The sequence below is a fragment of the Lissotriton helveticus genome, chromosome 12, assembly GCF_964261635.1.
Source record: "Lissotriton helveticus chromosome 12, aLisHel1.1, whole genome shotgun sequence".
NCBI classification, from domain to species: Eukaryota; Metazoa; Chordata; class Amphibia; order Caudata; family Salamandridae; genus Lissotriton; species Lissotriton helveticus.
This window is the reverse complement of record NC_136073.1, coordinates 716470207-716542295: the sequence shown is the minus strand read 5'-3', so window position 1 is coordinate 716542295 and position 72089 is coordinate 716470207.

The following is a 72089-nucleotide window of genomic DNA, read 5'->3' as shown; positions in this document are numbered from 1 at the left end:
GGGGGGGGTGTTATCTCTTTTGTCAAAAATCACCTGTTTTTGTTTGAATATTAAATGCCTCCAAATGGTATTTAATTCACTTCCCGGGCCCCTGGAAGGATGAAAATCACTTTAAACATGCTAATTTTAGCTCTAAAACTGATGATCTACCTACAAATGTGAACTGACGTTCAAAAATAAAACATTTGAAAACGGACCATTTTTCACCTTTCTGAAGCATGACGTAATGGTGGGGTGTTATCTCTTTTGTCAAAAATCACCTGTTTTTGCTTGAACATTAAATGCCTCCAAATGGTATTTAATTCACTTCCCGGGCCCCTGGAAGCATGAAAATCACTTTCAACATGCTAATTTTAGCTCTAAAACTGATGATCTACCTACAAATGTGAACTGACGTTCAAAAATAAAACATTTGAAAACAGACCATTTTTCACCTTTCTGAAGCATGACGTAATGGGGGGGTGTTATCTCTTTTGTCAAAAATCACCTGTTTTTGCTTGAACATTAAATGCCTCCAAATGGTATTTAATTCACTTCCCGGGCCCCTGGAAGCATGAAAATCACTTTAAACATGCTAATTTTAGCTCTTAAACTGATGAGCTACCTACAAATGTGAACTGACGTTCAAAAATAAAACATTTGAAAACGGACCATTTTTCACCTTTCTGAATCATGACGTAATGGGGGGGGTGTTATCTCTTTTGTCAAAAATCACCTGTTTTTGCTTGAACATTAAATGCCTCCAAATGGTATTTAATTCACTTCCCGGGCCCCTGGAAGCATGAAAATCACTTTAAACATGCTAATTTTAGTTTTAAAACTGATGATCTACCTACAAATGTGAACTGACGTTCAAAAATAAAACATTTGAAAACGGACCATTTTTCACCTTTCTGAAGCATGACGTAATTGGGGGGTGTTATCTCTTTTGTCAAAAATCACCTGTTTTTGCTTGAACATTAAATGCCTCCAAATGGTATTTAATTCACTTCCCGGGCCCCTGAAAGCATGAAAATCACTTTAAACATGCTAATTTTAGCTCTTAAACTGATGATCTACCTACAAATGTGAACTGACGTTCAAAAATAAAACATTTGAAAATGGACCATTTTTCACCTTTCTGAAGCATGACGTAATGGGGGGGTGTTATCTCTTTTGTCAAAAATCACCTGTTTTTGTTTGAATATTAAATGCCTCCAAATGGTATTTAATTCACTTCCCGGGCCCCTGGAAGGATGAAAATCACTTTAAACATGCTAATTTTAGCTCTAAAACTGATGATCTACCTACAAATGTGAACTGACGTTCAAAAATAAAACATTTGAAAACGGACCATTTTTCACCTTTCTGAAGCATGACGTAATGGTGGGGTGTTATCTCTTTTGTCAAAAATCACCTGTTTTTGCTTGAACATTAAATGCCTCCAAATTGTATTTAATTCACTTCCCGGGCCCCTGGAAGCATGAAAATCACTTTCAACATGCTAATTTTAGCTCTAAAACTGATGATCTACCTACAAATGTGAACTGACGTTCAAAAATAAAACATTTGAAAACGGACCATTTTTCACCTTTCTGAAGCATGACGTAATGGGGGGGTGTTATCTCTTTTGTCAAAAATCACCTGTTTTTGCTTGAACATTAAATGCCTCCAAATGGTATTTAATTCACTTCCCGGGCCCCTGGAAGCATGAAAATCACTTTAAACATGCTAATTTTAGCTCTTAAACTGATGATCTACCTACAAATGTGAACTGACGTTCAAAAATAAAACATTTGAAAACGGACCATTTTTCACCTTTCTGAATCATGACGTAATGGGGGGGGTGTTATCTCTTTTGTCAAAAATCACCTGTTTTTGCTTGAACATTAAATAGCTCCAAATGGTATTTAATTCACTTCCCGGGCCCCTGGAAGCATGAAAATCACTTTAAACATGCTAATTTTAGTTTTAAAACTGATGATCTACCTACAAATGTGAACTGACGTTCAAAAATAAAACATTTGAAAACGGACCATTTTTCACCTTTCTGAAGCATGACGTAATTGGGGGGTGTTATCTCTTTTGTCAAAAATCACCTGTTTTTGCTTGAACATTAAATGCCTCCAAATGGTATTTAATTCACTTCCCGGGCCCCTGGAAGCATGAAAATCACTTTCAACATACAAATTTTAGCTCTAAAACTGACGATCTACCTACAAATGTGAACTGACGTTCAAAAATAAAACATTTGAAAACGGACCATTTTTCACCTTTCTGAAGCATGACGTAATGGGGGGGTGTTATCTCTTTTGTCAAATATCACCTGTTTTTGCTTGAACATTAAATGCCTCCAAATGGTATTTAATTCACTTCCCGGTCCCCTGGAAGCATGGAAATCACTTTAAACATGCAAATTTTAGCTCTAAAACTGATGATCTACCTACAAATGTGAACTGACGTTCAAAAATAAAACATTTGAAAACGGACCATTTTTCACCTTTCTGAAGCATGACGTAATGGGGGGGTGTTATCTCTTTTGTCAAAAATCACCTGTTTTTGCTTGAACATTAAATGCCTCCAAATGGTATTTAATTCACTTCCCGGGCCCCTGGAAGCATGAAAATCACTTTAAACATGCTAATTTTAGCTCTTAAACTGATGATCTACCTACAAATGTGAACTGACGTTCAAAAATAAAACATTTGAAAACGGACCATTTTTCACCTTTCTGAAGCATGACGTAATGGGGGGGTGTTATCTCTTTTGTCAAAAATCACCTGTTTTTGCTTGAACATTAAATGCCTCCAAATGGTATTTAATTCACTTCCCGGGCCCCTGGAAGCATGAAAATCACTTTAAACATGCTAATTTTAGCTCTAAAACTGATGATCTACCTACAAATGTGAACTGACGTTCTAAAATAAAACATTTCAAAACGGACCATTTTTCACCTTTCTGAAGCATGACGTAATGGGGGGGTGTTATCTCTTTTGTCAAAAATCAACTGTTTTTGCTTGAACATTAAATGCCTCCAAATGGTATTTAATTCACTTCCCGGGCCCCTGGAAGCATGAAAATCACTTTAAACATGCAAATTTTAGCTCTTAAACTGATGATCTACCTACAAATGTGAACTGACGTTCAAAAATAAAACATTTGAAAACGGACCATTTTTCACCTTTCTGAAGCATGACGTAATGGGGGGGTGTTATCTCTTTTGTCAAAAATCAACTGTTTTTGCTTGAACATTAAATGCCTCCAAATGGTATTTAATTCACTTCCCGGGCCCCTGGAAGCATGAAAATCACTTTAAACATGCTAATTTTAGCTCTAAAACTGACGATCTACCTACAAATGTGAACTGACGTTCAAAAATAAAACATTTGAAAACGGACCATTTTTCACCTTTCTGAAGCATGACGTAATGGGGGGGTGTTATCTCTTTTGTCAAATATCACCTGTTTTTGCTTGAACATTAAATGCCTCCAAATGGTATTTAATTCACTTCCCGGTCCCCTGGAAGCATGAAAATCACTTTAAACATGCAAATTTTAGCTCTAAAACTGATGATCTACCTACAAATGTGAACTGACGTTCAAAAATAAAACATTTGAAAACGGACCATTTTTCACCTTTCTGAAGCATGACGTAATGGGGGGGTGTTATCTCTTTTGTCAAAAATCACCTGTTTTTGCTTGAACATTAAATGCCTCCAAATGGTATTTAATTCACTTCCCGGGCCCCTGGAAGCATGAAAATCACTTTAAACATGCTAATTTTAGCTCTTAAACTGATGATCTACCTACAAATGTGAACTGACGTTCAAAAATAAAACATTTGAAAACGGACCATTTTTCACTTTTCTGAAGCATGACGTAATGGGGGGGTGTTATCTCTTTTGTCAAAAATCACCTGTTTTTGCTTGAACATTAAATGCCTCCAAATGGTATTTAATTCACTTCCCGGGCCCCTGGAAGCATGAAAATCACTTTAAACATGCTAATTTTAGCTCTAAAACTGATGATCTACCTACAAATGTGAACTGACGTTCTAAAATAAAACATTTCAAAACGGACCATTTTTCACCTTTCTGAAGCATGACGTAATGGGGGGGTGTTATCTCTTTTGTCAAAAATCAACTGTTTTTGCTTGAACATTAAATGCCTCCAAATGGTATTTAATTCACTTCCCGGGCCCCTGGAAGCATGAAAATCACTTTAAACATGCTAATTTTAGCTCTAAAACTGATGATCTACCTACAAATGTGAACTGACGTTCTAAAATAAAACATTTCAAAACGGACCATTTTTCACCTTTCTGAAGCATGACGTAATGGGGGGGGGTGTTATCTCTTTTGTCAAAAATCACCTGTTTTTGCTTGAACATTAAATGCCTCCAAATGGTATTTAACTCACTTCCCAGGCCCCTGGAAGCATGAAAATCGCTTTAAACATGCTAATTTTAGCTCTAAAACTGATGATCTACCTACAAATGTGAACTGACGTTCAAAAATAAAACATTTGAAAATGGACCATTTTTCACCTTTCTGAAGCATGACGTAATGGGGGGTGTTATCTCTTTTGTCAAAAATCACTTGTTTTTTCTTGAACATTAAATGCCTCCACATGGTATTTAATTCACTTCCCGGGCCCCTGGAAGCATGAAAATCACTTTAAACATGCTAATTTTAGTTTTAAAACTGATGATCTACCTACAAATGTGAACTGACGTTCAAAAATAAAACATTTGAAAACGGACCATTTTTCACCTTTCTGAAGCATGACGTAATTGGGGGGTGTTATCTCTTTTGTCAAAAATCAACTGTTTTTGCTTGAACATTAAATGCCTCCAAATGGTATTTAATTCACTTCCCGGGCCCCTGGAAGCATGAAAATCACTTTAAACATGCTAATTTTAGCTCTAAAACTGACGATCTACCTACAAATGTGAACTGACGTTCAAAAATAAAACATTTGAAAACGGACCATTTTTCACCTTTCTGAAGCATGACGTAATGGGGGGGTGTTATCTCTTTTGTCAAATATCACCTGTTTTTGCTTGAACATTAAATGCCTCCAAATGGTATTTAATTCACTTCCCGGTCCCCTGGAAGCATGAAAATCACTTTAAACATGCAAATTTTAGCTCTAAAACTGATGATCTACCTACAAATGTGAACTGACGTTCAAAAATAAAACATTTGAAAACGGACCATTTTTCACCTTTCTGAAGCATGACGTAATGGGGGGGTGTTATCTCTTTTGTCAAAAATCACCTGTTTTTGCTTGAACATTAAATGCCTCCAAATGGTATTTAATTCACTTCCCGGGCCCCTGGAAGCATGAAAATCACTTTAAACATGCTAATTTTAGCTCTTAAACTGATGATCTACCTACAAATGTGAACTGACGTTCAAAAATAAAACATTTGAAAACGGACCATTTTTCACTTTTCTGAAGCATGACGTAATGGGGGGGTGTTATCTCTTTTGTCAAAAATCACCTGTTTTTGCTTGAACATTAAATGCCTCCAAATGGTATTTAATTCACTTCCCGGGCCCCTGGAAGCATGAAAATCACTTTAAACATGCTAATTTTAGCTCTAAAACTGATGATCTACCTACAAATGTGAACTGACGTTCTAAAATAAAACATTTCAAAACGGACCATTTTTCACCTTTCTGAAGCATGACGTAATGGGGGGGTGTTATCTCTTTTGTCAAAAATCAACTGTTTTTGCTTGAACATTAAATGCCTCCAAATGGTATTTAATTCACTTCCCGGGCCCCTGGAAGCATGAAAATCACTTTAAACATGCTAATTTTAGCTCTAAAACTGATGATCTACCTACAAATGTGAACTGACGTTCTAAAATAAAACATTTCAAAACGGACCATTTTTCACCTTTCTGAAGCATGACGTAATGGGGGGGGGTGTTATCTCTTTTGTCAAAAATCACCTGTTTTTGCTTGAACATTAAATGCCTCCAAATGGTATTTAACTCACTTCCCAGGCCCCTGGAAGCATGAAAATCGCTTTAAACATGCTAATTTTAGCTCTAAAACTGATGATCTACCTACAAATGTGAACTGACGTTCAAAAATAAAACATTTGAAAATGGACCATTTTTCACCTTTCTGAAGCATGACGTAATGGGGGGTGTTATCTCTTTTGTCAAAAATCACTTGTTTTTTCTTGAACATTAAATGCCTCCACATGGTATTTAATTCACTTCCCGGGCCCCTGGAAGCATGAAAATCACTTTAAACATGCTAATTTTAGTTTTAAAACTGATGATCTACCTACAAATGTGAACTGACGTTCAAAAATAAAACATTTGAAAACGGACCATTTTTCACCTTTCTGAAGCATGACGTAATTGGGGGGTGTTATCTCTTTTGTCAAAAATCACCTGTTTTTGCTTGAACATTAAATGCCTCCAAATGGTATTTAATTCACTTCCCGGGCCCCTGGAAGCATGAAAATCACTTTCAACATACAAATTTTAGCTCTAAAACTGACGATCTACCTACAAATGTGAACTGACGTTCAAAAATAAAACATTTGAAAACGGACCATTTTTCACCTTTCTGAAGCATGACGTAATGGGGGTGTGTTATCTCTTTTGTCACATATCACCTGTTTTTGCTTGAACATTAAATGCCTCCAAATGGTATTTAATTCACTTCCCGGTCCCCTGGAAGCATGAAAATCACTTTAAACATGCAAATTTTAGCTCTAAAACTGATGATCTACCTACAAATGTGTACTGACGTTCAAAAATAAAACATTTGAAAACGGACCATTTTTCACCTTTCTGAAGCATGACGTAATGGGGGGGTGTTATCTCTTTTGTCAAAAATCACCTGTTTTTGCTTGAACATTAAATGCCTCCAAATGGTATTTAATTCACTTCCCGGGCCCCTGGAAGCATGAAAATCACTTTGAACATGCTAATTTTAGCTCTTAAACTGATGATCTACCTACAAATGTGAACTGACGTTCAAAAATAAAACATTTGAAAACGGACCATTTTTCACCTTTCTGAAGCATGACGTAATGGGGGGGTGTTATCTCTTTTGTCAAAAATCACCTGTTTTTGCTTGAACATTAAATGCCTCCAAATGGTATTTAATTCACTTCCCGGGCCCCTGGAAGCATGAAAATCACTTTAAACATGCTAATTTTAGCTCTAAAACTGATGATCTACCTACAAATGTGAACTGACGTTCTAAAATAAAACATTTCAAAACGGACCATTTTTCACCTTTCTGAAGCATGACGTAATGGGGGGGTGTTATCTCTTTTGTCAAAAATCAACTGTTTTTGCTTGAACATTAAATGCCTCCAAATGGTATTTAATTCACTTCCCGGGCCCCTGGAAGCATGAAAATCACTTTAAACATGCTAATTTTAGCTCTAAAACTGATGATCTACCTACAAATGTGAACTGACGTTCTAAAATAAAACATTTCAAAACGGACCATTTTTCACCTTTCTGAAGCATGACATAATGGGGGGGGTGTTATCTCTATTGTCAAAAATCACCTGTTTTTGCTTGAACATTAAATGCCTCCAAATGGTATTTAACTCACTTCCCGGGCCCCTGGAAGCATGAAAATAGCTTTAAACATGCTAATTTTAGCTCTAAAACTGATGATCTACCTACAAATGTGAACTGACGTTCAAAAATAAAACATTTGAAAATGGACCATTTTTCACCTTTCTGAAGCATGACGTAATGGGGGGTGTTATCTCTTTTGTCAAAAATCACTTGTTTTTTCTTGAACATTAAATGCCTCCACATGGTATTTAATTCACTTCCCGGGCCCCTGGAAGCATGAAAATCACTTTAAACATGCTAATTTTAGCTCTTAAACTGATGATCTACCTACAAATGTGAACTGACGTTCAAAAATAAAACATTTGAAAATGGACCATTTTTCACCTTTCTGAAGCATGACGTAATGGGGGGGTGTTATCTCTTTTGTCAAAAATCACCTGTTTTTGTTTGAATATTAAATGCCTCCAAATGGTATTTAATTCACTTCCCGGGCCCCTGGAAGGATGAAAATCACTTTAAACATGCTAATTTTAGCTCTAAAACTGATGATCTACCTACAAATGTGAACTGACGTTCAAAAATAAAACATTTGAAAACGGACCATTTTTCACCTTTCTGAAGCATGACGTAATGGTGGGGTGTTATCTCTTTTGTCAAAAATCACCTGTTTTTGCTTGAACATTAAATGCCTCCAAATTGTATTTAATTCACTTCCCGGGCCCCTGGAAGCATGAAAATCACTTTCAACATGCTAATTTTAGCTCTAAAACTGATGATCTACCTACAAATGTGAACTGACGTTCAAAAATAAAACATTTGAAAACGGACCATTTTTCACCTTTCTGAAGCATGACGTAATGGGGGGGTGTTATCTCTTTTGTCAAAAATCACCTGTTTTTGCTTGAACATTAAATGCCTCCAAATGGTATTTAATTCACTTCCCGGGCCCCTGGAAGCATGAAAATCACTTTAAACATGCTAATTTTAGCTCTTAAACTGATGATCTACCTACAAATGTGAACTGACGTTCAAAAATAAAACATTTGAAAACGGACCATTTTTCACCTTTCTGAATCATGACGTAATGGGGGGGGTGTTATCTCTTTTGTCAAAAATCACCTGTTTTTGCTTGAACATTAAATGCCTCCAAATGGTATTTAATTCACTTCCCGGGCCCCTGGAAGCATGAAAATCACTTTAAACATGCTAATTTTAGTTTTAAAACTGATGATCTACCTACAAATGTGAACTGACGTTCAAAAATAAAACATTTGAAAACGGACCATTTTTCACCTTTCTGAAGCATGACGTAATTGGGGGGTGTTATCTCTTTTGTCAAAAATCACCTGTTTTTGCTTGAACATTAAATGCCTCCAAATGGTATTTAATTCACTTCCCGGGCCCCTGGAAGCATGAAAATCACTTTCAACATACAAATTTTAGCTCTAAAACTGACGATCTACCTACAAATGTGAACTGACGTTCAAAAATAAAACATTTGAAAACGGACCATTTTTCACATTTCTGAAGCATGACGTAATGGGGGGGTGTTATCTCTTTTGTCAAATATCACCTGTTTTTGCTTGAACATTAAATGCCTCCAAATGGTATTTAATTCACTTCCCGGTCCCCTGGAAGCATGAAAATCACTTTAAACATGCAAATTTTAGCTCTAAAACTGATGATCTACCTACAAATGTGAACTGACGTTCAAAAATAAAACATTTGAAAACGGACCATTTTTCACCTTTCTGAAGCATGACGTAATGGGGGGGTGTTATCTCTTTTGTCAAAAATCACCTGTTTTTGCTTGAACATTAAATGCCTCCAAATGGTATTTAATTCACTTCCCGGGCCCCTGGAAGCATGAAAATCACTTTAAACATGCTAATTTTAGCTCTTAAACTGATGATCTACCTACAAATGTGAACTGACGTTCAAAAATAAAACATTTGAAAACGGACCATTTTTCACCTTTCTGAAGCATGACGTAATGGGGGGGTGTTATCTCTTTTGTCAAAAATCACCTGTTTTTGCTTGAACATTAAATGCCTCCAAATGGTATTTAATTCACTTCCCGGGCCCCTGGAAGCATGAAAATCACTTTAAACATGCTAATTTTAGCTCTAAAACTGATGATCTACCTACAAATGTGAACTGACGTTCTAAAATAAAACATTTCAAAACGGACCATTTTTCACCTTTCTGAAGCATGACGTAATGGGGGGGTGTTATCTCTTTTGTCAAAAATCAACTGTTTTTGCTTGAACATTAAATGCCTCCAAATGGTATTTAATTCACTTCCCGGGCCCCTGGAAGCATGAAAATCACTTTAAACATGCTAATTTTAGCTCTAAAACTGATGATCTACCTACAAATGTGAACTGACGTTCTAAAATAAAACATTTCAAAACGGACCATTTTTCACCTTTCTGAAGCATGACGTAATGGGGGGGGGTGTTATCTCTTTTGTCAAAAATCACCTGTTTTTGCTTGAACATTAAATGCCTCCAAATGGTATTTAACTCACTTCCCGGGCCCCTGGAAGCATGAAAATCGCTTTAAACATGCTAATTTTAGCTCTAAAACTGATGATCTACCTACAAATGTGAACTGACGTTCAAAAATAAAACATTTGAAAATGGACCATTTTTCACCTTTCTGAAGCATGACGTAATGGGGGGTGTTATCTCTTTTGTCAAAAATCACTTGTTTTTTCTTGAACATTAAATGCCTCCACATGGTATTTAATTCACTTCCCGGGCCCCTGGAAGCATGAAAATCACTTTAAACATGCTAATTTTAGCTCTTAAACTGATGATCTACCTACAAATGTGAACTGACGTTCAAAAATAAAACATTTGAAAATGGACCATTTTTCACCTTTCTGAAGCATGACGTAATGGGGGGGTGTTATCTCTTTTGTCAAAAATCACCTGTTTTTGTTTGAATATTAAATGCCTCCAAATGGTATTTAATTCACTTCCCGGGCCCCTGGAAGGATGAAAATCACTTTAAACATGCTAATTTTAGCTCTAAAACTGATGATCTACCTACAAATGTGAACTGACGTTCAAAAATAAAACATTTGAAAACGGACCATTTTTCACCTTTCTGAATTATGACGTAATGGGGGGGTGTTATCTCTTTTGTCAAAAATCACCTGTTTTTGCTTGAACATTAAATGCCTCCAAATGGTATTTAATTCACTTCCCGGGCCCCTGAAAGCATTAAAATCGCTTTAAACATGCTAATTTTAGCTCTTAAACTGATAATCTACCTACAAATGTGAACTGACGTTCAAAAATAAAACATTTGAAAACAGACAATTTTTCACCTTTCTGAAGCATGACGTAATGGGGGGGGTGTTATCTCTTTTGTCAAAAATCACCTGTTTTTGCTTGAACATTAAATGCCTCCAAATGGTATTTAATTCACTTCCCGGGCCCCTGGAAGCATGAAAATCACTTTCAACATACAAATTTTAGCTCTAAAACTGACGATCTACCTACAAATGTGAACTGACGTTCAAAAATAAAACATTTGAAAACGGACCATTTTTCACCTTTCTGAAGCATGACGTAATGGGGGGGTGTTATCTCTTTTGTCAAATATCACCTGTTTTTGCTTGAACATTAAATGCCTCCAAATGGTATTTAATTCACTTCCCGGGCCCCTGGAAGCATGAAAATCACTTTAAACATGCAAATTTTAGCTCTAAAACTGATGATCTACCTACAAATGTGAACTGACGTTCAAAAATAAAACATTTGAAAACGGACCATTTTTCACCTTTCTGAAGCATGACGTAATGGGGGGGTGTTATCTCTTTTGTCAAAAATCACCTGTTTTTGCTTGAACATTAAATGCCTCCAAATGGTATTTAATTCACTTCCCGGGCCCCTGGAAGCATGAAAATCACTTTAAACATGCTAATTTTAGCTCTTAAACTGATGATCTACCTACAAATGTGAACTGACGTTCAAAAATAAAACATTTGAAAACGGACCATTTTTCACCTTTCTGAAGCATGACGTAATGGGGGGGTGTTATCTCTTTTGTCAAAAATCACCTGTTTTTGCTTGAACATTAAATGCCTCCAAATGGTATTTAATTCACTTCCCGGGCCCCTTGAAGCATGAAAATCACTTTAAACATGCTAATTTTAGCTCTAAAACTGATGATCTACCTACAAATGTGAACTGACGTTCAAAAATAAAACATTTGAAAACTGACAATTTTTCACCTTTCTGAAGCATGACGTAATGGTGGGGTGTTATCTCTTTTGTCAAAAATCACCTGTTTTTGCTTGAACATTAAATGCCTCCAAATGGTATTTAATTCACTTCCCGGGCCCCTGGAAGCATGAAAATCACTTTCAACATGCTAATTTTAGCTCTAAAACTGATGATCTACCTACAAATGTGAACTGACGTTCAAAAATAAAACATTTGAAAACAGACCATTTTTCACCTTTCTGAAGCATGACGTAATGGGGGGGTGTTATCTCTTTTGTCAAAAATCACCTGTTTTTGCTTGAACATTAAATGCCTCCAAATGGTATTTAATTCACTTCCCGGGCCCCTGGAAGCATGAAAATCACTTTAAACATGCTAATTTTAGCTCTTAAACTGATGATCTACCTACAAATGTGAACTGACGTTCAAAAATAAAACATTTGAAAACGGACCATTTTTCACCTTTCTGAATCATGACGTAATGGGGGGGGTGTTATCTCTTTTGTCAAAAATCACCTGTTTTTGCTTGAACATTAAATGCCTCCAAATGGTATTTAATTCACTTCCCGGGCCCCTGGAAGCATGAAAATCACTTTAAACATGCTAATTTTAGTTTTAAAACTGATGATCTACCTACAAATGTGAACTGACGTTCAAAAATAAAACATTTGAAAACGGACCATTTTTCACCTTTCTGAAGCATGACGTAATTGGGGGGTGTTATCTCTTTTGTCAAAAATCACCTGTTTTTGCTTGAACATTAAATGCCTCCAAATAGTATTTAATTCACTTCCCGGGCCCCTGGAAGCATGAAAATCACTTTCAACATAGAAATTTTAGCTCTAAAACTGACGATCTACCTACAAATGTGAACTGACGTTCAAAAATAAAACATTTGAAAACGGACCATTTTTCACCTTTCTGAAGCATGACGTAATGGGGGTGTGTTATCTCTTTTGTCAAATATCACCTGTTTTTGCTTGAACATTAAATGCCTCCAAATGGTATTTAATTCACTTCCCGGTCCCCTGGAAGCATGAAAATCACTTTAAACATGCAAATTTTAGCTCTAAAACTGATGATCTACCTACAAATGTGAACTGACGTTCAAAAATAAAACATTTGAAAACGGACCATTTTTCACCTTTCTGAAGCATGACGTAATGGGGGAGTGTTATCTCTTTTGTCAAAAATCACCTGTTTTTGCTTGAACATTAAATGCCTCCAAATGGTATTTAATTCACTTCCCGGGCCCCTGGAAGCATGAAAATCACTTTAAACATGCTAATTTTAGCTCTTAAACTGATGATCTACCTACAAATGTGAACTGACGTTCAAAAATAAAACATTTGAAAACGGACCATTTTTCACCTTTCTGAAGCATGACGTAATGGGGGGGTGTTATCTCTTTTGTCAAAAATCACCTGTTTTTGCTTGAACATTAAATGCCTCCAAATGGTATTTAATTCACTTCCCGGGCCCCTGGAAGCATGAAAATCACTTTAAACATGCTAATTTTAGCTCTAAAACTGATGATCTACCTACAAATGTGAACTGACGTTCTAAAATAAAACATTTCAAAACGGACCATTTTTCACCTTTCTGAAGCATGACGTAATGGGGGGGTGTTATCTCTTTTGTCAAAAATCAACTGTTTTTGCTTGAACATTAAATGCCTCCAAATGGTATTTAATTCACTTCCCGGGCCCCTGGAAGCATGAAAATCACTTTAAACATGCTAATTTTAGCTCTAAAACTGATGATCTACCTACAAATGTGAACTGACGTTCTAAAATAAAACATTTCAAAACGGACCATTTTTCACCTTTCTGAAGCATGACGTAATGGGGGGGGGGGGTGTTATCTCTTTTGTCAAAAATCACCTGTTTTTGCTTGAACATTAAATGCCTCCAAATGGTATTTAACTCACTTCCCGGGCCCCTGGAAGCATGAAAATCGCTTTAAACATGCTAATTTTAGCTCTAAAACTGATGATCTACCTACAAATGTGAACTGACGTTCAAAAATAAAACATTTCAAAATGGACCATTTTTCACCTTTCTGAAGCATGACGTAATGGGGGTGTTATCTCTTTTGTCAAAAATCACTTGTTTTTTCTTGAACATTAAATGCCTCCACATGGTATTTAATTCACTTCCCGGGCCCCTGGAAGCATGAAAATCACTTTAAACATGCTAATTTTAGCTCTTAAACTGATGATCTACCTACAAATGTGAACTGACGTTCAAAAATAAAACATTTGAAAATGGACCATTTTTCACCTTTCTGAAGCATGACGTAATGGGGGGGTGTTATCTCTTTTGTCAAAAATCACCTGTTTTTGTTTGAATATTAAATGCCTCCAAATGGTATTTAATTCACTTCCCGGGCCCCTGGAAGGATGAAAATCACTTTAAACATGCTAATTTTAGCTCTAAAACTGATGATCTACCTACAAATGTGAACTGACGTTCAAAAATAAAACATTTGAAAACGGACCATTTTTCACCTTTCTGAAGCATGACGTAATGGTGGGGTGTTATCTCTTTTGTCAAAAATCACCTGTTTTTGCTTGAACATTAAATGCCTCCAAATGGTATTTAATTCACTTCCCGGGCCCCTGGAAGCATGAAAATCACTTTCAACATGCTAATTTTAGCTCTAAAACTGATGATCTACCTACAAATGTGAACTGACGTTCAAAAATAAAACATTTGAAAACAGACCATTTTTCACCTTTCTGAAGCATGACGTAATGGGGGGTGTTATCTCTTTTGTCAAAAATCACCTGTTTTTGCTTGAACATTAAATGCCTCCAAATGGTATTTAATTCACTTCCCGGGCCCCTGGAAGCATGAAAATCACTTTAAACATGCTAATTTTAGTTTTAAAACTGATGATCTACCTACAAATGTGAACTGACGTTCAAAAATAAAACATTTGAAAACGGACCATTTTTCACCTTTCTGAAGCATGACGTAATTGGGGGGTGTTATCTCTTTTGTCAAAAATCACCTGTTTTTGCTTGAACATTAAATGCCTCCAAATGGTATTTAATTCACTTCCCGGGCCCCTGGAAGCATGAAAATCACTTTAAACATGCTAATTTTAGCTCTTAAACTGATGATCTACCTACAAATGTGAACTGACGTTCAAAAATAAAACATTTGAAAACGGACCATTTTTCACCTTTCTGAATCATGACGTAATGGGGGGGGTGTTATCTCTTTTGTCAAAAATCACCTGTTTTTGCTTGAACATTAAATGCCTCCAAATGGTATTTAATTCACTTCCCGGGCCCCTGGAAGCATGAAAATCACTTTAAACATGCTAATTTTAGTTTTAAAACTGATGATCTACCTACAAATGTGAACTGACGTTCAAAAATAAAACATTTGAAAACGGACCATTTTTCACCTTTCTGAAGCATGACGTAATTGGGGGGTGTTATCTCTTTTGTCAAAAATCACCTGTTTTTGCTTGAACATTAAATGCCTCCAAATGGTATTTAATTCACTTCCCGGGCCCCTGGAAGCATGAAAATCACTTTCAACATACAAATTTTAGCTCTAAAACTGACGATCTACCTACAAATGTGAACTGACGTTCAAAAATAAAACATTTGAAAACGGACCATTTTTCACCTTTCTGAAGCATGACGTAATGGGGGTGTGTTATCTCTTTTGTCAAATATCACCTGTTTTTGCTTGAACATTAAATGCCTCCAAATGGTATTTAATTCACTTCCCGGTCCCCTGGAAGCATGAAAATCATTTTAAACATGCACATTTTAGCTCTAAAACTGATGATCTACCTACAAATGTGAACTGACGTTCAAAAATAAAACATTTGAAAACGGACCATTTTTCACCTTTCTGAAGCATGACGTAATGGGGGGGTGTTATCTCTTTTGTCAAAAATCACCTGTTTTTGCTTGAACATTAAATGCCTCCAAATGGTATTTAATTCACTTCCCGGGCCCCTGGAAGCATGAAAATCACTTTAAACATGCTAATTTTAGCTCTTAAACTGATGATCTACCTACAAATGTGAACTGACGTTCAAAAATAAAACATTTGAAAACGGACCATTTTTCACCTTTCTGAAGCATGACGTAATGGGGGGGGTGTTATCTCTTTTGTCAAAAATCACCTGTTTTTGCTTGAACATTAAATGCCTCCAAATGGTATTTAATTCACTTCCCGGGCCCCTGGAAGCATGAAAATCACTTTAAACATGCTAATTTTAGCTCTAAAACTGATGATCTACCTACAAATGTGAACTGACATTCTAAAATAAAACATTTCAAAACGGACCATTTTTCACCTTTCTGAAGCATGACGTAATGGGGGGGTGTTATCTCTTTTGTCAAAAATCAACTGTTTTTGCTTGAACATTAAATGCCTCCAAATGGTATTTAATTCACTTCCCGGGCCCCTGGAAGCATGAAAATCACTTTAAACATGCTAATTTTAGCTCTAAAACTGATGATCTACCTACAAATGTGAACTGACGTTCTAAAATAAAACATTTCAAAACGGACCATTTTTCACCTTTCTGAAGCATGACGTAATGGGGGGGGGTGTTATCTCTTTTGTCAAAAATCACCTGTTTTTGCTTGAACATTAAATGCCTCCAAATGGTATTTAACTCACTTCCCGGGCCCCTGGAAGCATGAAAATCGCTTTAAACATGCTAATTTTAGCTCTAAAACTGATGATCTACCTACAAATGTGAACTGACGTTCAAAAATAAAACATTTGAAAATGGACCATTTTTCACCTTTCTGAAGCATGACGTAATGGGGGGTGTTATCTCTTTTGTCAAAAATCACTTGTTTTTTCTTGAACATTAAATGCCTCCACATGGTATTTAATTCACTTCCCGGGCCCCTGGAAGCATGAAAATCACTTTAAACATGCTAATTTTAGCTCTTAAACTGATGATCTACCTACAAATGTGAACTGACGTTCAAAAATAAAACATTTGAAAATGGACCATTTTTCACCTTTCTGAAGCATGACGTAATGGGGGGGTGTTATCTCTTTTGTCAAAAATCACCTGTTTTTGTTTGAATATTAAATGCCTCCAAATGGTATTTAATTCACTTCCCGGGCCCCTGGAAGGATGAAAATCACTTTAAACATGCTAATTTTAGCTCTAAAACTGATGATCTACCTACAAATGTGAACTGACGTTCAAAAATAAAACATTTGAAAACGGACCATTTTTCACCTTTCTGAAGCATGACGTAATGGTGGGGTGTTATCTCTTTTGTCAAAAATCACCTGTTTTTGCTTGAACATTAAATGCCTCCAAATGGTATTTAATTCACTTCCCGGGCCCCTGGAAGCATGAAAATCACTTTCAACATGCTAATTTTAGCTCTAAAACTGATGATCTACCTACAAATGTGAACTGACGTTCAAAAATAAAACATTTGAAAACAGACCATTTTTCACCTTTCTGAAGCATGACGTAATGGGGGGGTGTTATCTCTTTTGTCAAAAATCACCTGTTTTTGCTTGAACATTAAATGCCTCCAAATGGTATTTAATTCACTTCCCGGGCCCCTGGAAGCATGAAAATCACTTTAAACATGCTAATTTTAGCTCTTAAACTGATGATCTACCTACAAATGTGAACTGACGTTCAAAAATAAAACATTTGAAAACGGACCATTTTTCACCTTTCTGAATCATGACGTAATGGGGGGGGTGTTATCTCTTTTGTCAAAAATCACCTGTTTTTGCTTGAACATTAAATGCCTCCAAATGGTATTTAATTCACTTCCCGGGCCCCTGGAAGCATGAAAATCACTTTAAACATGCTAATTTTAGTTTTAAAACTGATGATCTACCTACAAATGTGAACTGACGTTCAAAAATAAAACATTTGAAAACGGACCATTTTTCACCTTTCTGAAGCATGACGTAATTGGGGGGTGTTATCTCTTTTGTCAAAAATCACCTGTTTTTGCTTGAACATTAAATGCCTCCAAATGGTATTTAATTCACTTCCCGGGCCCCTGGAAGCATGAAAATCACTTTCAACATACAAATTTTAGCTCTAAAACTGACGATCTACCTACAAATGTGAACTGACGTTCAAAAATAAAACATTTGAAAACGGACCATTTTTCACCTTTCTGAAGCATGACGTAATGGGGGGGTGTTATCTCTTTTGTCAAATATCACCTGTTTTTGCTTGAACATTAAATGCCTCCAAATGGTATTTAATTCACTTCCCGGTCCCCTGGAAGCATGAAAATCACTTTAAACATGCAAATTTTAGCTCTAAAACTGATGATCTACCTACAAATGTGAACTGACGTTCAAAAATAAAACATTTGAAAACGGACCATTTTTCACCTTTCTGAAGCATGACGTAATGGGGGGGTGTTATCTCTTTTGTCAAAAATCACCTGTTTTTGCTTGAACATTAAATGCCTCCAAATGGTATTTAATTCACTTCCCGGGCCCCTGGAAGCATGAAAATCACTTTAAACATGCTAATTTTAGCTCTTAAACTGATGATCTACCTACAAATGTGAACTGACGTTCAAAAATAAAACATTTGAAAACGGACCATTTTTCACCTTTCTGAAGCATGACGTAATGGGGGGGTGTTATCTCTTTTGTCAAAAATCACCTGTTTTTGCTTGAACATTAAATGCCTCCAAATGGTATTTAATTCACTTCCCGGGCCCCTGGAAGCATGAAAATCACTTTAAACATGCTAATTTTAGCTCTAAAACTGATGATCTACCTACAAATGTGAACTGACGTTCTAAAATAAAACATTTGAAAACGGACCATTTTTCACCTTTCTGAAGCATGACGTAATGGGGGGGTGTTATCTCTTTTGTCAAAAATCAACTGTTTTTGCTTGAACATTAAATGCCTCCAAATGGTATTTAATTCACTTCCCGGGCCCCTGGAAGCATGAAAATCACTTTAAACATGCTAATTTTAGCTCTAAAACTGATGATCTACCTACAAATGTGAACTGACGTTCTAAAATAAAACATTTCAAAACGGACCATTTTTCACCTTTCTGAAGCATGACGTAATGGGGCGGGGTGTTATCTCTTTTGTCAAAAATCACCTGTTTTTGCTTGAACATTAAATGCCTCCAAATGGTATTTAACTCACTTCCCGGGCCCCTGGAAGCATGAAAATCGCTTTAAACATGCTAATTTTAGCTCTAAAACTGATGATCTACCTACAAATGTGAACTGACGTTCAAAAATAAAACATTTGAAAATGGACCATTTTTCACCTTTCTGAAGCATGACGTAATGGGGGGTGTTATCTCTTTTGTCAAAAATCACTTGTTTTTTCTTGAACATTAAATGCCTCCACATGGTATTTAATTCACTTCCCGGGCCCCTGGAAGCATGAAAATCACTTTAAACATGCTAATTTTAGCTCTTAAACTGATGATCTACCTACAAATGTGAACTGACGTTCAAAAATAAAACATTTGAAAATGGACCATTTTTCACCTTTCTGAAGCATGACGTAATGGGGGGGTGTTATCTCTTTTGTCAAAAATCACCTGTTTTTGTTTGAATATTAAATGCCTCCAAATGGTATTTAATTCACTTCCCGGGCCCCTGGAAGGATGAAAATCACTTTAAACATGCTAACTTTAGCTCTAAAACTGATGATCTACCTACAAATGTGAACTGACGTTCAAAAATAAAACATTTGAAAACGGACCATTTTTCACCTTTCTGAATTATGACGTAATGGGGGGGTGTTATCTCTTTTGTCAAAAATCACCTGTTTTTGCTTGAACATTAAATGCCTCCAAATGGTATTTAATTCACTTCCCGGGCCCCTGAAAGCATGAAAATCGCTTTAAACATGCTAATTTTAGCTCTTAAACTGATGATCTACCTACAAATGTGAACTGACGTTCAAAAATAAAACATTTGAAAACAGACCATTTTTCACCTTTCTGAAGCATGACGTAATGGGGGGGGTGTTATCTCTTTTGTCAAAAATCACCTGTTTTTGCTTGAACATTAAATGCCTCCAAATGGTATTTAATTCACTTCCCGGGCCCCTGGAAGCATGAAAATCACTTTCAACATACAAATTTTAGCTCTAAAACTGACGATCTACCTACAAATGTGAACTGACGTTCAAAAATAAAACATTTGAAAACTGACCATTTTTCACCTTTCTGAAGCATGACGTAATGGGGGGGTGTTATCTCTTTTGTCAAATATCACCTGTTTTTGCTTGAACATTAAATGCCTCCAAATGGTATTTAATTCACTTCCCGGGCCCCTGGAAGCATGAAAATCACTTTAAACATGCAAATTTTAGCTCTAAAACTGATGATCTACCTACAAATGTGAACTGACGTTCAAAAATAAAACATTTGAAAACGGACCATTTTTCACCTTTCTGAAGCATGACGTAATGGGGGGGTGTTATCTCTTTTGTCAAAAATCACCTGTTTTTGCTTGAACATTAAATGCCTCCAAATGGTATTTAATTCACTTCCTGGGCCCCTGGAAGCATGAAAATCACTTTAAACATGCTAATTTTAGCTCTTAAACTGATGATCTACCTACAAATGTGAACTGACGTTCAAAAATAAAACATTTGAAAACGGACCATTTTTCACCTTTCTGAAGCATGACGTAATGGGGGGGTGTTATCTCTCTGTTGTCAAAAATCACCTGTTTTTGCTTGAACATTAAATGCCTCCAAATGGTATTTAATTCACTTCCCGGGCCCCTGGAAGCATGAAAATCACTTTAAACATGCTAATTTTAGCTCTAAAACTGATGATCTACCTACAAATGTGAACTGACGTTCTAAAATAAAACATTTCAAAACGGACCATTTTTCACCTTTCTGAAGCATGACGAAATGGGGGGGTGTTATCTCTTTTGTCAAAAATCAACTGTTTTTGCTTGAACATTAAATGCCTCCAAATGGTATTTAATTCACTTCCCGGGCCCCTGGAAGCATGAAAATCACTTTAAACATGCTAATTTTAGCTCTAAAACTGATGATCTACCTACAAATGTGAATTGACGTTCTAAAATAAAACATTTCAAAACGGACCATTTTTCACCTTTCTGAAGCATGACGTAATGGGGGGGGTGTTATCTCTTTTGTCAAAAATCACCTGTTTTTGCTTGAACATTAAATGCCTCCAAATGGTATTTAACTCACTTCCCGGGCCCCTGGAAGCATGAAAATCGCTTTAAACATGCTAATTTTAGCTCTAAAACTGATGATCTACCTACAAATGTGAACTGACGTTCAAAAATAAAACATTTGAAAATGGACCATTTTTCACCTTTCTGAAGCATGACGTAATGGGGGGGGTGTTATCTCTTTTGTCAAAAATCACCTGTTTTTTCTTGAACATTATATGCCTCCACATGGTTTTTAATTCACTTCCCGGGCCCCTGGAAGCATGAAAATCACTTTAAACATGCTAATTATAGCTCTTAAACTGATGATCTACCTACAAATGTGAACTGACGTTCAAAAATAAAACATTTGAAAATGGACCATTTTTCACCTTTCTGAAGCATGACGTAATGGGGGGGGTGTTATCTCTTTTGTCAAAAATCACCTGTTTTTGTTTGAATATTAAATGCCTCCAAATGGTATTTAATTCACTTCCCGGGCCCCTGGAAGGATGAAAATCACTTTAAACATGCTAATTTTAGCTCTAAAAAACTGATGATCTACCTACAAATGTGAACTGACGTTCAAAAATAAAACATTTGAAAACGGACCATTTTTCACCTTTCTGAATTATGACGTAATGGGGGGGGGTGTTATCTCTTTTGTCAAAAATCACCTGTTTTTGCTTGAACATTAAATGCCTCCAAATGGTATTTAATTCACTTCCCGGGCCCCTGAAAGCATGAAAATCGCTTTAAACATGCACATTTTAGCTCTAAAACTGATGATCTACCTACAAATGTGAACTGACGTTCAAAAATAAAACATTTGAAAACGGACCATTTTTCACCTTTCTGAAGCATGACGTAATGGGGGGGGGGTGTTATCTCTTTTGTAAAAAATCACCTGTTTTTGCTTGAACATTAAATGCCTCCAAATGGTATTTAATTCACTTCCCGGGCCCCTGGAAGCATGAAAATCACTTTAAACATGCTAATTTTAGCTCTAAAACTGATGATCTACCTACAAATGTGAACTGACGTTCAAAAATAAAACATTTGAAAACGGACCATTTTTCACCTTTTTGAAGCATGACGTAATGGGGGGTATTATCTCTTTTGTCAAAAATCACCTGTTTTTGCTTGAACATTAAATGCCTCCAAATGGTATTTAATTCACTTCCCGGGCCCCTGGAAGCATCAAAATCACTTTAAACATGCTAATTTTAGCTCTAAAACTGATGATCTACCTACAAATGTGAACTGACGTTCAAAAATAAAACATTTGAAAACAGACCATTTTTCATCTTTCTGAAGCATGACGTAATGGGGGGTGTTATCTCTTTTGTCAAAAATCACCTGTTTTTGCTTGAACATTAAATGCCTCCAAATGGTATTTAATTCACTTCACGGGCCCCTGGAAGCATGAAAATCACTTTAAACATGCTAATTTTAGCTCTAAAACTGATGATCTACCTACAAATGTGAACTGACGTTCAAAAATAAAACATTTGAAAACGGACAATTTTTCACCTTTCTGAAGCATGACGTAATGGGGGGGTGCTCTTTTGTCAAAAATCACCTGTTTTTGCTTGAACATTAAATGCCTCCAAATGGTATTAAATTCACTTCCCGGGCCCCTGGAAGCATGAAAATCACTTTAAACATGCTAATTTTAGCTCTAAAACTGATGATCTACCTACAAATGTGAACTGACGTTCAAAAATAAAACATTTGAAAACAGACCATTTTTCACCTTTCTGAAGCATGACGTAATGGGGGGGTGTTATCTCTTTTGTCAAAAATCACCTGTTTTTGCTTGAACATTAAATGCCTCCAAATGGTATTTAATTCACTTCCCGCGCCCCTGGAAGCATGAAAATCACTTTAAACATGCTAATTTTAGCTCTTAAACTGATGATCTACCTACAAATGTGAACTGACGTTCAAAAATAAAACATTTGAAAACGGACCATTTTTCACCTTTCTGAAGCATGACGTAATGGGGGGTGTTATCTCCTTTGTCAAAAATCACCTGTTTTTGCTTGAACATTAAATGCCTCCAAATGGTATTTAATTCACTTCCCGGGCCCCTGGAAGCATCAAAATCACTTTCAACATGCAAATTTTAGCTCTAAAACTGACGATCTACCTTCAAATGTGAACTGACGTTCAAAAATAAAACATTTGAAAACGGACCATTCTTCACCTTTCTGAAGCATGACGTAATGGGGGGTGTTATCTCTTTTGTCAAAAATCACCTGTTTTTGCTTGAACATTAAATGCCTCCAAATGGTATTTAATTCACTTCCCGGGCCCCTGGAAGCATGAAAATCACTTTAAACATGCTAATTTTAGCTCTAAAACTGATGATCTACCTACAAATGTGAACTGACGTTCAAAAATAAAACATTTGAAAACAGACCATTTTTCACCTTTCTGAAGCATGACGTAATGGGGGGGTGTTATCTCTTTTGTCAAAAATCACCTGTTTTTGCTTGAACATTAAATGCCTCCAAATGGTATTTAATTCACTTCCCGTGCCCCTGGAAGCAGAAAATCACTTTAAACATGCTAATTTTAGCTCTTAAACTGATGATCTACCTACAAATGTGAACTGACGTTCAAAAATAAAACATTTGAAAATGGACCATTTTTCACCTTTCTGAAGCATGACGTAATGGGGGGTGTTATCTCCTTTGTCAAAAATCACCTGTTTTTGCTTGAACATTAAATGCCTCCAAATGGTATTTAATTCACTTCCTGGGCCCCTGGAAGCATGAAATTCACTTTCAACATGCAAATTTTAGCTCTAAAACTGACAATCTACCTACAAATGTGAACTGACGTTCAAAAATAAAACATTTGAAAACGGACCATTCTTCACCTTTCTGAACCATGACGTAATGGGGGGTGTTATCTCTTTTGTCAAAAATCACCTGTTTTTGCTTGAACATTAAATGCCTCCAAATGGTATTTAATTCACTTCCCGGGCCCCTGGAAGCATGAAAATCACTTTAAACATGCTAATTTTAGCTCTTAAACTGATGATCTACCTACAAATGTGAACTGACGTTCAAAAATAAAACATTTGAAAACGGACCATTTTTCACCTTTTTGAAGCATGACGTAATGGGGGGTGTTATCTCTTTTGTCAAAAATCACCTGTTTTTGCTTGAACATTAAATGCCTCAAAATGGTATTTAATTCACTTCCCGGGCCCCTGGAAGCATGAAAATCACTTTAAACATGCTAATTTTAGCTCTAAAACTGATGATCTACCTACAAATGTGAACTGACGTTCAAAAATAAAACATTTGAAAACGGACCATTTTTCACCTTTTTGAAGCATGACATAATGGGGGGTGTTATCTCTTTTGTCAAAAATCACCTGTTTTTGCTTGAACATTAAATGCCTCCAAATGGTATTTAATTCACTTCCCGGGCCCCTGGAAGCATGAAAATCACTTTAAACATGCTAATTTTAGCTCTAAAACTGATGATCTACCTACAAATGTGAACTGACGTTCAAAAATAAAACATTTGAAAACAGACCATTTTTCACCTTTCTGAAGCATGACGTAATGGGGGGGTGTTATCTCTTTTGTCAAAAATCACCTGTTTTTGCTTGAACATTAAATGCCTCCAAATGGTATTTAATTCACTTCCCGGGCCCCTGGAAGCATGAAAATCACTTTAAACATGCTAATTTTAGCTCTTAAACTGATGATCTACCTACAAATGTGAACTGACGTTCAAAAATAAAACATTTGAAAACGGACCATTTTTCACCTTTCTGAATCATGACGTAATGGGGGGGGTGTTATCTCTTTTGTCAAAAATCACCTGTTTTTGCTTGAACATTAAATGCCTCCAAATGGTATTTAATTCACTTCCCGGGCCCCTGGAAGCATGAAAATCACTTTAAACATGCTAATTTTAGTTTTAAAACTGATGATCTACCTACAAATGTGAACTGACGTTCAAAAATAAAACATTTGAAAACGGACCATTTTTCACCTTTCTGAAGCATGACGTAATTGGGGGGTGTTATCTCTTTTGTCAAAAATCACCTGTTTTTGCTTGAACATTAAATGCCTCCAAATGGTATTTAATTCACTTCCCGGGCCCCTGGAAGCATGAAAATCACTTTCAACATACAAATTTTAGCTCTAAAACTGACGATCTACCTACAAATGTGAACTGACGTTCAAAAATAAAACATTTGAAAACGGACCATTTTTCACCTTTCTGAAGCATGACGTAATGGGGGGGTGTTATCTCTTTTGTCAAATATCACCTGTTTTTGCTTGAACATTAAATGCCTCCAAATGGTATTTAATTCACTTCCCGGGCCCCTGGAAGCATGAAAATCACTTTAAACATGCAAATTTTAGCTCTAAAACTGATGATCTACCTACAAATGTGAACTGACGTTCAAAAATAAAACATTTGAAAACGAACCATTTTTCACCTTTCTGAAGCATGACGTAATGGGGGGGTGTTATCTCTTTTGTCAAAAATCACCTGTTTTTGCTTGAGCATTAAATGCCTCCAAATGGTATTTAATTCACTTCCCGGGCCCCTGGAAGCATGAAAATCACTTTAAACATGCTAATTTTAGCTCTTAAACTGATGATCTACCTACAAATGTGAACTGACGTTCAAAAATAAAACATTTGAAAACGGACCATTTTTCACCTTTCTGAAGCATGACGTAATGGGGGGGTGTTATCTCTTTTGTCAAAAATCACCTGTTTTTGCTTGAACATTAAATGCCTCCAAATGGTATTTAATTCACTTCCCGGGCCCCTGGAAGCATCAAAATCACTTTAAACATGCTAATTTTAGCTCTAAAACTGATGATCTACCTACAAATGTGAACTGACGTTCTAAAATAAAACATTTCAAAACGGACCATTTTTCACCTTTCTGAAGCATGACGTAATGGGGGGGTGTTATCTCTTTTGTCAAAAATCAACTGTTTTTGCTTGAACATTAAATGCCTCCAAATGGTATTTAATTCACTTCCCGGGCCCCTGGAAGCATGAAAATCACTTTAAACATGCTAATTTTAGCTCTAAAACTGATGATCTACCTACAAATGTGAACTGACGTTCTAAAATAAAACATTTCAAAACGGACCATTTTTCACCTTTCTGAAGCATGACGTAATGGGGGGGGGGTGTTATCTCTTTTGTCAAAAATCACCTGTTTTTGCTTGAACATTAAATGCCTCCAAATGGTATTTAACTCACTTCCCGGGCCCCTGGAAGCATGAAAATCGCTTTAAACATGCTAATTTTAGCTCTTAAACTGATGATCTACCTACAAATGTGAACTGACGTTCAAAAATAAAACATTTGAAAATGGACCATTTTTCACCTTTCTGAAGCATGACGTAATGGGGGGGTGTTATCTCTTTTGTCAAAAATCACCTGTTTTTGTTTGAATAATAAATGCCTCCAAATGGTATTTAATTCACTTCCCGGGCCCCTGGAAGGATGAAAATCACTTTAAACATGATAATTTTAGCTCTAAAACTGATGATCTACCTACAAATGTGAACTGACGTTCAAAAATAAAACATTTGAAAACGGACCTTTTTTCACCTTTCTGAATTATGACGTAATGGGGGGGTGTTATCTCTTTTCTCAAAAATCACCTGTTTTTGCTTGAACATTAAATGCCTCCAAATGGTATTTAATTCACTTCCCGGGCCCCTGAAAGCATGAAAATCGCTTTAAACATGCTAATTTTAGCTCTTAAACTGATGATCTACCTACAAATGTGAACTGACGTTCAAAAATAAAACATTTGAAAACAGACCATTTTTCACCTTTCTGAAGCATGACGTAATGGGGGGGTGTTATCTCTTTTGTCAAAAATCACCTGTTTTTGCTTGAACATTAAATGCCTCCAAATGGTATTTAATTCACTTCCCGGGCCCCTGGAAGCATGAAAATCACTTTCAACATACAAATTTTAGCTCTAAAACTGACGATCTACCTACAAATGTGAACTGACGTTCAAAAATAAAACATTTGAAAACGGACCATTTTTCACCTTTCTGAAGCATAACGTAATGGGGGGGGTGTTATCTCTTTTGTCAAATATCACCTGTTTTTGCTTGAACATTAAATGCCTCCAAATGGTATTTAATTCACTTCCCGGGCCCCTGGAAGCATGAAAATCACTTTAAACATGCAAATTTTTGCTCTAAAACTGATGATCTACCTACAAATGTGAACTGACGTTCAAAAATAAAACATTTGAAAACGGACCATTTTTCACCTTTCTGAAGCATGACGTAATGGGGGGGGGGTGTTATCTCTTTTGTCAAAAATCACCTGTTTTTGCTTGAACATTAAATGCCTCCAAATGGTATTTAACTCACTTCCCGGGCCCCTGGAAGCATGAAAATCGCTTTAAACATGCTAATTTTAGCTCTAAAACTGATGATCTACCTACAAATGTGAACTGACGTTCAAAAATAAAACATTTGAAAATGGACCATTTTTCACCTTTCTGAAGCATGACGTAATGGGGGGTGTTATCTCTTTTGTCAAAAATCACTTGTTTTTTCTTGAACATTAAATGCCTCCACATGGTATTTAATTTACTTCCCGGGCCCCTGGAAGCATGAAAATCACTTTAAACATGCTAATTTTAGCTCTTAAACTGATGATCTACCTACAAATGTGAACTGACGTTCAAAAATAAAACATTTGAAAATGGACCATTTTTCACCTTTCTGAAGCATGACGTAATGGGGGGGTGTTATCTCTTTTGTCAAAAATCACCTGTTTTTGTTTGAATAATAAATGCCTCCAAATGGTATTTAATTCACTTCCCGGGCCCCTGGAAGGATGAAAATCACTTTAAACATGATAATTTTAGCTCTAAAACTGATGATCTACCTACAAATGTGAACTGACGTTCAAAAATAAAACATTTGAAAACGGACCTTTTTTCACCTTTCTGAATTATGACGTAATGGGGGGGTGTTATCTCTTTTCTCAAAAATCACCTGTTTTTGCTTGAACATTAAATGCCTCCAAATGGTATTTAATTCACTTCCCGGGCCCCTGAAAGCATGAAAATCGCTTTAAACATGCTAATTTTAGCTCTTAAACTGATGATCTACCTACAAATGTGAACTGACGTTCAAAAATAAAACATTTGAAAACAGACCATTTTTCACCTTTCTGAAGCATGACGTAATGGGGGGTGTTATCTCTTTTGTCAAAAATCACCTGTTTTTGCTTGAACATTAAATGCCTCCAAATGGTATTTAATTCACTTCCCGGGCCCCTGGAAGCATGAAAATCACTTTCAACATACAAATTTTAGCTCTAAAACTGACGATCTACCTACAAATGTGAACTGACGTTCAAAAATAAAACATTTGAAAACGGACCATTTTTCACCTTTCTGAAGCATAACGTAATGGGGGGGGTGTTATCTCTTTTGTCAAATATCACCTGTTTTTGCTTGAACATTAAATGCCTCCAAATGGTATTTAATTCACTTCCCGGGCCCCTGGAAGCATGAAAATCACTTTAAACATGCAAATTTTAGCTCTAAAACTGATGATCTACCTACAAATGTGAACTGACGTTCAAAAATAAAACATTTGAAAACGGACCATTTTTCACCTTTCTGAAGCATGACGTAATGGGGGGGTGTTATCTCTTTTGTCAAAAATCACCTGTTTTTGCTTGAACATTAAATGCCTCCAAATGGTATTTAATTCACTTCCCGGGCCCCTGGAAGCATGAAAATCACTTTAAACATGCTAATTTTAGCTCTTAAATTGATGATCTACCTACAAATGTGAACTGACGTTCAAAAATAAAACATTTGAAAACGGACCATTTTTCACCTTTCTGAAGCATGACGTAATGGGGGGGTGTTATCTCTTTTGTCAAAAATCACCTGTTTTTGCTTGAACATTAAATGCCTCCAAATGGTATTTAATTCACTTCCCGGGCCCCTGGAAGCATGAAAATCACTTTAAACATGCTAATTTTAGCTCTAAAACTGATGATTTACCTACAAATGTGAACTGACGTTCCAAAATAAAACATTTCAAAACGGACCATTTTTCACCTTTCTGAAGCATGACGTAATGGGGGTGTTATCTCTTTTGTCAAAAATCAACTGTTTTTGCTTGAACATTAAATGCCTCCAAATGGTATTTAATTCACTTCCCGGGCCCCTGGAAGCATGAAAATCACTTTAAACATGCTAATTTTAGCTCTAAAACTGATGATCTACCTACAAATGTGAACTGACGTTCTAAAATAAAACATTTAAAAACGGACCATTTTTCACCTTTCTGAAGCATGACGTAATGGGGGGGGTGTTATCGCTTTTGTCAAAAATCACCTGTTTTTGCTTGAACATTAAATGCCTCCAAATGGTATTTAACTCACTTCCCGGGCCCCTGGAAGCATAAAAATCGCTTTAAACATGCTAATTTTAGCTCTAAAACTGACGATCTACCTACAAATGTGAACTGACGTTCAAAAATAAAACATTTGAAAATGGACCATTTTTCACCTTTCTGAAGCATGACGTAATGGGGGGGTGTTATCTCTTTTGTCAAAAATCACCTGTTTTTTCTTGAACATTAAATGCCTCCACATGGTATTTAATTCACTTCCCGGGCCCCTGGAAGCATGAAAATCACTTTAAACATGCTAATTTTAGCTCTTAAACTGATGATCTACCTACAAATGTGAACTGACGTTCAAAAATAAAACATTTGAAAATGGACCATTTTTCACCTTTCTGAAGCATGACGTAATGGGGGGGTGTTATCTCTTTTGTCAAAAATCACCTGTTTTTGTTTGAATATTAAATGCCTCCAAATGGTATTTATTTCACTTCCCGGGCCCCTGGAAGGATGAAAATCACTTTAAACATGCTAATTATAGCTCTAAAACTGATGATCTACCTACAAATGTGAACTGACGTTCAAAAATAAAACATTTGAAAACGGACCATTTTTCACCTTTCTGAATTATGACGTAATGGGGGGGTGTTATCTCTTTTGTCAAAAATCACCTGTTTTTGCTTGAACATTAAATGCCTCCAAATGGTATTTAATTCACTTCCCGGGCCCCTGGAAGGATGAAAATCACTTTAAACATGCTAATTTTAGCTCTAAAAATGATGATCTACCTACAAATGTGAACTGACGTTCAAAAATAAAACATTTGAAAACGGACCATTTTTCACCTTTTTGAAGCATGACGTAATGGGGGGTGTTATCTCTTTTGTCAAAAATCACCTGTTTTTGCTTGAACATTAAATGCCTCCAAATGGTATTTAATTCACTTCCCGGGCCCCTGGAAGCATGAAAATCACTTTAAACATGCTAATTTTAGCTCTTAAACTGATGATCTACCTACAAATGTGAACTGACGTTCAAAAATAAAACATTTGAAAACGGACCATTTTTCACCTTTCTGAATCATGACGTAATGGGGGGGGGGTGTTATCTCTTTTGTCAAAAATCACCTGTTTTTGCTTGAACATTAAATGCCTCCAAATGGTATTTAATTCACTTCCCGGGCCCCTGGAAGCATGAAAATCACTTTAAACATGCTAATTTTAGTTTTAAAACTGATGATCTACCTACAAATGTGAACTGACGTTCAAAAATAAAACATTTGAAAACGGACCATTTTTCACCTTTCTGAAGCATGACGTAATTGGGGGGTGTTATCTCTTTTGTCAAAAATCACCTGTTTTTGCTTGAACATTAAATGCCTCCAAATGGTATTTAATTCACTTCCCGGGCCCCTGGAAGCATGAAAATCACTTTCAACATACAAATTTTAGCTCTAAAACTGACGATCTACCTACAAATGTGAACTGACGTTCAAAAATAAAACATTTGAAAACGGACCATTTTTCACCTTTCTGAAGCATGACGTAATGGGGGGTGTTATCTCTTTTGTCAAATATCACCTGTTTTTGCTTGAACATTAAATGCCTCCAAATGGTATTTAATTCACTTCCCGGTCCCCTGGAAGCATGAAAATCACTTTAAACATGCAAATTTTAGCTCTAAAACTGATGATCTACCTACAAATGTGAACTGACGTTCAAAAATAAAACATTTGAAAACGGACCATTTTTCACCTTTCTGAAGCATGACGTAATGGGGGGGGTGTTATCTCTTTTGTCAAAAATCACCTGTTTTTGCTTGAACATTAAATGCCTCCAAATGGTATTTAATTCACTTCCCGTTCCCCTGGAAGCATGAAAATCACTTTAAACATGCTAATTTTAGCTCTTAAACTGATGATCTACCTACAAATGTGAACTGATGTTCAAAAATAAAACATTTGAAAACGGACCATTTTTCACCTTTCTGAAGCATGACGTAATGGGGAGGTGTTATCTCTTTTGTCAAAAATCACCTGTTTTTGCTTGAACATTAAATGCCTCCAAATGGTATTTAATTAGCTTCCCGGGCCCCTGGAAGCATGAAAATCACTTTAAACATGCTAATTTTAGCTCTAAAACTGATGATCTACCTACAAATGTGAACTGACGTTCTAAAATAAAACATTTCAAAACGGACCATTTTTCACCTTTCTGAAGCATGACGTAATGGGGGGGTGTTATCTCTTTTGTCAAAAATCAACTGTTTTTGCTTGAACATTAAATGCCTCCAAATGGTATTTAATTCACTTCCCGGGCCCCTGGAAGCATGAAAATCACTTTAAACATGCTAATTTTAGCTCTAAAACTGATGATCTACCTACAAATGTGAACTGACGTTCTAAAATAAAACATTTCAAAACGGACCATTTTTCACCTTTCTGAAGCATGACGTAATGGGGGGGGGTGTTATCTCTTTTGTCAAAAATCACCTGTTTTTGCTTGAACATTAAATGCCTCCAAATGGTATTTAACTCACTTCCCGGGCCCCTGGAAGCATGAAAATCGCTTTAAACATGCTAATTTTAGCTCTTAAACTGATGATCTACCTACAAATGTGAACTGACGTTCAAAAATAAAACATTTGAAAATGGACCATTTTTCACCTTTCTGAAGCATGACGCAATGGGGGGGTGTTATCTCTTTTGTCAAAAATCACCTGTTTTTGTTTGAATATTAAATGCCTCCAAATGGTATTTAATTCACTTCCCGGGCCCCTGGAAGGATGAAAATCACTTTAAACATGCTAATTTTAGCTCTAAAACTGATGATCTACCTACAAATGTGAACTGACGTTCAAAAATAAAACATTTGAAAACGGACCATTTTTCACCTTTCTGAATTATGACGTAATGGGGGGGTGTTATCTCTTTTGTCAAAAATCACCTGTTTTTGCTTGAACATTAAATGCCTCCAAATGGTATTTAATTCACTTCCCGGGCCCCTGAAAGCATGAAAATCGCTTTAAACATGCTAATTTTAGCTCTTAAACTGATGATCTACCTACAAATGTGAACTGACGTTCAAAAATAAAACATTTGAAAACAGACCATTTTTCACCTTTCTGAAGCATGACGTAATGGGGGGGTGTTATCTCTTTTGTCAAAAATCACCTGTTTTTGCTTGAACATTAAATGCCTCCAAATGGTATTTAATTCACTTCCCGGGCCCCTGGAAGCATGAAAATCACTTTCAACATACAAAATTTTAGCTCTAAAACTGACGATCTACCTACAAATGTGAACTGACGTTCAAAAATAAAACATTTGAAAACGGACCATTTTTCACCTTTCTGAAGCATGACGTAATGGGGGGGTGTTATCTCTTTTGTCAAATATCACCTGTTTTTGCTTGAACATTAAATGCCTCCAAATGGTATTTAATTCACTTCCCGGGCCCCTGGAAGCATGAAAATCACTTTAAACATGCAAATTTTAGCTCTAAAACTGATGATCTACCTACAAATGTGAACTGACGTTCAAAAATAAAACATTTGAAAACGGACCATTTTTCACCTTTCTGAAGCATGACGTAATGGGGGGGTGTTATCTCTTTTGTCAAAAATCACCTGTTTTTGCTTGAACATTAAATGCCTCCAAATGGTATTTAATTCACTTCCCGGGCCCCTGGAAGCATGAAAATCACTTTAAACATGCTAATTTTAGCTCTTAAATTGATGATCTACCTACAAATGTGAACTGACGTTCAAAAATAAAACATTTGAAAACGGACCATTTTTCACCTTTCTGAAGCATGACGTAATGGGGGGGTGTTATCTCTTTTGTCAAAAATCACCTGTTTTTGCTTGAACATTAAATGCCTCCAAATGGTATTTAATTCACTTCCCGGGCCCCTGGAAGCATGAAAATCACTTTAAACATGCTAATTTTAGCTCTAAAACTGATGATCTACCTACAAATGTGAACTGACGTTCCAAAATAAAACATTTCAAAACGGACCATTTTTCACCTTTCTGAAGCATGACGTAATGGGGGGGTGTTATCTCTTTTGTCAAAAATCAACTGTTTTTGCTTGAACATTAAATGCCTCCAAATGGTATTTAATTCACTTCCCGGGCCCCTGGAAGCATGAAAATCACTTTAAACATGCTAATTTTAGCTCTAAAACTGATGATCTACCTACAAATGTGAACTGACGTTCTAAAATAAAACATTTCAAAACGGACCATTTTTCACCTTTCTGAAGCATGACGTAATGGGGGGGGTGTTATCTCTTTTGTCAAAAATCACCTGTTTTTGCTTGAACATTAAATGCCTCCAAATGGTATTTAACTCACTTCCCGGGCCCCTGGAAGCATAAAAATCGCTTTAAACATGCTAATTTTAGCTCTAAAACTGACGATCTACCTACAAATGTGAACTGACGTTCAAAAATAAAACATTTGAAAATGGACCATTTTTCACCTTTCTGAAGCATGACGTAATGGGGGGGTGTTATCTCTTTTGTCAAAAATCACCTGTTTTTTCTTGAACATTAAATGCCTCCACATGGTATTTAATTCACTTCCCGGGCCCCTGGAAGCATGAAAATCACTTTAAACATGCTAATTTTAGCTCTTAAACTGATGATCTACCTACAAATGTGAACTGACGTTCAAAAATAAAACATTTGAAAATGGACCATTTTTCACCTTTCTGAAGCATGACGTAATGGGGGGGTGTTATCTCTTTTGTCAAAAATCACCTGTTTTTGTTTGAATATTAAATGCCTCCAAATGGTATTTAATTCACTTCCCGGGCCCCTGGAAGGATGAAAATCACTTTAAACATGCTAATTTTAGCTCTAAAACTGATGATCTACCTACAAATGTGAACTGACGTTCAAAAATAAAACATTTGAAAACGGACCATTTTTCACCTTTCTGAATTATGATGTAATGGGGGGGTGTTATCTCTTTTGTCAAAAATCACCTGTTTTTGCTTGAACATTAAATGCCTCCAAATGGTATTTAATTCACTTCCCGGGCCCCTGGAAGCATGAAAATCACTTTAAACATGCTAATTTTAGTTTTAAAACTGATGATCTACCTACAAATGTGAACTGACGTTCAAAAATAAAACATTTGAAAACGGACCATTTTTCACCTTTCTGAAGCATGACGTAATTGGGGGGTGTTATCTCTTTTGTCAAAAATCACCTGTTTTTGCTTGAACATTAAATGCCTCCAAATGGTATTTAATTCACTTCCCGGGCCCCTGGAAGCATGAAAATCAATTTAAACATGCTAATTTTAGCTCTTAAACTGATGATCTACCTACAAATGTGAACTGACGTTCAAAAATAAAACATTTGAAAACGGACCATTTTTCACCTTTCTGAAGCATGACGTAATGGGGGGGTGTTATCTCTTTTGTCAAAAATCACCTGTTTTTGCTTGAACATTAAATGCCTCCAAATGGTATTTAATTCACTTCCCGGGCCCCTGGAAGCATGAAAATCACTTTAAACATGCTAATTTTAGCTCTTAAACTGATGATCTACCTACAAATGTGAACTGATGTTCAAAAATAAAACATTTGAAAACGGACCATTTTTCACCTTTCTGAAGCATGACGTAATGGGGGGGTGTTATCTCTTTTGTCAAAAATCACCTGTTTTTGCTTGAACATTAAATGCCTCCAAATGGTATTTAATTCACTTCCCGGGCCCCTGGAAGCATGAAAATCACTTTAAACATGCTAATTTTAGCTCTAAAACTGATGATCTACCTACAAATGTGAACTGACGTTCTAAAATAAAACATTTCAAAACGGACCATTTTTCACCTTTCTGAAGCATGACGTAATGGGGGGGTGTTATCTCTTTTGTCAAAAATCAACTGTTTTTGCTTGAACATTAAATGCCTCCAAATGGTATTTAATTCACTTCCCGGGCCCCTGGAAGCATGAAAATCACTTTAAACATGCTAATTTTAGCTCTAAAACTGATGATCTACCTACAAATGTGAACTGACGTTCTAAAATAAAACATTTCAAAACGGACCATTTTTCACCTTTCTGAAGCATGACGTAATGGGGGGGTGTTATCTCTTTTGTCAAAAATCACCTGTTTTTGCTTGAACATTAAATGCCTCCAAATGGTATTTAACTCACTTCCCGGGCCCCTGGAAGCATAAAAATCGCTTTAAACATGCTAATTTTAGCTCTAAAACTGACGATCTACCTACAAATGTGAACTGACGTTCAAAAATAAAACATTTGAAAATGGACCATTTTTCACCTTTCTGAAGCATGACGTAATGGGGGGGTGTTATCTCTTTTGTCAAAAATCACCTGTTTTTTCTTGAACATTAAATGCCTCCACATGGTATTTAATTCACTTCCCGGGCCCCTGGAAGCATGAAAATCACTTTAAACATGCTAATTTTAGCTCTTAAACTGATGATCTACCTACAAATGTGAACTGACGTTCAAAAATAAAACATTTGAAAATGGACCATTTTTCACCTTTCTGAAGCATGACGTAATGGGGGGGTGTTATCTCTTTTGTCAAAAATCACCTGTTTTTGTTTGAATATTAAATGCCTCCAAATGGTATTTAATTCACTTCCCGGGCCCCTGGAAGGATGAAAATCACTTTAAACATGCTAATTTTAGCTCTAAAACTGATGATCTACCTACAAATGTGAACTGACGTTCAAAAATAAAACATTTGAAAACGGACCATTTTTCACCTTTCTGAATTATGATGTAATGGGGGGGTGTTATCTCTTTTGTCAAAAATCACCTGTTTTTGCTTGAACATTAAATGCCTCCAAATGGTATTTAATTCACTTCCCGGGCCCCTGGAAGGATGAAAATCACTTTAAACATGCTAATTTTAGCTCTAAAAATGATGATCTACCTACAAATGTGAACTGACGTTCAAAAATAAAACATTTGAAAACGGACCATTTTTCACCTTTTTGAAGCATGACGTAATGGGGGGTGTTATCTCTTTTGTCAAAAATCACCTGTTTTTGCTTGAACATTAAATGCCTCCAAATGGTATTTAATTCACTTCCCGGGCCCCTGGAAGCATGAAAATCACTTTAAACATGCTAATTTTAGCTCTTAAACTGATGATCTACCTACAAATGTGAACTGACGTTCAAAAATAAAACATTTGAAAACGGACCATTTTTCACCTTTCTGAATCATGACGTAATGGGGGGGTGTTATCTCTTTTGGCAAAAATCACCTGTTTTTGCTTGAACATTAAATGCCTCCAAATGGTATTTAATTCACTTCCCGGGCCCCTGGAAGCATGAAAATCACTTTAAACATGCTAATTTTAGTTTTAAAACTGATGATCTACCTACAAATGTGAACTGACGTTCAAAAATAAAACATTTGAAAACGGACCATTTTTCACCTTTCTGAAGCATGACGTAATTGGGGGGTGTTATCTCTTTTGTCAAAAATCACCTGTTTTTGCTTGAACATTAAATGCCTCCAAATGGTATTTAATTCACTTCCCGGGCCCCTGGAAGCATGAAAATCACTTTAAACATGCTAATTTTAGCTCTTAAACTGATGATCTACCTACAAATGTGAACTGACGTTCAAAAATAAAACATTTGAAAACGGACCATTTTTCACCTTTCTGAAGCATGACGTAATGGGGGGGTGTTATCTCTTTTGTCAAAAATCACCTGTTTTTGCTTGAACATTAAATGCCTCCAAATGGTATTTAATTCACTTCCCGGGCCCCTGGAAGCATGAAAATCACTTTAAACATGCTAGTTTTAGCTCTTAAACTGATGATCTACCTACAAATGTGAACTGATGTTCAAAAATAAAACATTTGAAAACGGACCATTTTTCACCTTTCTGAAGCATGACGTAATGGGGGGGTGTTATCTCTTTTGTCAAAAATCACCTGTTTTTGCTTGAACATTAAATGCCTCCAAATGGTATTTAATTCACTTCCCGGGCCCCTGGAAGCATGAAAATCACTTTAAACATGCTAATTTTAGCTCTAAAACTGATGATCTACCTACAAATGTGAACTGACGTTCTAAAATAAAACATTTCAAAACGGACCATTTTTCACCTTTCTGAAGCATGACGTAATGGGGGGGGGTGTTATCTCTTTTGTCAAAAATCAACTGTTTTTGCTTGAACATTAAATGCCTCCAAATGGTATTTAATTCACTTCCCGGGCCCCTGGAAGCATGAAAATCACTTTAAACATGCTCATTTTAGCTCTAAAACTGATGATCTACCTACAAATGTGAACTGACGTTCTAAAATAAAACATTTCAAAACGGACCATTTTTCACCTTTCTGAAGCATGACGTAATGGGGGGGGGTGTTATCTCTTTTGTCAAAAATCACCTGTTTTTGCTTGAACATTAAATGCCTCCAAATGGTATTTAACTCACTTCCCGGGCCCCTGGAAGCATGAAAATCGCTTTAAACATGCTAATTTTAGCTCTAAAACTGATGATCTACCTACAAATGTGAACTGACGTTCAAAAATAAAACATTTGAAAATGGACCATTTTTCACCTTTCTGAAGCATGACGTAATGGGGGGTGTTATCTCTTTTGTCAAAAATCACTTGTTTTTTCTTGAACATTAAATGCCTCCACATGGTATTTAATTCACTTCCCGGGCCCCTGGAAGCATGAAAATCACTTTAAACATGCTAATTTTAGCTCTTAAACTGATGATCTACCTACAAATGTGAACTGACGTTCAAAAATAAAACATTTGAAAACGGACCATTTTTCACCTTTCTGAAGCATGACGTAATGGGGGGGTGTTATCTCTTTTGTCAAAAATCACCTGTTTTTGCTTGAACATTAAATGCCTCCAAATGGTATTTAATTCACTTCCCGGGCCCCTGGAAGCATGAAAATCACTTTAAACATGCTAATTTTAGCTCTTAAACTGATGATCTACCTACAAATGTGAACTGACGTTCAAAAATAAAACATTTGAAAACGGACCATTTTTCACCTTTCTGAATCATGACGTAATGGGGGGGGTGTTATCTCTTTTGTCAAAAATCACCTGTTTTTGCTTGAACATTAAATGCCTCCAAATGGTATTTAATTCACTTCCCGGGCCCCTGGAAGCATGAAAATCACTTTAAACATGCTAATTTTAGTTTTAAAACTGATGATCTACCTACAAATGTGAACTGACGTTCAAAAATAAAACATTTGAAAACGGACCATTTTTCACCTTTCTGAAGCATGACGTAATTGGGGGGTGTTATTGTGGAAAAGTAAATTTTGCCATGTTCTGTGTCCCTACGCTTCATCCATCATATGTTATGTGTGCATGACCAATATGCATATGTTATTCCCCATGCCTGATTAATGACGCAATTCCAGTTGTGTCCACCTCTAGTATGCTATTTTCCAGTCCTCGTGAATACTACGAATATCAGGCCTATGTAGAGTAATGTTGCCACGTTTCTCAGTGTGCACGTTATTCCATTATAAAATCCCCGTTTCTAGGCCTCAAAAGGGCCCAGACCACAGATTCAGCTCCTGTCTCCTGAAAGCCTCGCTGAGGAGCGATACAGCCCCCACCTGTATCCTCGACCCTTCACTTACTTCCTGCCTCGCAGTGCCCGGTGCAGCTTGGCTCTGCCTCTGAGTCTGCCAAAAGTATGTTATAGTTCCAGTTATCAGTTCAGTCCTCCTCCTCTGCATTCCTAAGCTACAGATTTCTGCATCAATAGTTTCCGTCATTGTCTAGCCTTCTCGTCTCCATGTTAGAGAAATACTGTATTTAATGGTCATTTAGTATTCTTCATCACGCACTACATGTAGAATAATGCATGGTCCAGTCTTAGAATCAAGTTAGCTTCTCCCCTCATGACTTCTAGTTTATATCAACATGTTCCCTAAACATCAGATACCAGATAGGGTTTAGGTACATGTCGCTCCGACCCTTCAGACTCTAGTCTCTGCTCCTAGCACAGAGTTCATAGCCCCCAGCTTCTCCTAGTAACACGTCATTGCCAGTTTTCGCGCACCATTAGGTTAGAGGTCCCGGCTCCTTAGGTAGCCCCCTCCAAAGTTTCCGCCCATTCATGACATATTCTGTTACGTTTGCATCACATGTCTATGTATACGCCCAGTTACACCTACTTTTACTGTTATCTCTCGCGACTGCTACGCGTCACGCCTTCTGCTCCACCCACCGCTACGCCTACTGCAATGTAATGCTATGTGTTTGCGCTATGTATATAAGTCAATGTTTTGTTATTAAATGTTAGCGCGCTCATCCCAGACCCAGCCCCGGCAGCTGCCGGGCCTTATTGTCCTATTCCTATGCAGGTTGTCCTGATCCTGTCCTTATGCTGTAATAAACCTGCAGAAACTCCTACTACCTCGAATCTTGACTCTTATTTTATTGAGCTATCTGTTATGCTATAAGTCTAGTCAAAAATAGGGTATTATTTATTTATTTACCACATAATGGCGCCCGAATAGGGACTTGCCCTTTCCCCACGCGTCGGTGAAGCCACGCCGACCCCCTGACCCTCTGCAGTCGTGACGGAACCATACCGTGCACTGGCAGATATTTCTGCTCCAAGTATCCCTCAGGCCCACGGAGGAGACGGAGGAGGCGGTCCAGCATCCAAACGAGACGGTGGAGGAACGCGGCGAGTCCCGACCAGAGCCCAAGCCGAGAGTCCAAGGTCCGAGGTATCCGGAGGCCCACCCGTAACTGAAGTCCGAAGTCCGAAGTCCGTCGTAGTCCAGTCCCGTTCGAGGCTTTCCGTTCCATGCTGCCCGGTGAGTACCATTGCTGGGGTAGTATCTAGACAGGACCAATCTAAATTGACTCCTGGTCCGTGGGTTGGTGGTACCCAAGCCCACAAACGAAGTGTTCACCTAGGTGGATACGGGTCTTGATGCGTTCCTTTATGGGACCGGTATGTTCCGTACTGTTACAGCAGTGCATCCAGTAACTCTAGTCTGTTCCGTTCTCGAGAATTCTGTTCTGTTTCTGTTTTCAGTATTTTCAGGTAGTATTCTGTTCGAACTGTTATGTTATGATATTGTTTAATGTATTTCCAATGTCGTGGTATGCCTGAATTGTTTTCCCAATTGTTATTGTTTTTCGTGTATTGTATTGTGTTCCGATTCAAGTTTAGAATGCCGCTCTTTTCCAAGTTACGTCAGTTAAAAACTAGAAAGGGTCTGTTAGAGGAAGCAGTTCCTGTCCCGCCTAGGGACAGTCCAGGTCATTTTATGTATCAGAAACATGGCATAAGCGCCATAATGTATCTAGATTTATGGGTAGAGTATACCAAACAGTTAGAAGAAAAGTATAGATGGCCCGTATCGGGTACATGGGATACCGAATGTATCATGCGAGTAGAAGAAGCATTATGGAAAAAGAAAGCCAGACAGTCACAGAAAGATGCCATCGAGTTATGGCGCAAGGAAGCGCATAGAAGAACGGAAAAGGAAGTCAGAAAGTCAGAGTTAAGTAGAGAATCCCAAGAACGAGCCCAAGAAAGAGAATTAATCGAGATAGGTGAACAAGTCAAAGCAGAACAGTCAGACAGACAGAGGCATGCCCTTATTAAGGGTATGTATCCTCTTCTTGCCGAAGGCCTGCCAAAAGCGACCCCAGAGGCATCCAGTAATTTCCCGCCGCCATTAGTTCCGACCAAGCTACGTCACAAACCGACCGCAGCTGATATTTTTATTTCGTCCTATTTGGACGACACAGTCCCCGAATATGCAAATCCTGTCCGCGCTCCGCCAGTCCCTGTAAACCAGGTAATTCATGCTCCTCCAGACACCGGGGTGCCCTTAACAGCTCCCCCGGCCCAGTCCGCCATACAAGTACAATTACCGACCCTGCCAGGACGAAGAATGTCAGTCGACGATTCTAGTTTAGGGGCCGCAGGGGGAGGTCTTCCTCAAACCCCGCCGCCACACAAACGTTTATCAGCACTCGAATTACATGCTCAAGCATCACAGCGTACTCCTAAAAGTAATAAGTCTGTCACAGAAATCAGACAAGCCCTTAACGAATGTGTCTATGACGCAGTCCCAGGCGAGTATAATATGGTTTTATATTCCGTACGTGTAAGGAGGGTGACCGAGTATCTAGTCACCTTACCGAATATGAAAGAAGATCTAGACAGAATATATCGTTTCATCCGTACAGGGGATGATCCAGAAAGTATTGGCGAGATTATGTCTCAAAGGAAAGCCGAGATTCAGCTCATGATATTAAAGTTCCTGATCAATTGTTTAATAAGAGAACAAGATTACCCGTCTAAAGACCCCGCCGAAATGAGAATCCTGACAAGGTGGAGTGATAATATAGCCGAGGGTAAGCACAAGACCGTCAGTGCCATGGAGAGTATGTACAAGAAAATTCGTAAAGAAATAATAAGGTTACACGACCAGCGTAAAGCAGCACAAGTAAGCGAGAAAGAAAGTATCTCTGATCCTGAAGAGGAAGAGAACGAGAATCCCGCCAGAATAGCGTATGTAGGAAAATCCAGATTTCCAGATCGCCATTTACGTCTAGAACCCAAGTCTTTTTTTCAACATCTAGCACCAGAACAAGGTTCCCTAGAACAAGTATTTCAAGCTACCGATCACATTCTGAAATCACGAATCGGTTACAGTGAACTAAGTACTATGCATGAACAAGAACTAGCCCGATCAGCAGTCCGATGGATTACTGATTCTACCACTTTTCCAGACGAAATAGTGGCACAAATGTTTCTGAAATTGCCCCCAGCCGAGCAACGACTGGTGGGTATGTATATGATCCAGCACCTCATTACTCAGTATGAGGGTCAACATTCTGATCCAGGCCCGTTGCACGATATCCTGAACGAGTTACTCCAGTATAGATGGAGAGGTCTAGGTACCGATTTAGTTAGTGTCATTCTAGAACAGCGCCACAAATATAGAACGTTTCTGAACCCGCATTTTGTTCATGTCTCACCCCCAGAAAGTAAATCATTCTACATAGACAGACAGAATCCGTTACGAGAAGTCCACCCAGTCCAAGGGGCGGGTGGCGTAATGCAACGAGTGTTTGTATACACTCCAATTTCAAAGATGGAACTTCTTGAAATGAAGAAATTAATTCCCTGTCATGACAAAGATCCAGCAGGGTTCCATAGAGAATTAAAAGACATGCTCCGTATGGGAGAATACACTTACCCAGATATCATTAAAATGTTAAAGGTCCTGTTACCCGCAGGGGTGTATGAAAAGTTAAAGGAAAAGGAATGGGAGGTGGGAGAGAAAAAGATCGATTGGACAGCTCTAGAAGCTGAAGACAAGGCAAGAGTACCAGGTACCGGTCTTGGAGATAAATGTAAAGATTTACCAGAATTATTGATTCAAGTTTTACCCAGATTATTGACAACTAGGAAAGAAGACTGGGATGCAATCTCAGCCTGTAAACAGAAACAAGATGAGGATATTAGTGATTTTTATTCTAGATTTGAGAAATGTTTCAGTATTAATAGTGGTCTCAAGACAAGTAGTGAGTCATACCCTCACCTTTTCGTCACCAAATTAGTCGAGAATTCAAGTCCACAAATTAAAAACCGAGTTTTGAAAGTCGAAAGCACCTGGCAAGCTAATACTCCGTCCCAGATGCTCCAGATGCTCCAGTACCACCAGAATAGAATCAGGGAAGAGCAAGAACACGAGAGAAAACGTATGAAAGACACAAAAATGAAAGTGCTAGTTGCACAATCTGTTCCTCAAGACAGTCAGAAGAGGGGTCCGAATCAAGCCAGTCATCCTGCAGCTCCCGTTAAAGGGAACTGCAATTATTGTAAACAGCCAGGTCATTTTATAAACGAGTGTGCAGTTCTGAAACATAACATAGCTACTGGTAAGACTAAAGAAAGACCATGTCCGCCTAGACAAGAACAAGTTTCACAGATTCCTCAACTACAGAATGCACAACAGACCGTTACAGTACCGCAGCCTATTGCTGCAACACAGCATGTTACATCACAGATGTACCAGTATGCACAGTCCGAGTATCCAGAGTATCAGTCATATTCATGAAACAGCCTAGAGAGGGAGGTAGGCTTGCCTCTCATCGAGATACCTGTAGATCAAGAAGGTCCCTATGTTCACAGTCAAGTATTAGGGAAAGACAGAAAGTTTTTGATCGATACAGGGGCAAGTAGGACCACAATTAGTCATGCCGAAGTTCCAGGGGCTCCGCTCTCAGGCTCAAGAAATGTTTCCCTTGGATTTTCAGGAAAGCCAATAGTTAATGAAATATCTAAGCCAGTTACTCTAGAAGTAGGTCCATTGTCCCGTACTACTGATCTGTTACTTACTAAGTCATGTCCAGAAAATCTATTAGGTATTAAGACACTGAAAGAGTTAGGTGCAGTTATTTGCTGTTCCCCAGAGGGAATACGTCTGTTCCTACGTGACTTTAAGGGTCACTATGTATTACGAGATTTTGATTCAAGATTGTCTAATGTTCCACAGCATTTATGGGCGCAAGGTCCAACTGATGTAGGTTACATGCAAATCACACCCCATCGTGTGACTCTCAAACCAGGTGTAGTGTTACCCCGAATCAGACAGTACAGATTGCCACCCGAGGCTGTAGCAGCCTTATCCAAAATTATTGACGAGCTCATGGCTCAAGGAGTAGTTGTAGAAACTGACTCCAATGTATGCAATTCTCCGATCATTCCAGTCATGAAACGTACTGATCCGAATGCACCCCCAGTATATCGATTAGTGATTGATTTACGAGAGCTTAACAAATGTATTATTCCTCAGTACCCAGTTGTTCCAGACATTTCTTCCCTGTTAACAGCCATTGATTCCGAAGCCATGTTTTTCACTGTCATAGACCTCAAGAATGCATTTTTTAGTGTTCCAATTCATCCAGACAGCCAGTTTCTTTTTGGATTTTGTTTAAATGGAAGGAGCTATATGTTCACACGCGCTCCTCAAGGTTTCACAGAAAGCCCTAGTATTTACAGTCAAGCACTCAAGAGACAACTAGACAATATTCACATGCCAACTGACACTGCCCTGCTCCAGTATGTCGATGATCTACTGATCACAGCCCGTTCTGAACGTGCTTGCGAGCGAGCATCACTTACAGTTCTGTATTTTCTAGCCGAGATGGGGCACAAGGTGTCACCTTCGAAGCTTCAATTCTGTGTCCAGCAAGTGGTATACTTAGGACACTTGCTGTCCAAGAGGGGTAGGCAGTTGACACCAGACCGTATCCAGTTAATAGCGAGTCTTCCCCGGCCCAGAACCCAGAAGGAGGTACGTGCCTTTATCGGCCTTACTTCTTATTGTAGACAATGGATTCCCCAGTATGCATTTCTAGCCAAGCCACTGATACAGTTAACGACACAGGAGGCAGCCGTATCGACTGTCCTCCCTTGGACATCTGACCATACACTTAGCTTTAACGAGTTAAAGAAAGCCCTATGTCAAGCTCCAGTTCTAGCTACACCGAACTACAGTAAGCCTTTTACACTTTTCGTTACTGAACGGGAAGGTACAGCATTATCTGTTCTCACACAAGATCAAGCAGGTCAATACAAGCCCTGTGCTTATTTTTCGAGCACATTAGATCCAGTCGCCCAGGCGTTGCCTGCGTGCCTCAAGTCAGTTGCAGCCACAGCACTAGCTATCAGACAAAGTGATTCCATAGTCTTAGGACATTCCCTGACAGTACAAGTCCCACATTCAGTAGAAGTTCTTTTAAACCGAACACAAACACAGCACTTGACAATTGCACGTTTAACAGGTTATGAATTGACACTGTTCCAGCCACACATAGAAATCAGACGCTGCAACGTTCTGAATCCTGCTACACTGTTACCATCAGTTAGTTCAAATCCAGACCCACATGACTGTGTGGAAGTAGTTAACATTACGACGAAGCCAAGACAAGACCTGACAGACATTCCGTTACCAGATCCTGACCTGACACTTTATGTAGATGGTTCATGTATGAGAACTAGTACAGGAGAACTAGTCGCCGCGTATGCAGTGACTACTGACACTGAAGTTATTGAAACACACCGTATTGACACCCTGTCCGCTCAAGCAGCAGAGCTAGTCGCTCTGACACAAGCCTGTACACATGCCAAGAACCTGAAAGTTAATGTTTACACAGATTCACGTTACGCATTCGGAGTTGTACACGACTTCGGAGTGCTCTGGCAGGAGAGAGGTTTCATGACTTCTCATGGAACCAAGATTCAGCATGGTCTCCTTATTCAAGCCCTGTTAGATGCCATACATTTACCGACATCTATTGCTATTATGAAATGCAAAGCACATACGAAAGTCACTGACATTATTTCCCAAGGTAATGATCTAGCAGACCGCACAGCCAAGCTTACAGCACAGACTCCAGACATTCCAGTTAATCTGACACATACTCCAGATCCGATTACATGCATGACAGTTAAGGACCCTACACAAGATGTCATAGATATACAGTTACATGCTACTCCCGATGAAATCAAGAAATGGTCTGAACAAGGAGGGGTCCAGACAGATCAAGGATGGTTAACGAAGGGTAGAGCCACATGGTTTCTCCCCGATTCTATGGTTCAAGTCATTATCAATACCGCACATAGTCCAGCACATTTAGGAGAAAAAGCTATGTTAGACAGTATCCAGAACATTTGGTTCAACAAGCATTTACGAGCTGCAGCCAAGCAGAAAGTCCGTACCTGTATGATATGTTGTCAGTTTAATCCAGGTAAAAGTGTCCCGGTGGAACAAGGTGGTTTCCAGCCCCCTGACCACCCTTTTGAGGTCCTCCAGATGGATTATATTCAAATGGAGCGATGTCGAGGTTTCAAGTATGTTCTTGTAGTTGTATGCGCTTTGTCCAGGTGGACAGAAGCATATCCAGTCCCAGATTACACAGCCGCGACCACTGCCAAGCAGTTGGTTCGTGAATTTTTCCCTAGATACGGACTCCCTAGAGTCGTATATTCTGATAACGGTCAGCCATTCTCCTCAGAGTTAATGAAGCACGTTTCCCTGTTGTTAGGGTACCAGTGGAAGTTTCATTGTGTACGCCATCCTGAAGCAGCTGGACTAGTCGAAAGGCATAATCAGACTCTGAAAATCCGCATTGCAAAAATATGTAAAGACAAGGGTGTGGACTGGCTAGTAGCTCTGCCAGTCGCTTTATTTTATATGCGTATGGTCGCACATTCCAGATCAGGTCTGTCCCCGTATGAGGTCGTATTCGGCCGCCCCCCTAACATGTGGGGTACTCCTAGACCCCGAAGTATTACCGATGTTTCATGTAATATGCTGACAGATTACCTAGCTTCCTTGATGTCTGCCCTCAACTCATGTCGTTCACAGGTTGCCGCCGCATTTCCAGACAATACCGAGGTGGCACCGCACGAGATCGTTCCAGGCTCCCTTGTGATGATCAGAAATTTTGACAGATCAAGTCCGCTGGAACCACGTTGGAAGGAGCCACGCCAGGTCCTCTTGACCACCCGAACTGCCGTCAAGTTGGAAGGCAGGAAGGGGTGGGTCCACCTTTCTCATGTAAAACTTTTCAAAGGATTGAAACCAGCGTCTAAAAACATTTCCCAGGATTCGAAAGACTGCCAAAATATTGCTCTTAAGGACTGTCCCGCACAAGACATTATTACAACCCCTCCCTTGTTAGAGAAAACTCCGCAGCAGGAGTATAAGTTGAAGTTAAGGTCTAGTAAAATAAGTCAGTCAGTTTGATTGTATAAGTCCTCCCCTAGGTGAAACGGTTAAATTGTTTCTGACATGTATAAAATAGACCCCCATAGTGAGAGAGTCAGTCAAAGTTCAATCAAATGTATCGTTTTTCTGAGTTTCATATTATTTCTCAGCATAATGATTTCCTGCACTAGTTACGCACTTTTCCTGTGTTTTCCAGTTCCTCATGTAAATATGTCTGCTAATGCTACAGTAGAGCACACGTTTAGTGATCTGCCTCCTCACGAATATTCTTACCGCCTCGCTATGCGCAACAACACATTTATCCGTATGTTACATTATTCACACCAGACCAGCAATGCCACTAATTGTTGGGTGTGTGGTCGACTCCCCCCTTTCCTGACACCGAAGGGAGTTCTGCCACTTTTTCCTTATCCATTCTCACACAATGGTTCGTGTGGAGCATGGTCCACGTTAACGTCATCCTCAACAGATATGTCTTTTCTTAACAGTACATGTTTTCCAGACAAGCAAGGTCTCCCCCACAGAACAGGTTTAGATCTAGAAAATGAAGTATATAATTTAGGTAATTATTCGTCGAATTTCATGGTCCTGAATGTTCAGTCTGATACTACTCCAGACTTACCTGCTATTTCAGTACTACCAGTCAAAGGCGAATTATGTGTCCGTAGTTATGGTTCTGTACACATAGGTCATAGTGAATGTACTACTGTTATCCAATATAGTGACAGTGGGAAATCTATTTTCAAAGCTTCACGTCATTCCTATTTTATTTGTGGTCAAACTGCATACGTCCGTCTGCCCCTCGATTGGGAGGGAACCTGTTACATTGCCTTCCTACTGCCACCTGTTTTCCTAGCCCCACCTGACTATCATAGGAATTCCTTCCTAGTACATACCAGACACAAGAGAAATCTCCCGATTGTCGATTATACTGAAACTGCTGCAGAGCAATTCATTCATATTGATAAAGGTGTGTTCCCTTATTTAGGCACAGTTGTAAACAGTAAGCTAATCCGTAGGTTAACAAGAACCCTTGAAGCTGTAGTAGATGAGACTGCCTCTGCTCTAGGTAACCTAACCGAAGAACAATCTGCTATGAGATTTGTCGTTTTGCAAAATCGTCTCGTCCTTGACGTCATACTGGCCGATAGGGGCGGGGCCTGTAGAGTCATCGGATCTAGTTGCTGCATTTTCATTCCAAATAACGCGCCGTCTGTTTATTCAGCTATAACCAGACTCCATAAAATTGCCCATCTGTTACATCAAGATCCAGGCACCTGGACATGGTCCGGTTGGTTCTGGAATATAATTTCCGCATGGGGATGGAAAGTCCTGTCCTTTCTAGGTATTGCAGTAGCGATTATATTAAGCTGCTGCCTCTGTATACAATGTGGCCCTGCGATTTGCAGCATGTGTGCTACCTCTTGTATTCCTAGTCCCAAGCCCCGTTCTAAATCCCGTTCCAAGACAATTCGAGACGAGCAAATGGTACTGTATGAAATGATAGATGGTATCATGAAAATTGATGTTTCCTGATGGAAACGTAGTGACAAGGAGGGAATGTGGAAAAGTAAATTTTGCCATGTTCTGTGTCCCTACGCTTCATCCATCATATGTTATGTGTGCATGACCAATATGCATATGTTATTCCCCATGCCTGATTAATGACGCAATTCCAGTTGTGTCCACCTCTAGTATGCTATTTTCCAGTCCTCGTGAATACTACGAATATCAGGCCTATGTAGAGTAATGTTGCCACGTTTCTCAGTGTGCACGTTATTCCATTATAAAATCCCCGTTTCTAGGCCTCAAAAGGGCCCAGACCACAGATTCAGCTCCTGTCTCCTGAAAGCCTCGCTGAGGAGCGATACAGCCCCCACCTGTATCCTCGACCCTTCACTTACTTCCTGCCTCGCAGTGCCCGGTGCAGCTTGGCTCTGCCTCTGAGTCTGCCAAAAGTATGTTATAGTTCCAGTTATCAGTTCAGTCCTCCTCCTCTGCATTCCTAAGCTACAGATTTCTGCATCAATAGTTTCCGTCATTGTCTAGCCTTCTCGTCTCCATGTTAGAGAAATACTGTATTTAATGGTCATTTAGTATTCTTCATCACGCACTACATGTAGAATAATGCATGGTCCAGTCTTAGAATCAAGTTAGCTTCTCCCCTCATGACTTCTAGTTTATATCAACATGTTCCCTAAACATCAGATACCAGATAGGGTTTAGGTACATGTCGCTCCGACCCTTCAGACTCTAGTCTCTGCTCCTAGCACAGAGTTCATAGCCCCCAGCTTCTCCTAGTAACACGTCATTGCCAGTTTTCGCGCACCATTAGGTTAGAGGTCCCGGCTCCTTAGGTAGCCCCCTCCAAAGTTTCCGCCCATTCATGACATATTCTGTTACGTTTGCATCACATGTCTATGTATACGCCCAGTTACACCTACTTTTACTGTTATCTCTCGCGACTGCTACGCGTCACGCCTTCTGCTCCACCCACCGCTACGCCTACTGCAATGTAATGCTATGTGTTTGCGCTATGTATATAAGTCAATGTTTTGTTATTAAATGTTAGCGCGCTCATCCCAGACCCAGCCCCGGCAGCTGCCGGGCCTTATTGTCCTATTCCTATGCAGGTTGTCCTGATCCTGTCCTTATGCTGTAATAAACCTGCAGAAACTCCTACTACCTCGAATCTTGACTCTTATTTTATTGAGCTATCTGTTATGCTATAAGTCTAGTCAAAAATAGGGTATTATTTATTTATTTACCACATTATCTCTTTTGTCAAAAATCACCTGTTTTTGCTTGAACATTAAATGCCTCCAAATGGTATTTAATTCACTTCCCGGGCCCCTGGAAGCATGAAAATCACTTTCAACATACAAATTTTAGCTCTAAAACTGACGATCTACCTACAAATGTGAACTGACGTTCAAAAATAAAACATTTGAAAACGGACCATTTTTCACCTTTCTGAAGCATGACGTAATGGGGGGGGTGTTATCTCTTTTGTCAAATATCACCTGTTTTTGCTTGAACATTAAATGCCTCCAAATGGTATTTAATTCACTTCCCGGTCCCCTGGAAGCATGAAAATCACTTTAAACATGCAAATTTTAGCTCTAAAACTGATGATCTACCTACAAATGTGAACTGACGTTCAAAAATAAAACATTTGAAAACGGACCATTTTTCACCTTTCTGAAGCATGACGTAATGGGGGGGTGTTATCTCTTTTGTCAAAAATCACCTGTTTTTGCTTGAACATTAAATGCCTCCAAATGGTATTTAATTCACTTCCCGGGCCCCTGGAAGCATGAAAATCACTTTAAACATGCTAATTTTAGCTCTTAAACTGATGATCTACCTACAAATGTGAACTGACGTTCAAAAAAAAAACATTTGAAAACGGACCATTTTTCACCTTTCTGAAGCATGACGTAATGGGGGGGTGTTATCTCTTTTGTCAAAAATCACCTGTTTTTGCTTGAACATTAAATGCCTCCAAATGGTATTTAATTCACTTCCCGGGCCCCTGGAAGCATGAAAATCACTTTAAACATGCTAATTTTAGCTCTAAAACTGATGATCTACCTACAAATGTGAACTGACGTTCTAAAATAAAACATTTCAAAACGGACCATTTTTCACCTTTCTGAAGCATGACGTAATGGGGGGGTGTTATCTCTTTTGTCAAAAATCACCTGTTTTTGTTTGAATATTAAATGCCTCCAAATGGTATTTAATTCACTTCCCGGGCCTCTGGAAGGATGAAAATCACTTTAAACATGCTAATTTTAGCTCTAAAACTGATGATCTACCTACAAATGTGAACTGACGTTCAAAAATAAAACATTTGAAAACGGACCATTTTTCACCTTTCTGAATTATGACGTAATGGGGGGGTGTTATCTCTTTTGTCAAATATCACCTGTTTTTGCTTGAACATTAAATGCCTCCAAATGGTATTTAATTCACTTCCCGGGCCCCTTGAAGCATGAAAATCACTTTAAACATGCAAATTTTAGCTCTAAAACTGATGATCTACCTACAAATGTGAACTGACGTTCAAAAATAAAACATTTGAAAACTGACCATTTTTCACCTTTCTGAAGCATGACGTAATGGGGGGGTGTTATCTCTTTTGTCAAAAATCACCTGTTTTTGCTTGAACATTAAATGCCTCCAAATGGTATTTAATTCACTTCCCGGGCCCCTGGAAGCATGAAAATCACTTTAAACATGCTAATTTTAGCTCTTAAATTGATGATCTACCTACAAATGTGAACTGACGTTCAAAAATAAAACATTTGAAAACGGACCATTTTTCACCTTTCTGAAGCATGACGTAATGGGGGGTGTTATCTCTTTTGTCAAAAATCACCTGTTTTTGCTTGAACATTAAATGCCTCCAAATGGTATTTAATTCACTTCCCGGGCCCCTGGAAGCATGAAAATCACTTTAAACATGCTAATTTTAGCTCTTAAACTGATGATCTACCTACAAATGTGAACTGACGTTCAAAAATAAAACATTTCAAAACGGACCATTTTTCACCTTTCTGAAGCATGACGTAATGGGGGGGGGTGTTATCTCTTTTGTCAAAAATCAACTGTTTTTGCTTGAACATTAAATGCCTCCAAATGGTATTTAATTCACTTCCCGGGCCCCTGGAAGCATGAAAATCACTTTAAACATGCTAATTTTAGCTCTAAAACTGATGATCTACCTACAAATGTGAACTGACGTTCTAAAATAAAACATTTGAAAACGGACCATTTTTCACCTTTCTGAAGCATGACGTAATTGGGGGGTGTTATCTCTTTTGTCAAAAATCACCTGTTTTTGCTTGAACATTAAATGCCTCCAAATGGTATTTAATTCACTTCCCGGGCCCCTGGAAGCATGAAAATCACTTTCAACATACAAATTTTAGCTCTAAAACTGACGATCTACCTACAAATGTGAACTGACGTTCAAAAATAAAACATTTGAAAACGGACCATTTTTCACCTTTCTGAAGCATGACGTAATGGGGGGGTGTTATCTCTTTTGTCAAATATCACCTGTTTTTGCTTGAACATTAAATGCCTCCAAATGGTATTTAATTCACTTCCCGGTCCCCTGGAAGCATGAAAATCACTTTAAACATGCAAATTTTAGCTCTAAAACTGATGATCTACCTACAAATGTGAACTGACGTTCAAAAATAAAACATTAGAAAACGGACCATTTTTCACCTTTCTGAAGCATGACGTAATGGGGGGGTGTTATCTCTTTTGTCAAAAATCACCTGTTTTTGCTTGAACATTAAATGCCTCCAAATGGTATTTAATTCACTTCCCGGGCCCCTGGAAGCATGAAAATCACTTTAAACATGCTAATTTTAGCTCTTAAACTGATGATCTACCTACAAATGTGAACTGACGTTCAAAAATAAAACATTTGAAAACGGACCATTTTTCACCTTTCTGAAGCATGACGTAATGGGGGGGTGTTATCTCTTTTGTCAAAAATCACCTGTTTTTGCTTGAACATTAAATGCCTCCAAATGGTATTTAATTCACTTCCCGGGCCCCTGGAAGCATGAAAATCACTTTAAACATGCTAATTTTAGCTCTTAAACTGATGATCTACCTACAAATGTGGACTGACGTTCAAAAATAAAACATTTGAAAACGGACCATTTTTCACCTTTCTGAAGCATGACGTAATGGGGGGGTGTTATCTCTTTTGTCAAAAATCACCTGTTTTTGCTTGAACATTAAATGCCTCCAAATGGTATTTAATTCACTTCCCGGGCCCCTGGAAGCATGAAAATCACTTTAAACATGCTAATTTTAGCTCTAAAACTGATGATCTACCTACAAATGTGAACTGACGTTCTAAAATAAAACATTTCAAAACTGACCATTTTTCACCTTTCTGAAGCATGACGTAATGGGGGGTGTTATCTCTTTTGTCAAAAATCAACTGTTTTTGCTTGAACATTAAATGCCTCCAAATGGTATTTAATTCACTTCCCGGGCCCCTGGAAGCATGAAAATCACTTTAAACATGCTAATTTTAGCTCTAAAACTGATGATCTACCTTCAAATGTGAACTGACGTTCTAAAATAAAACATTTCAAAACGGACCATTTTTCACCTTTCTGAAGCATGACGTAATGGGGGGGGGTGTTATCTCTTTTGTCAAAAATCACCTGTTTTTGCTTGAACATTAAATGCCTCCAAATGGTATTTAACTCACTTCCCGGGCCCCTGGAAGCATGAAAATCGCTTTAAACATGCTAATTTTAGCTCTAAAACTGATGATCTACCTACAAATGTGAACTGACGTTCAAAAATAAAACATTTGAAAATTGACCATTTTTCACCTTTCTGAAGCATGACGTAATGGGGGGTGTTATCTCTTTTGTCAAAAATCACTTGTTTTTTCTTGAACATTAAATGCCTCCACATGGTATTTAATTCACTTCCCGGGCCCCTGGAAGGATGAAAATCACTTTAAACATGCTAATTTTAGCTCTAAAACTGATGATCTACCTACAAATGTGAACTGACGTTCAAAAATAAAACATTTGAAAACGGACCATTTTTCACCTTTCTGAATTATGACGTAATGGGGGGTGTTATCTCTTTTGTCAAAAATCACCTGTTTTTGCTTGAACATTAAATGCCTCCAAATGGTATTTAATTCACTTCCCGGGCCCCTGAAAGCATGAAAATCGCTTTAAACATGCTAATTTTAGCTCTTAAACTGATGATCTACCTACAAATGTGAACTGACGTTCAAAAATAAAACATTTGAAAACAGACCATTTTTCACCTTTCTGAAGCATGACGTAATGGGGGGGGTGTTATCTCTTTTGTCAAAAATCACCTGTTTTTGCTTGAACATTAAATGCCTCCAAATGGTATTTAATTCACTTCCCGGGCCCCTGGAAGCATGAAAATCACTTTCAACATACAAATTTTAGCTCTAAAACTGACGATCTACCTACAAATGTGAACTGACGTTCAAAAATAAAACATTTGAAAACGGACCATTTTTCACCTTTCTGAAGCATGACGTAATGGGGGGGTGTTATCTCTTTTGTCAAATATCACCTGTTTTTGCTTGAACATTAAATGCCTCCAAATGGTATTTAATTCACTTCCCGGGCCCCTGGAAGCATGAAAATCACTTTAAACATGCAAATTTTAGCTCTAAAACTGATGATCTACCTACAAATGTGAACTGACGTTCAAAAATAAAACATTTGAAAATGGACCATTTTTCACCTTTCTGAAGCATGACGTAATGGGGGGGTGTTATCTCTTTTGTCAAAAATCACCTGTTTTTGCTTGAACATTAAATGCCTCCAAATGGTATTTAATTCACTTCCCGGGCCCCTGGAAGCATGAAAATCACTTTAAACATGCTAATTTTAGCTCTTAAACTGATGATCTACCTACAAATGTGAACTGACGTTCAAAAATAAAACATTTGAAAACGGACCATTTTTCACCTTTCTGAAGCATGACGTAATGGGGGGGTGTTATCTCTTTTGTCAAAAATCACCTGTTTTTGCTTGAACATTAAATGCCTCCAAATGGTATTTAATTCACTTCCCGGGCCCCTGGAAGCATGAAAATCACTTTAAACATGCTAATTTTAGCTCTAAAACTGATGATCTACCTACAAATGTGAACTGACGTTCAAAAATAAAACATTTGAAAACGGACAATTTTTCACCTTTCTGAAGCATGACGTAATGGTGGGGTGTTATCTCTTTTGTCAAAAATCACCTGTTTTTGCTTGAACATTAAATGCCTCCAAATGGTATTTAATTCACTTCCCGGGCCCCTGGAAGCATGAAAATCACTTTCAACATACAAATTTTAGCTCTAAAACTGACGATCTACCTACAAATGTGAACTGACGTTCAAAAATAAAACATTTGAAAACGGACCATTTTTCACCTTTCTGAAGCATGACGTAATGGGGGGGTGTTATCTCTTTTGTCAAATATCACCTGTTTTTGCTTGAACATTAAATGCCTCCAAATGGTATTTAATTCACTTCCCGGTCCCCTGGAAGCATGAACATCACTTTAAACATGCAAATTTTAGCTCTAAAACTGATGATCTACCTACAAATGTGAACTGACGTTCAAAAATAAAACATTTGAAAACGGACCATTTTTCACCTTTCTGAAGCATGACGTAATGGTGGGGTGTTATCTCTTTTGTCAAAAATCACCTGTTTTTGCTTGAACATTAAATGCCTCCAAATGGTATTTAATTCACTTCCCGGGCCCCTGGAAGCATGAAAATCACTTTCAACATGCTAATTTTAGCTCTTAAACTGATGATCTACCTACAAATGTGAACTGACGTTCAAAAATAAAACATTTGAAAACGGACCATTTTTCACCTTTCTGAAGCATGACGTAATGGGGGGGTGTTATCTCTTTTGTCAAAAATCACCTGTTTTTGCTTGAACATTAAATGCCTCCAAATGGTATTTAATTCACTTCCCGGGCCCCTGGAAGCATGAAAATCACTTTAAACATGCTAATTTTAGCTCTTAAACTGATGATCTACCTACAAATGTGAACTAACGTTCTAAAATAAAACATTTCAAAACGGACCATTTTTCACCTTTCTGAAGCATGACGTAATGGGGGGGTGTTATCTCTTTTGTCAAAAATCAACTGTTTTTGCTTGAACATTAAATGCCTCCAAATGGTATTTAATTCACTTCCCGGGCCCCTGGAAGCATGAAAATCACTTTCAACATACAAATTTTAGCTCTAAAACTGACGATCTACCTACAAATGTGAACTGACGTTCAAAAATAAAACATTTGAAAACGGACCATTTTTCACCTTTCTGAAGCATGACGTAATGGGGGGGTGTTATCTCTTTTGTCAAATATCACCTGTTTTTGCTTGAACATTAAATGCCTCCAAATGGTATTTAATTCACTTCCCGGGCCCCTGGAAGCATGAAAATCACTTTAAACATGCAAATTTTAGCTCTAAAACTGATGATCTACCTACAAATGTGAACTGACGTTCAAAAATAAAACATTTGAAAACGGACCATTTTTCACCTTTCTTAAGCATGACGTAATGGGGGGGTGTTATCTCTTTTGTCAAAAATCACCTGTTTTTGCTTGAACATTAAATGCCTCCAAATGGTATTTAATTCACTTCCCGGGCCCCTGGAAGCATGAAAATCACTTTAAACATGCTAATTTTAGCTCTAAAACTGATGATCTACCTACAAATGTGAACTGACGTTCTAAAACAAAACATTTGAAAACGGACCATTTTTCACCTTTCTGAATTATGACGTAATGGGGGGGTGTTATCTCTTTTGGCAAAAATCACCTGTTTTTGCTTGAACATTAAATGCCTCCAAATGGTATTTAATTCACTTCCCGGGCCCCTGGAAGGATGAAAATCACTTTAAACATGCTAATTTTAGCTCTAAAAATGATGATCTACCTACAAATGTGAACTGACGTTCAAAAATAAAACATTTGAAAACGGACCATTTTTCACCTTTTTGAAGCATGACGTAATGGGGGGTGTTATCTCTTTTGTCAAAAATCACCTGTTTTTGCTTGAACATTAAATGCCTCCAAATGGTATTTAATTCACTTCCCGGGCCCCTGGAAGCATGAAAATCACTTTAAACATGCTAATTTTAGCTCTTAAACTGATGATCTACCTACAAATGTGAACTGACGTTCAAAAATAAAACATTTGAAAACGGACCATTTTTCACCTTTCTGAAGCATGTCGTAATTGGGGGGTGTTATCTCTTTTGTCAAAAATCACCTGTTTTTGCTTGAACATTAAATGCCTCCAAATGGTATTTAATTCACTTCCCGGGCCCCTGGAAGCATGAAAATCACTTTCAACATACAAATTTTAGCTCTAAAACTGACGATCTACCTACAAATGTGAACTGACGTTCAAAAATAAAACATTTGAAAACGGACCATTTTTCACCTTTCTGAAGCATGACGTAATGGGGGGGTGTTATCTCTTTTGTCAAATATCACCTGTTTTTGCTTGAACATTAAATGCCTCCAAATGGTATTTAATTCACTTCCCGGTCCCCTGGAAGCATGAAAATCACTTTAAACATGCAAATTTTAGCTCTAAAACTGATGATCTACCTACAAATGTGAACTGACGTTCAAAAATAAAACATTTGAAAACTGACCATTTTTCACCTTTCTGAAGCATGACGTAATGGGGGGGTGTTATCTCTTTTGTCAAAAATCACCTGTTTTTGCTTGAACATTAAATGCCTCCAAATGGTATTTAATTCACTTCCCGGGCCCCTGGAAGCATGAAAATCACTTTAAACATGCTAATTTTAGCTCTTAAACTGATGATCTACCTACAAATGTGAACTGACGTTCAAAAATAAAACATTTGAAAACGGACCATTTTTCACCTTTCTGAAGCATGACGTAATGGGGGGGTGTTATCTCTTTTGTCAAAAATCACCTGTTTTTGCTTGAACATTAAATGCCTCCAAATGGTATTTAATTCACTTCCCGGGCCCCTGGAAGCATGAAAATCACTTTAAACATGCTAATTTTAGCTCTAAAACTGATGATCTACCTACAAATGTGAACTGACGTTCTAAAATAAAACATTTCAAAACGGATCATTTTTCACCTTTCTGAAGCATGACGTAATGGGGGGGTGTTATCTCTTTTGTCAAAAATCAACTGTTTTTGCTTGAACATTAAATGCCTCCAAATGGTATTTAATTCACTTCCCGGGCCCCTGGAAGCATGAAAATCACTTTAAACATGCTAATTTTAGCTCTAAAACTGATGATCTACCTACAAATGTGAACTGACGTTCTAAAATAAAACATTTCAAAACGGACCATTTTTCACCTTTCTGAAGCATGACGTAATGGGGGGGTGTTATCTCTTTTGTCAAAAATCACCTGTTTTTGCTTGAACATTAAATGCCTCCAAATGGTATTTAACTCACTTCCCGGGCCCCTGGAAGCATGAAAATCGCTTTAAACATGCTAATTTTAGCTCTAAAACTGATGATCTACCTACAAATGTGAACTGACGTTCAAAAATAAAACATTTGAAAATGGACCATTTTTCACCTTTCTGAAGCATGACGTAATGGGGGGTGTTATCTCTTTTGTCAAAAATCACCTGTTTTTGTTTGAATATTAAATGCCTCCAAATGGTATTTAATTCACTTCCCGGGCCCCTGGAAGGATGAAAATCACTTTAAACATGCTAATTTTAGCTCTAAAACTGATGATCTACCTACAAATGTGAACTGACGTTCAAAAATAAAACATTTGAAAACGGACCATTTTTCACCTTTCTGAATTATGACGTAATGGGGGGGTGTTATCTCTTTTGTCAAAAATCACCTGTTTTTGCTTGAACATTAAATGCCTCCAAATGGTATTTAATTCACTTCCCGGGCCCCTGAAAGCATGAAAATCGCTTTAAACATGCTAATTTTAGCTCTTAAACTGATGATCTACCTACAAATGTGAACTGACGTTCAAAAATAAAACATTTGAAAACAGACCATTTTTCACCTTTCTGAAGCATGACGTAATGGGGGGGGTGTTATCTCTTTTGTCAAAAATCACCTGTTTTTGCTTGAACATTAAATGCCTCCAAATGGTATTTAATTCACTTCCCGGGCCCCTGGAAGCATGAAAATCACTTTCAACATACAAATGTTAGCTCTAAAACTGACGATCTACCTACAAATGTGAACTGACGTTCAAAAATAAAACATTTGAAAACGGACCATTTTTCACCTTTCTGAAGCATGACGTAATGGGGGGGTGTTATCTCTTTTGTCAAATATCACCTGTTTTTGCTTGAACATTAAATGCCTCCAAATGGTATTTAATTCACTTCCCGGGCCCCTGGAAGCATGAAAATCACTTTAAACATGCAAATTTTAGCTCTAAAACTGATGATCTACCTACAAATGTGAACTGACGTTCAAAAATAAAACATTTGAAAACGGACCATTTTTCACCTTTCTTAAGCATGACGTAATGGGGGGGTGTTATCTCTTTTGTCAAAAATCACCTGTTTTTGCTTGAACATTAAATGCCTCCAAATGGTATTTAACTCACTTCCCGGGCCCCTGGAAGGATGAAAATCACTTTAAACATGCTAATTTTAGCTCTAAAACTGATGATCTACCTACAAATGTGAACTGACGTTCAAAAATAAAACATTTGAAAACGGACCATTTTTCACCTTTCTCTTTCTGAAGCATGACGTAATGGGGGGGTGTTATCTCTTTTGTCAAATATCACCTGTTTTTGCTTGAACATTAAATGCCTCCAAATGGTATTTAATTCACTTCCCGGGCCCCTGGAAGCATGAAAATCACTTTAAACATGCAAATTTTAGCTCTAAAACTGATGATCTACCTACAAATGTGAACTGACGTTCAAAAATAAAACATTTGAAAACGGACCATTTTTCACCTTTCTGAAGCATGACGTAATGGGGGGGTGTTATCTCTTTTGTCAAAAATCACCTGTTTTTGCTTGAACATTAAATGCCTCCAAATGGTATTTAATTCACTTCCCGGGCCCCTGGAAGCATGAAAATCACTTTAAACATGCTAATTTTAGCTCTTAAATTGATGATCTACCTACAAATGTGAACTGACGTTCAAAAATAAAACATTTGAAAACGGACCATTTTTCACCTTTCTGAAGCATGACGTAATGGGGGGTGTTATCTCTTTTGTCAAAAATCACCTGTTTTTGCTTGAACATTAAATGCCTCCAAATGGTATTTAATTCACTTCCCGGGCCCCTGGAAGCATGAAAACCACTTTAAACATGCTAATTTTAGCTCTTAAACTGATGATCTACCTACAAATGTGAACTGACGTTCAAAAATAAAACATTTCAAAACGGACCATTTTTCACCTTTCTGAAGCATGACGTAATGGGGGTGTTATCTCTTTTGTCAAAAATCAACTGTTTTTGCTTGAACATTAAATGCCTCCAAATGGTATTTCATTCACTTCCCGGGCCCCTGGAAGCATGAAAATCACTTTAAACATGCTAATTTTAGCTCTAAAACTGATGATCTACCTACAAATGTGAACTGACGTTCTAAAATAAAACATTTGAAAACGGACCATTTTTCACCTTTCTGAAGCATGACGTAATTGGGGGGTGTTATCTCTTTTGTCAAAAATCACCTGTTTTTGCTTGAACATTAAATGCCTCCAAATGGTATTTAATTCACTTCCCGGGCCCCTGGAAGCATGAAAATCACTTTCAACATACAAATTTTAGCTCTAAAACTGACGATCTACCTACAAATGTGAACTGACGTTCAAAAATAAAACATTTGAAAACGGACCATTTTTCACCTTTCTGAAGCATGACGTAATGGGGGGGTGTTATCTCTTTTGTCAAATATCACCTGTTTTTGCTTGAACATTAAATGCCTCCAAATGGTATTTAATTCACTTCCCGGTCCCCTGGAAGCATGAAAATCACTTTAAACATGCAAATTTTAGCTCTAAAACTGATGATCTACCTACAAATGTGAACTGACGTTCAAAAATAAAACATTTGAAAACGGACCATTTTTCACCTTTCTGAAGCATGACGTAATGGGGGGGTGTTATCTCTTTTGTCAAAAATCACCTGTTTTTGCTTGAACATTAAATGCCTCCAAATGGTATTTAATTCACTTCCCGGGCCCCTGGAAGCATGAAAATCACTTTAAACATGCTAATTTTAGCTCTTAAACTGATGATCTACCTACAAATGTGAACTGACGTTCAAAAATAAAACATTTGAAAACGGACCATTTTTCACCTTTCTGAAGCATGACGTAATGGGGGGGTGTTATCTCTTTTGTCAAAAATCACCTGTTTTTGCTTGAACATTAAATGCCTCCAAATGGTATTTAATTCACTTCCCGGGCCCCTGGAAGCATGAAAATCACTTTAAACATGCTAATTTTAGCTCTTAAACTGATGATCTACCTACAAATGTGGACTGACGTTCAAAAATAAAACATTTGAAAACGGACCATTTTTCACCTTTCTGAAGCATGACGTAATGGGGGGGTGTTATCTCTTTTGTCAAAAATCACCTGTTTTTGCTTGAACATTAAATGCCTCCAAATGGTATTTAATTCACTTCCCGGGCCCCTGGAAGCATGAAAATCACTTTAAACATGCTAATTTTAGCTCTAAAACTGATGATCTACCTACAAATGTGAACTGACGTTCTAAAATAAAACATTTCAAAACTGACCATTTTTCACCTTTCTGAAGCATGACGTAATGGGGGGTGTTATCTCTTTTGTCAAAAATCAACTGTTTTTGCTTGAACATTAAATGCCTCCAAATGGTATTTAATTCACTTCCCGGGCCCCTGGAAGCATGAAAATCACTTTAAACATGCTAATTTTAGCTCTAAAACTGATGATCTACCTTCAAATGTGAACTGACGTTCTAAAATAAAACATTTCAAAACGGACCATTTTTCACCTTTCTGAAGCATGACGTAATGGGGGGGGTGTTATCTCTTTTGTCAAAAATCACCTGTTTTTGCTTGAACATTAAATGCCTCCAAATGGTATTTAACTCACTTCCCGGGCCCCTGGAAGCATGAAAATCGCTTTAAACATGCTAATTTTAGCTCTAAAACTGATGATCTACCTACAAATGTGAACTGACGTTCAAAAATAAAACATTTGAAAATTGACCATTTTTCACCTTTCTGAAGCATGACGTAATGGGGGGTGTTATCTCTTTTGTCAAAAATCACTTGTTTTTTCTTGAACATTAAATGCCTCCACATGGTATTTAATTCACTTCCCGGGCCCCTGGAAGGATGAAAATCACTTTAAGCATGCTAATTTTAGCTCTAAAACTGATGATCTACCTACAAATGTGAACTGACGTTCAAAAATAAAACATTTGAAAACGGACCATTTTTCACCTTTCTGAATTATGACGTAATGGGGGGGTGTTATCTCTTTTGTCAAAAATCACCTGTTTTTGCTTGAACATTAAATGCCTCCAAATGGTATTTAATTCACTTCCCGGGCCCCTGAAAGCATGAAAATCGCTTTAAACATGCTAATTTTAGCTCTTAAACTGATGATCTACCTACAAATGTGAACTGTCGTTCAAAAATAAAACATTTGAAAACAGACCATTTTTCACCTTTCTGAAGCATGACGTAATGGGGGGGGTGTTATCTCTTTTGTCAAAAATCACCTGTTTTTGCTTGAACATTAAATGCCTCCAAATGGTATTTAATTCACTTCCCGGGCCCCTGGAAGCATGAAAATCACTTTCAACATACAAATTTTAGCTCTAAAACTGACGATCTACCTACAAATGTGAACTGACGTTCAAAAATAAAACATTTGAAAACGGACCATTTTTCACCTTTCTGAAGCATGACGTAATGGGGGGGTGTTATCTCTTTTGTCAAATATCACCTGTTTTTGCTTGAACATTAAATGCCTCCAAATGGTATTTAATTCACTTCCCGGGCCCCTGGAAGCATGAAAATCACTTTAAACATGCAAATTTTAGCTCTAAAACTGATGATCTACCTACAAATGTGAACTGACGTTCAAAAATAAAACATTTGAAAACGGACCATTTTTCACCTTTCTGAAGCATGACGTAATGGGGGGGTGTTATCTCTTTTGTCAAAAATCACCTGTTTTTGCTTGAACATTAAATGCCTCCAAATGGTATTTAATTCACTTCCCGGGCCCCTGGAAGCATGAAAATCACTTTAAACATGCTAATTTTAGCTCTTAAACTGATGATCTACCTACAAATGTGAACTGACGTTCAAAAATAAAACATTTGAAAACGGACCATTTTTCACCTTTCTGAAGCATGACGTAATGGGGGGGGTGTTATCTCTTTTGTCAAAAATCACCTGTTTTTGCTTGAACATTAAATGCCTCCAAATGGTATTTAATTCACTTCCCGGGCCCCTGGAAGCATGAAAATCACTTTAAACATGCTAATTTTAGCTCTAAAACTGATGATCTACCTACAAATGTGAACTGACGTTCAAAAATAAAACATTTGAAAACGGACAATTTTTCACCTTTCTGAAGCATGACGTAATGGTGGGGTGTTATCTCTTTTGTCAAAAATCACCTGTTTTTGCTTGAACATTAAATGCCTCCAAATGGTATTTAATTCACTTCCCGGGCCCCTGGAAGCATGAAAATCACTTTCAACATGCTAATTTTAGCTCTAAAACTGATGATCTACCTACAAATGTGAACTGATGTTCAAAAATAAAACATTTGAAAACAGACCATTTTTCACCTTTCTGAAGCATGACGTAATGGGGGGGTGTTATCTCTTTTGTCAAAAATCACCTGTTTTTGCTTGAACATTAAATGCCTCCAAATGGTATTTAATTCACTTCCCGGGCCCCTGGAAGCATGAAAATCACTTTAAACATGCTAATTTTAGCTCTTAAACTGATGATCTACCTACAAATGTGAACTGACGTTCAAAAATAAAACATTTGAAAACGGACCATTTTTCACCTTTCTGAAGCATGACGTAATGGGGGGGTGTTATCTCTTTTGTCAAAAATCACCTGTTTTTGCTTGAACATTAAATGCCTCCAAATGGTATTTAATTCACTTCCCGGGCCCCTGGAAGCATGAAAATCACTTTAAACATGCTAATTTTAGCTCTTAAACTGATGATCTACCTACAAATGTGGACTGACGTTCAAAAATAAAACATTTGAAAACGGACCATTTTTCACCTTTCTGAAGCATGACGTAATGGGGGGGTGTTATCTCTTTTGTCAAAAATCACCTGTTTTTGCTTGAACATTAAATGCCTCCAAATGGTATTTAATTCACTTCCCGGGCCCCTGGAAGCATGAAAATCACTTTAAACATGCTAATTTTAGCTCTAAAACTGATGATCTACCTACAAATGTGAACTGACGTTCTAAAATAAAACATTTCAAAACTGACCATTTTTCACCTTTCTGAAGCATGACGTAATGGGGGGTGTTATCTCTTTTGTCAAAAATCAACTGTTTTTGCTTGAACATTAAATGCCTCCAAATGGTATTTAATTCACTTCCCGGGCCCCTGGAAGCATGAAAATCACTTTAAACATGCTAATTTTAGCTCTAAAACTGATGATCTACCTTCAAATGTGAACTGACGTTCTAAAATAAAACATTTCAAAACGGACCATTTTTCACCTTTCTGAAGCATGACGTAATGGGGGGGGGGTGTTATCTCTTTTGTCAAAAATCACCTGTTTTTGCTTGAACATTAAATGCCTCCAAATGGTATTTAACTCACTTCCCGGGCCCCTGGAAGCATGAAAATCGCTTTAAACATGCTAATTTTAGCTCTAAAACTGATGATCTACCTACAAATGTGAACTGACGTTCAAAAATAAAACATTTGAAAATTGACCATTTTTCACCTTTCTGAAGCATGACGTAATGGGGGGTGTTATCTCTTTTGTCAAAAATCACTTGTTTTTTCTTGAACATTAAATGCCTCCACATGGTATTTAATTCACTTCCCGGGCCCCTGGAAGGATGAAAATCACTTTAAACATGCTAATTTTAGCTCTAAAACTGATGATCTACCTACAAATGTGAACTGACGTTCAAAAATAAAACATTTGAAAACGGACCATTTTTCACCTTTCTGAATTATGACGTAATGGGGGGGTGTTATCTCTTTTGTCAAAAATCACCTGTTTTTGCTTGAACATTAAATGCCTCCAAATGGTATTTAATTCACTTCCCGGGCCCCTGGAAGCATGAAAATCACTTTCAACATGCTAATTTTAGCTCTTAAACTGATGATCTACCTACAAATGTGAACTGACGTTCAAAAATAAAACATTTGAAAACAGACCATTTTTCACCTTTCTGAAGCATGACGTAATGGGGGGGGTGTTATCTCTTTTGTCAAAAATCACCTGTTTTTGCTTGAACATTAAATGCCTCCAAATGGTATTTAATTCACTTCCCGGGCCCCTGGAAGCATGAAAATCACTTTCAACATACAAATTTTAGCTCTAAAACTGACGATCTACCTACAAATGTGAACTGACGTTCAAAAATAAAACATTTGAAAACGGACCATTTTTCACCTTTCTGAAGCATGACGTAATGGGGGGGTGTTATCTCTTTTGTCAAATATCACCTGTTTTTGCTTGAACATTAAATGCCTCCAAATGGTATTTAATTCACTTCCCGGTCCCCTGGAAGCATGAACATCACTTTAAACATGCAAATTTTAGCTCTAAAACTGATGATCTACCTACAAATGTGAACTGACGTTCAAAAATAAAACATTTGAAAACGGACCATTTTTCACCTTTCTGAAGCATGACGTAATGGGGGGGTGTTATCTCTTTTGTCAAATATCACCTGTTTTTGCTTGAACATTAAATGCCTCCAAATGGTATTTAATTCACTTCCCGGGCCCCTGGAAGCATGAAAATCACTTTAAACATGCAAATTTTAGCTCTAAAACTGATGATCTACCTACAAATGTGAACTGACGTTCAAAAATAAAACATTTGAAAACGGACCATTTTTCACCTTTCTTAAGCATGACGTAATGGGGGGGTGTTATCTCTTTTGTCAAAAATCACCTGTTTTTGCTTGAACATTAAATGCCTCCAAATGGTATTTAATTCACTTCCCGGGCCCCTGGAAGCATGAAAATCACTTTAAACATGCTAATTTTAGCTCTAAAACTGATGATCTACCTACAAATGTGAACTGACGTTCAAAAATAAAACATTTGAAAACGGACCATTTTTCACCTTTCTGAATTATGACGTAATGGGGGGGTGTTATCTCTTTTGTCAAAAATCACCTGTTTTTGCTTGAACATTAAATGCCTCCAAATGGTATTTAATTCACTTCCCGGGCCCCTGGAAGGATGAAAATCACTTTAAACATGCTAATTTTAGCTCTAAAAATGATGATCTACCTACAAATGTGAACTGACGTTCAAAAATAAAACATTTGAAAACGGACCATTTTTCACCTTTTTGAAGCATGACGTAATGGGGGGTGTTATCTCTTTTGTCAAAAATCACCTGTTTTTGCTTGAACATTAAATGCCTCCAAATGGTATTTAATTCACTTCCCGGGCCCCTGGAAGCATGAAAATCACTTTAAACATGCTAATTTTAGCTCTTAAACTGATGATCTACCTACAAATGTGAACTGACGTTCAAAAATAAAACATTTGAAAACGGACCATTTTTCACCTTTCTGAAGCATGTCGTAATTGGGGGGTGTTATCTCTTTTGTCAAAAATCACCTGTTTTTGCTTGAACATTAAATGCCTCCAAATGGTATTTAATTCACTTCCCGGGCCCCTGGAAGCATGAAAATCACTTTCAACATACAAATTTTAGCTCTAAAACTGACGATCTACCTACAAATGTGAACTGACGTTCAAAAATAAAACATTTGAAAACGGACCATTTTTCACCTTTCTGAAGCATGACGTAATGGGGGGGTGTTATCTCTTTTGTCAAATATCACCTGTTTTTGCTTGAACATTAAATGCCTCCAAATGGTATTTAATTCACTTCCCGGTCCCCTGGAAGCATGAAAATCACTTTAAACATGCAAATTTTAGCTCTATAACTGATGATCTACCTACAAATGTGAACTGACGTTCAAAAATAAAACATTTGAAAACTGACCATTTTTCACCTTTCTGAAGCATGACGTAATGGGGGGGTGTTATCTCTTTTGTCAAAAATCACCTGTTTTTGCTTGAACATTAAATGCCTCCAAATGGTATTTAATTCACTTCCCGGGCCCCTGGAAGCATGAAAATCACTTTAAACATGCTAATTTTAGCTCTTAAACTGATGATCTACCTACAAATGTGAACTGACGTTCAAAAATAAAACATTTGAAAACGGACCATTTTTCACCTTTCTGAAGCATGACGTAATGGGGGGGTGTTATCTCTTTTGTCAAAAATCACCTGTTTTTGCTTGAACATTAAATGCCTCCAAATGGTATTTAATTCACTTCCCGGGCCCCTGGAAGCATGAAAATCACTTTAAACATGCTAATTTTAGCTCTAAAACTGATGATCTACCTACAAATGTGAACTGACGTTCTAAAATAAAACATTTCAAAACGGATCATTTTTCACCTTTCTGAAGCATGACGTAATGGGGGGGTGTTATCTCTTTTGTCAAAAATCAACTGTTTTTGCTTGAACATTAAATGCCTCCAAATGGTATTTAATTCACTTCCCGGGCCCCTGGAAGCATGAAAATCACTTTAAACATGCTAATTTTAGCTCTAAAACTGATGATCTACCTACAAATGTGAACTGACGTTCTAAAATAAAACATTTCAAAACGGACCATTTTTCACCTTTCTGAAGCATGACGTAATGGGGGGGTGTTATCTCTTTTGTCAAAAATCACCTGTTTTTGCTTGAACATTAAATGCCTCCAAATGGTATTTAACTCACTTCCCGGGCCCCTGGAAGCATGAAAATCGCTTTAAACATGCTAATTTTAGCTCTAAAACTGATGATCTACCTACAAATGTGAACTGACGTTCAAAAATAAAACATTTGAAAATGGACCATTTTTCACCTTTCTGAAGCATGACGTAATGGGGGGTGTTATCTCTTTTGTCAAAAATCACCTGTTTTTGTTTGAATATTAAATGCCTCCAAATGGTATTTAATTCACTTCCCGGGCCCCTGGAAGGATGAAAATCACTTTAAACATGCTAATTTTAGCTCTAAAACTGATGATCTACCTACAAATGTGAACTGACGTTCAAAAATAAAACATTTGAAAACGGACCATTTTTCACCTTTCTGAATTATGACGTAATGGGGGGGTGTTATCTCTTTTGTCAAAAATCACCTGTTTTTGCTTGAACATTAAATGCCTCCAAATGGCATTTAATTCACTTCCCGGGCCCCTGAAAGCATGAAAATCGCTTTAAACATGCTAATTTTAGCTCTTAAACTGATGATCTACCTACAAATGTGAACTGACGTTCAAAAATAAACATTTGAAAACAGACCATTTTTCACCTTTCTGAAGCATGACGTAATGGGGGGGGTGTTATCTCTTTTGTCAAAAATCACCTGTTTTTGCTTGAACATTAAATGCCTCCAAATGGTATTTAATTCACTTCCCGGGCCCCTGGAAGCATGAAAATCACTTTCAACATACAAATGTTAGCTCTAAAACTGACGATCTACCTACAAATGTGAACTGACGTTCAAAAATAAAACATTTGAAAACGGACCATTTTTCACCTTTCTGAAGCATGACGTAATGGGGGGTGTTATCTCTTTTGTCAAATATCACCTGTTTTTGCTTGAACATTAAATGCCTCCAAATGGTATTTAATTCACTTCCCGGGCCCCTGGAAGCATGAAAATCACTTTAAACATGCAAATTTTAGCTCTAAAACTGATGATCTACCTACAAATGTGAACTGACGTTCAAAAATAAAACATTTGAAAACGGACCATTTTTCACCTTTCTTAAGCATGACGTAATGGGGGGGTGTTATCTCTTTTGTCAAAAATCACCTGTTTTTGCTTGAACATTAAATGCCTCCAAATGGTATTTAACTCACTTCCCGGGCCCCTGGAAGGATGAAAATCACTTTAAACATGCTAATTTTAGCTCTAAAACTGATGATCTACCTACAAATGTGAACTGACGTTCAAAAATAAAACATTTGAAAACGGACCATTTTTCACCTTTCTCTTTCTGAAGCATGACGTAATGGGGGGGTGTTATCTCTTTTGTCAAATATCACCTGTTTTTGCTTGAACATTAAATGCCTCCAAATGGTATTTAATTCACTTCCCGGGCCCCTGGAAGCATGAAAATCACTTTAAACATGCAAATTTTAGCTCTAAAACTGATGATCTACCTACAAATGTGAACTGACGTTCAAAAATAAAACATTTGAAAATGGACCATTTTTCACCTTTCTGAAGCATGACGTAATGGGGGGGTGTTATCTCTTTTGTCAAAAATCACCTGTTTTTGCTTGAACATTAAATGCCTCCAAATGGTATTTAATTCACTTCCCGGGCCCCTGGAAGCATGAAAATCACTTTAAACATGCTAATTTTAGCTCTTAAATTGATGATCTACCTACAAATGTGAACTGACGTTCAAAAATAAAACATTTGAAAACGGACCATTTTTCACCTTTCTGAAGCATGACGTAATGGGGGGTGTTATCTCTTTTGTCAAAAATCACCTGTTTTTGCTTGAACATTAAATGCCTCCAAATGATATTTAATTCACTTCCCGGGCCCCTGGAAGCATGAAAATCACTTTAAACATGCTAATTTTAGCTCTTAAACTGATGATCTACCTACAAATGTGAACTGACGTTCAAAAATAAAACATTTCAAAACGGACCATTTTTCACCTTTCTGAAGCATGACGTAATGGGGGGGGGGGTGTTATCTCTTTTGTCAAAAATCAACTGTTTTTGCTTGAACATTAAATGCCTCCAAATGGTATTTCATTCACTTCCCGGGCCCCTGGAAGCATGAAAATCACTTTAAACATGCTAATTTTAGCTCTAAAACTGATGATCTACCTACAAATGTGAACTGACGTTCTAAAATAAAACATTTGAAAACGGACCATTTTTCACCTTTCTGAAGCATGACGTAATTGGGGGGTGTTATCTCTTTTGTCAAAAATCACCTGTTTTTGCTTGAACATTAAATGCCTCCAAATGGTATTTAATTCACTTCCCGGGCCCCTGGAAGCATGAAAATCACTTTCAACATACAAATTTTAGCTCTAAAACTGACGATCTACCTACAAATGTGAACTGACGTTCAAAAATAAAACATTTGAAAACGGACCATTTTTCACCTTTCTGAAGCATGACGTAATGGGGGGGTGTTATCTCTTTTGTCAAATATCACCTGTTTTTGCTTGAACATTAAATGCCTCCAAATGGTATTTAATTCACTTCCCGGTCCCCTGGAAGCATGAAAATCACTTTAAACATGCAAATTTTAGCTCTAAAACTGATGATCTACCTACAAATGTGAACTGACGTTCAAAAATAAAACATTTGAAAACGGACCATTTTTCACCTTTCTGAAGCATGACGTAATGGGGGGGTGTTATCTCTTTTGTCAAAAATCACCTGTTTTTGCTTGAACATTAAATGCCTCCAAATGGTATTTAATTCACTTCCCGGGCCCCTGGAAGCATGAAAATCACTTTAAACATGCTAATTTTAGCTCTAAAACTGATGATCTACCTACAAATGTGAACTGACGTTCTAAAATAAAACATTTCAAAACGGACCATTTTTCACCTTTCTGAAGCATGACGTAATGGGGGGGTGTTATCTCTTTTGTCAAAAATCAACTGTTTTTGCTTGAACATTAAATGCCTCCAAATGGTATTTAATTCACTTCCCGGGCCCCTGGAAGCATGAAAATCACTTTCAACATACAAATTTTAGCTCTAAAACTGACGATCTACCTACAAATGTGAACTGACGTTCAAAAATAAAACATTTGAAAACGGACCATTTTTCACCTTTCTGAAGCATGACGTAATGGGGGGGTGTTATCTCTTTTGTCAAATATCACCTGTTTTTGCTTGAACATTAAATGCCTCCAAATGGTATTTAATTCACTTCCCGGGCCCCTGGAAGCATGAAAATCACTTTAAACATGCAAATTTTAGCTCTAAAACTGATGATCTACCTACAAATGTGAACTGACGTTCAAAAATAAAACATTTGAAACCGGACCATTTTTCACCTTTCTGAAGCATGACGTAATGGGGGGGTGTTATCTCTTTTGTCAAAAATCACCTGTTTTTGCTTGAACATTAAATGCCTCCAAATGGTATTTAATTCACTTCCCGGGCCCCTGGAAGCATGAAAATCACTTTAAACATGCTAATTTTAGCTCTTAAATTGATGATCTACCTACAAATGTGAACTGACGTTCAAAAATAAAACATTTGAAAACGGACCATTTTTCACCTTTCTGAAGCATGACGTAATGGGGGGGTGTTATCTCTTTTGTCAAAAATCACCTGTTTTTGCTTGAACATTAAATGCCTCCAAATGGTATTTAATTCACTTCCCGGGCCCCTGGAAGCATGAAAATCACTTTAAACATGCTAATTTTAGCTCTAAAACTGATGATCTACCTACAAATGTGAACTGACGTTCTAAAATAAAACATTTCAAAACGGACCATTTTTCACCTTTCTGAAGCATGACGTAATGGGGGGGGTGTTATCTCTTTTGTCAAAAATCACCTGTTTTTGCTTGAACATTAAATGCCTCCAAATGGTATTTAACTCACTTCCCGGGCCCCTGGAAGCATAAAAATCGCTTTAAACATGCTAATTTTAGCTCTAAAACTGATGATCTACCTACAAATGTGAACTGACGTTCAAAAATAAAACATTTGAAAATTGACCATTTTTCACCTTTCTGAAGCATGACGTAATGGGGGGGTGTTATCTCTTTTGTCAAAAATCACCTGTTTTTTCTTGAACATTAAATGCCTCCACATGGTATTTAATTCACTTCCCGGGCCCCTGGAAGCATGAAAATCACTTTAAACATGCTAATTTTAGCTCTTAAACTGATGATCTACCTACAAATGTGAACTGACGTTCAAAAATAAAACATTTGAAAATGGACCATTTTTCACCTTTCTGAAGCATGACGTAATGGGGGGGTGTTATCTCTTTTGTCAAAAATCACCTGTTTTTGTTTGAATATTAAATGCCTCCAAATGGTATTTAATTCACTTCCCGGGCCCCTGGAAGGATGAAAATCACTTTAAACATGCTAATTTTAGCTCTAAAACTGATGATCTACCTACAAATGTGAACTGACGTTCAAAAAT